General features: G+C 32.8%; 1 protein-coding gene across 1 annotated transcript; it reads left to right on the top strand.

Annotated features, from left to right (window-relative positions):
* The first annotated feature begins 24,952 nt into the window (after positions 1 to 24,952).
* Positions 24,953 to 26,173, top strand: LOC128230664 (G-protein coupled receptor 161-like). Its single transcript, XM_052943108.1, has one exon. The coding sequence runs from the start codon at positions 24,953 to 24,955 to the stop codon at positions 26,171 to 26,173; it is 1,221 nt and encodes a 406-aa protein (XP_052799068.1).
* Positions 26,174 to 72,089: the final 45,916 nt, after the last annotated feature.

Genomic DNA, 72,089 nt, shown 5'->3' with positions numbered 1-72,089 from the left:
AGCTTATATCTAAGTAAAGGCTCAAAGGTCAAAGTCTTTCAAAAAATATCAACTAATCGTCTTGGAAACACCCTCTTTTGGTTCTATGTAGAAACTCTATAAAGGATTTTATTTCCTCGTAACTCATCCTAAAGCACGAGGCCGTCTGTATATTAACAGCTTGGATAGTCCTAAGTCAACAATGATCCGTGTATTTCTTACTTACATCAGAGATGTTGTTGAACGCTTCTTGTGCTTGGACTATAAACTTCTTGATAATTAATCCAAAGAGATGATTATCGGATGTGATCGTTTTCCATCGCTCCGCGTTTAATGCAATAACTATTAAGAGAGCGGTTTCGCAAAAGAATTTTAAGCCAACTTCAATATGTCAGCCTTTATTAACACTTGTTCATTTGTTTTTCATTAATTTATCAGACGAAGAAAATAATCCCTTTGGAAACTACGGAGAAACAAAGTGACAAGAACCTTTAGTAAAATATAAAAATATATTATTTTATACAATAATATAGTGTTATATTTAATAAGTTGTGCGATCTAATGAAGCAGTCAAAGGAAATTAATCAATGGAGTATTGAGAATCATAAGTTCAAGAAACTCTTCCTAAAAACAATTATTCATCGTCTTTGTAAGTGCATCGATGTCGCTAACCTTTTAGATACAACTAGTGTATTTTTGCCGTGTTGTTATTTAAAAATCATTATATTTCGATACATTGCTTAAAGCTAAAACATAGATGTCTTCACTGTATAAAAACGCTCAATTTGCATTATTGTGTACAAATAAATAAACGCATTGCCCATTTGATCTTTGTATATTCTTATATGTTTCCAGGATAGTTTACATTCTTTCTTAAGACTTAAGAAAATACAATAAATTCCTATCCATCTAGAAAAAATATCTAAATATGTTTCCACAAGGATAAATTCAAACGTCTTTACAATATACTTTAGTGTACAGGTTTAAGTTTACTCATGAAGTCATGGCTTAATTAAAACATATTTAGCTGTGGTGGTCTTTTTGTGATGTTTTTGTATGTTGTGTTTTTCTTGTTTAAACGTCTGTTAGGCCTTAGCATGGTTCCCTAAAACAGTGCCTTCATATTGTTTTGGCTTCGGGGATAGTCCATGTAGCTCACTATACATTATTAATTGTATGTGTATAACTGGTACAGACCCTTCAACAGAAACACAAGTTTAAGCATCTGGCCTGGGAGCTGTAACAGAATCTTGTAATTATCAATCCAGCATAAATACAAGATCGAATATAATACATAATGCCAGAGATAATAGTCTAACCGATGCCAGCTGGTTTATGTTTTTCTTGTGCAAATGACGGTAATTAGCAGAAACAAGTTGGATTAGGCTGATCTCTGTCTCGTATGCACATATGTCTGTACAGCATGATTTCTCGGTCTGCATATCACGTACAATTTTGCAGGCTATCATGTACATAGGTACATATGTTAATTAATATCATTGATACATATATACGCATATTATTTGTTTAAGACAGACATAATGTATAAATAATGTTATTCACTGATATCTGTTTGGTTATTTTAAGATTAATGCAAGTAAAATAATTTCAATCTTAATAATGTCTGACCCCATACACTTGTATTTAAAACAATATCTCCCTATAGAATCCTTCAACTTCCTGGTCAATCAATCTGATTTAGACACATCCTTAGTTATCTATTTGTGTTCGTTAACTGTTAAGGGATTGCTCACAAATTGTATATGATTAGACTAGGCTGAATTGAGGACACATACATATGGTGATATATTTTAAAGAGCACCAGAGAAAATTATTTTTATATCAGCCAAGTAGTTTAATTTCTCAAAACCAGAATCATAATACAAATGCCAGAGATATCATTCAGAAGCACATAATGCATCAACTGTATACGAATTGTAATCTAATTATGATAACGGCTACGCAAAAAAAAAGGAGTGCGACTATAACAACAATCCATAGCATTCTGGCTTCAGTGGTATTCTATTTTAAACAAGAAACATACCCGGTCGTGATAAAGCTTTATACTCATTGGTTTGAAATTTAACCACTCAAGGTTTTGTTCCTTGTTTAATTGGTGACTGCCAATGGAAAGTTCAGCTTTGATTAATAATGGAAAAGAAGAACAATATAATACAAAATTTGACAAAAAATGAAATAAATTCAAAAACTTGCACACGTCGAATATTAAACTTGTTTCACATGGAGACGTTATGACTTAACTATGTCCATTACGGCATAGGATGACCTTGACATATGCTTTGGGTCAGCTAGATCAATTCCGAAAAACTGCTTAATATTTTAGTATTCTTTTCGTTGTACTGTAGTTTTTCATATAAGTATTGACCATTAAAATGTAATCTGTCTTTTTTTATGGGAAAACCGTTCGCAAAAATAGATTACATCGCCTATTCGATACTCCTATATCTTACTCGACTTTCTTCACAATTTCCTGTAAGATTTATAGTTTCATTTTACAATGCCCAATGAATATTAAGTTCTTACTGTCTGTCGTAAAACATACAATTAAAACTGACAAAAGATATCTGGGTAAATAACAAAGAACGGAATTGGAAAGAACCTTTATTATAATGATATATCTAATACAATGTGCGATGAAATGTATAACTCAGAATTAATAACTGAACACAGATTTAGTATCATAAGGACAAGAAACTCGTCCTAATAAAATATCCATCGTGTAAGTGCATTGTTGTCACTAGCCTTCTAGATATAACGCAGGTTTCTAACGCAATGTACTTTTGCTGTGCGGGTATTTTTAAATCGTTATGTTTCAATACTTTTCAGAGGGGTGAAAACTAAGGCATATTTTCTTCACAATACTAAAAATCAGTTAAATCATGGCCGTTTTATCTGTGTTTATTCCTAGATGTTTCCTGGCTTGTTTAGTTTCCAGCTTAATACAATAAAAATACAATTATGTGTTTCCCATCTTTAAAGGAACTGCTCTAATTATTATTGTTTAGTTTCCAGCTTAATACAATAAAAATACAATTATGTGTTTCCCATCTTTAAAGGAACTGCTCTAATTATTAGTCCATATACTAGAGAATACATTAGACAGTGCAACAGTGGCAACAGCCATTCCCATCGGCTGAAGCGGTATTTTATTTCAAGAATCCCTAAGACTAGTTATAAAAGGAACTATACAAGAAATATATTATATTTCGATGCAACAATTCTTCGATAAAAAGTCAATATTTAAGTTGACATGGTATGATAATGTCTCATTTATTTTATAAAAGGCAACACAAGTCAACTTAATGCATTCAAAATACAATTATTAGTTGCCAGATCCTTAGCCGTCATTTACATTAACTTCAACACTCAATTCAAAATGAACATTTATAATTGAGTGCCCATAGCATATCCTGTAATTGTGAGTGCATAAAAGCGTCTATGTCCTGGAATTAACTCTTAATGTTTAGAAAAGTAAGTATTTTTCTTATAAGCTGTTTTTAACCTGACATAATTTAAGCGAATATTTTTAATAGCATAACCATTGTTTCATGAAACAAACGTCTTAAATAATTACAATGCCTTCAAAGGAAACTGATAATATCAATGAATATTAGATTGTAAGCTAACTATAACAACGTAATTACCAACCATTATCTGACAATGAAAGGATCCAACAGGAGAAAGAATGTGCATTTATCCAAGGTATAATGATAAATGTACATCAACACAGCCGTTACAAAAGTCTGTATTATTTTTTCAAAAATCACTCAATAATTGTTGACTAGCGACACTAGCGAATATTTAACAAACATCATTCTAAGACGAATTATATTAAGTTATTGTCATCATTGGTGTTCATCTTATTCAATGAATGATGGAAATTGAAAATAAATAGAGCCCCGATCTTAGTTGATCTGATGATTGTATCATTAGTTGTAAAACGAATTATTGTATTTAAGTACCTCGAAATATGAACATTTTATGGAATAAAGAAGAACATTGAATCAGAAAGGAATGACAGAGAGGAATGTTGACAGCAACGTAAGACTCATGTTGGGATTTGCGATGACGCCGCCGTGACGCCCAGTGAAATAAGACAATAAAAATTCAAGTGTGTCTTAATATCCTTCGTGTGATATTAGTGTGATACACTCAAAAATCATCAATACAAACAGTTTTACAAAAAGTGTTTGCTTAATACTTTCCGTTATAGTGTGATATTTAATTTTAATCAATTAATTTTGATCACTATATTCATGGAATAAACCAAATGCATTCATTCACTGCTTATACTAAATACTTATTATAGTTATATACAATAAATCATTAAAATTAACAATAATATTGCTTCAACTATATTGATCCGCTTTAAAGCTGCACTCTCACAGATTGAACCTTTTGATAACTTCTTCATTGTTTGTCTTGGAACAAGCCAATTTTTGCGAAAATCCATGGTAACCAGTTATATAAGACTGCTGACAAAAGATTAGATCGTAGATTCTTATATTCAAGTTCAAAACTTGATGTCTTATGCATTTTTCTTAAACCGTTAGTTCAAGGCATAAAGCTTTAAATTACGAACGGAAATAAGACAAGCTGCGGTCTGATCTTTTGTCAGCAATCTAAATCATTGGTTTGCAGATACTTACGCAAAAATTTGCTTTTTCCAAGACAAAAAAATGAAAAATTGTAACTCTGTTAGAGTTCAGCTTTAAAAACACTCAGGTAAACTGCCTAGATGTTGAAACTTATTACATTCTTCAAAAGGTGCTCGTGCCATTGTTTTTTTTCCTCACCCGCAAAAGCATCCTAGACATATTGATAATAACGATAAAGATAAACCATCAATGAACCTAGAAGAGACATCCCAGGAGTCCATTTTCTGGCCGGAAATTAAGTCATCAAAAGTGTCCATTTGCTTCCAATCTAAGCAAATATTGAAAAATTCAATATTCATTCAGAACTTGAAGAGTATTATATCATACGGCATATATTTGGATATTCAACTGGTAAATGTTATGACAAAGAGTCGATTCAGTTACATATACGTCTGGTTCAAGAGAAAGTTTTATATAGACATGTCATAATACTACAATGTATTCCGAGTGCAACAATAACTTTCCTCCATTAGGATTCCTCCGACGTTTGGCTCAATGCCTCGTTAATAGAAACATAATATGAAAACATCTGTCTGTTTAATACAAAACGCAGTTTTGTAACACATGTAACGATCGTGTTCTATAGTAACGGAATTGACGCGTAATCAGAATAAATATCTAAAACAGTTTAGATCTAGGAAAATATCTTTTTTATACAATAATTAAATATATCGTCACCGTATCATACAATAACATTCTCTTTTATCGAGTAAACGTGATATTACTCGTGAAATGAGATCATTAGGGAGATAAAACTTTAAATATGGAATGGAACACATTAGATTTAGATTGCTATAATTTATTTTTGAGTGCATTTTAAAATGTTTCGGAAGTTTTGAATTGCTTCTCTTATTCCCCAGCGGTACAATCAAAGGAGATCTGACACACTTAAAGAAGCGGACAACATTAATAAAACAGTTTGTGTTATGTTTTCTGTTAGATTCTGATCGGGGTAAAATTAAACAGTTGATCAGATTTATGCCTACCATACACTGGCTTCTCAAAATCAGATGAATTAATTTTAGAATTATAATACATGCTTATGCTTATTCCTTAAAACTTAGAGTGTTCATAATCACCTTTGCAAAGTAATTTGCTAAGCAACCTCCTGTATGTTAATGCAGTATGCCTAAATATTTATATAATTATAATTATGTTTTTAAGCAGTTGTCACATTTTTGTAGGAATTGATGCCAGTGCTTATACTAACCTTTGCCAAGAATTTTGCAATCTGCGCTATGTGAATGCAGAATGCCTAAATATCTGAACGCTTTTAATGAGTATAGACTCAGGTTATAACACAAACTTGTTACTGCTTGTTGTTATGGCATCTCATTTGGTGAAGAAAACCCCCCACTTCATTATCATATTTACATACAATGCTGCTGAAGAGTATACTCTAAAGTTGACACACACTCTATGTCACTTTTGTAATGATTCATCGATCGGGAATTTCTAATGCAAACTATATTTTTTAACGACTTTTGATATATTGTGTTGCTTTCAAAGATAATACATGTCTTTATAACTTTATAACACATATAGTAATGTAATTACAGCTTATATGTGTTATGATTAGCCCAATGTATACAATTAAGCATAATATTTATTTATTAATCACTTCGAAGGCAAGGCAGTCATTTTAAAATTTGTACCTTCAGTTTTTCTTTAAAACTTCTCGCAGCTCCAAACTGTCATTTCAATCAGTACCTATCGTGAGACGACGCTTCTACCGATTACGCTGGTAATCGATCGACAGTTGTCCGTAAACGACTTAAATATTTCATTACTCATCCGCAAACAATAATTAAACTGCTGTCGGACTTGGGTTGTTTTATACATTACGATTTTATTTCACAAACCAGTGGGTTTTATTTTTATCATACAAGTTCTTAACATTAATAAATAGCTTCATAGAAATGTTAAACTTAATTCCGAATATGAATATAACTTTTATAACAGGATTTTTCAACAATTTGCGAGGCGGCAATTCACCATTGGCAAACATTCTCTTCCAGGAAAAACGCAAACAACTAGCCGACATGAGCTGTCGCATAAAATTGAAAATGCAAACTGATACGTCAAATTGAGCTTTTCTCACTTAGAACTTAAATTACTAGAAGGAATATTATGTCATTCGCTCTTATTACGTGAAAAGGTTAATATAATTGATGGTAAGCTTCGGTCAAATGAGACAAAATAAGTAGACTTCAGTCGAAGCTGCCAACATTTTATCTAATAAACGATTTAACTAGAGTGCTATGTAATGATTGTTGTTGTCTGTTTCATGGCTTCTTTCATCAATCTATGTAACTATCAGTTACAAGAATTGCTTCTGCGCTGATTGTTTTGAGTTATCAGTTTTTTTCTTAGTTCTCATGATGTGCGTTGTGCCGATACTGGAATTAATTTAAATGGAAATGAAACAAATATCATACACAAAGAGAAAGTAAAATTCACGATGTAAACTAATTCCTTTACACTATGGTAAACGACATTTAATTTTTGCTGAAAATTCACAACGTAAGGATTGATTCATATTTAACTAGCGTTCATACTTAGTTAACGAACGTAAAGTAGGAATACATCTTTTCCTGACTGATAACAGAGTAGATTTAACGTGAAACGTAAATCGTATAATCGAGCTATGTTATTCGTTTTTACGAGATACGTAAGTCGTTTTTACAAGTTATTAAGTCGTTAAACGTGTTTTAAGTCGTTTTAACGAGTTTCGAAGTATTTTAAACAAGATACAAGGCGTTTTAATGAGATAAAAAAATGCCACCTCTATGTCACCTTACGAAACAGCATTCTTTAACACTGTGTTTACTATCTTGTTAAAGAAGAGTGAAAAAAATGCAGTCGAAGATCATCTATTCTAAGATGAAAGAAATGTATCTTAGTTTACTCGTATAATAATTAAATTTAAATGGTCTACAATATGGTGTGACCTTAACGTTTAGTTACAACAACAATATATAAATAGCATTAACGCTTCCAACATTTCTTCATCAGGGAATACCAAAGATGAAAAAAAGCCAGCACCACTAAAACATACACATTTCAGCGCACAGGGTTTAATTATTCAATAACGCAAATGTGTTTAACATTGAAAAAAAGAGAAAAAAGTATAATTACACATTTTCAAAAAGCACACATTAGACTTACTTCAAGGCAAGCACAAAGTTGAAAACTTACTTTTTGTATTGTAGGTATTCCTTTTCTGCATTCCTTATATAACACTAATCAATTTAAAAAACATAATCTTATGTTTGTTTATTTCTTACGGAATACATATTTGAACGCACCTTTTGCGGGTACGATTTTCACAAATTCAATGGTTTATCTCAAAGGGACTTTGACGGTATCACTTTAATTCCCACCTGTCATCATCAAGATTAGCATTGAACTGAAATAATCAGCCCCATAGATAATGCTCTGTGATTTACCTGTGAATAATGAGTTCCGTACCTCAGACGACTAATGACAGTCTATTAATACACCGATGTTACTATTTATAGTCACTGCAGTGTTATCGCGATACGTTCTCTGTCGAAATGAATGTCTGTGATAAGCGTTTTAGTAATGCAGTGTTTATCGACGCTCGAACAGCTAATTAATACAGATCTAGGTTGATACCTTAAAGATAAGTATTTCTGTCATTAATGATAATCCTGTATCAAGATAAAGCGCAATTAATCTGTATTGTTTAAAACAATCATCTGAACGAGTGCGTGTAGCCATTAATTTTTTTATCCATTTTTTTTACTGGTTTGTCTGTGAATAAGCGTACCAATTAATCGTATACATTATTATTTTTTGTTATTGTTGACGTCATCTTTATTATTGGTTTATCGTTTTAATTACAATCGAGTTTTATATCAAAAGAGATGTTTCATCAGTCCTGCATGGATAAACGCCATCCAACAAGATCATTGAACTAGTGCTTAAAGGCAGACAAGTTACTTTTTTTAAAATATATAAAACATACTTATGCAAAAAAAATATTTAAAGTAACACAAAATACAACATTTAAATTCGAAACCGGCCAAATTATACCGATAAACCATTTTTACTTGTAGGGGATTTCAAATTGCTAAGATCAAAATGATTTATTTTAGATATATGTGGTACTATTGCATACAGGTGATATCGTGTTTCCATTAAAAAAACAGAACGGGTTGTTTCGTATGAGTTCCACTTTTCAAAATGTGTTGCATTTTCGTCTCGTCATTTGAAAAAATTCTTTTAAAGGTAAAGATTGATTATGTTATCAGATGTATACTAGAATAAAGTGAATCACATATTGGTATATTATTAGGTTTATATGTTAAGCATTTGCGATTGGCTGCCTTTAAAGCAGAATTTATAGTTCAAGAACACTAAAAGAAATGCCATTTAAAATCAACCAAGACATGTCAATGCCACTTATTTCATAAACATATGGGATTGTCTTGCTTTAGAAATCCTACAATTTCTTTAACGTCAAGTATGGTAGGGATGCCCAGGAAATACCTACACCATGGCTTCTTTTAAATGTATGAATGTATGAACACATCGTACGTCAATCAGCGTTTACACTTCAGCATTTTTCTATGTCCTATAAACAGAACGGACAGATGATTTGTTTAAAATGTAACAAATTGTTGTTGTTTTCAAATTATGAGTGTAGTGAGGAGCCAACTCATTTTATACCTTTTTGACAATGAATGGTTGGGCAATGAACGTGCTGTTGAAATCTCGTAAACTAGGTACCCCTCCCCCCCCCCCCCTTGTTATTTTTTTTTACTTTCATGGCCGTTCAAGGGCGGTTACCAAAGTACGTATTGATATTTATAATATTTTTGTATGCCTTTGTATAATAGTATGTCCTGGGGCAAAGTGTGTCTAGTTTATTGTTTATTAGGCTTTAATTTGTGTAAACAAGCTATAGCTAATGGGTCTGTAGATTTCATTGTTATATCTATATATTTATAACTGACTTATTGATAATTCATGTTTTTAACATGCCCTTAAAAACTCCCCGTTCAAATATCATTCGGGGCCCTTGTGATAGTTCTAGATTATATTGTTATATCCTAGGGCGTGTGTCCTATGCGTCTCAATTATTGTATAGTAGGTTTTGATTGATGTGACTGTTTGACTTGTAGTTTCCACTGTTTTAGCCATTCAATGGAACAGAAATCGGTATTGTATGATTGTTATATTTATAGATTTATAAATGACAAATGTATAATTCATAGTTTGAAACCCGGGTTTTGTATGCAAATAGTAACTTTCAAAACGTAAAATTCTTTAAAATACACATACGAAACTCTTTATTTTCGTTTGACAAGCATTTTATCTACTTAGCAAAAGACGTTTATTCAGTTTCTTAGTCATAAAGCAACAAAACTGATCTCTAAAATGTATCCTTGCAATTTCTTAAGAGCCGAATCCCTTTCAGCTGTAAACAACTCTAAAACCCCAGACATTCATTCAACAACAATTCAACAACTGCAAAACTTCCTGAGAGGGTTATTTGACACAATATGTCATTGAATAAATTTAAATATTTCAAAAACGCGCTAAATCTAAGAAACTAGATCATCGTATTTTACAGTTGTTAACCTGATTCATGTATGGATGTGTATCCTGCTTCTTTTACTATATGACCTTTAAAGTTGTTCAAACCTTTTCGATGTGGATGCCTTACATCGAAGAATACATTACTTCACAAAACTATCTTTAAAATCATTTCTTTTTAAAGTGCTGAGGTAAGAACATGTGTCAAGTTGCAACACTTATGCTCAATTTCTTGTTTAAACATCTCTTATGAAAATCTTAAAACTAATGCATCTCTGTTATGGAAATTCACGTAAAGCTTTTCAACTCAAGACGCAAACGTCCATTTTGTCATGCACACAAGAATGGATATTCATGTCCAAGGGCTTCTGTGTTGAGTTTTGACCTTTGACCGTCTGTTAATAACTTTTGCTTTTTATAAAAACTGGTGAATAAATTCTTAATTATACAATAAAACGGCTTTATTTATCATCATATAAATATATATTAATATATAATTTAAGATTCAAATGCCAAAGTCTTTAAAAAATAATCAACTAATCCTCTTTATTGAAACACCGTCTATTGTTTTCTGTGTAGAGACACTACAAATGATTACACTGGTAAATAAATCCTTAATTATACCATGAAATGGCTTTATTTATCATCATATGAACATGTAACACATCCTAAAGCACGAGGCCGTTTGTATATTAAAAACTTCCGATAGTCACAAATTATCCGTATGTTTGTTATTTATATCAGAGAGGTTGTTAAACGCTACTGTGCACGTACTATGAAATTCTTGTTTTAATATTTAATCCAAAGAGATGTTATTTAGCATGTGATCGTTTGCCAGCGCTTGGCGTTTTATGCGAGATCTATTAAGCGAGCGGTTTCGCAAACGACTTTAAGGCCAACTTCAATATATTAACCTTTATACACACCTGTTCATTTGGTTTTCATTAATTTATCTGACGAAGGAAAAAAATCCCTTTGGAAACTACGGGTAAACAAAGTGGCATGAACCTTTAGTTAAATATATATTTAATTAGTAGTGAGATAAAATGTAGCAGTCACAAGAAATTAATCAACAGAGTAGTGAGTATCATTAGTTCAATAGACTCTCCTTAATACAATTCTTTATCGTCTGTGTTAGTGCATCGATGTCGCTAAACTTTTAGATACAACTAGTGTATTTTAGCTGTTATGGTCTTTCTAAATCATTAATTGCCGATACATAGTTAAAAGCTTAAACATAGTTACCTTCATTGTATAAAAACTCAATTTGCATTGTTGTGTCCAAATTATAATTATAATAAACTCATGGCCCGTTCGATCTTGTAGTTTCCTAGATGTTTCCAAGATAGTTTAGCTTCTAGCTTAAATATTAAAAAATACGATAAATTTAAATCTATTTAAAAAGAAGCTACTCTGAATGTTATTCCATTAACTTGATAATACATTTATACGTCTTTACAATATACTTAAGTGCAAAGGTTTATTTCTACCCATGTAGCAATGGCTTAATTAAAGCATATCCAGCTGTGGTCTATCCGTGATGTTTTGTTGTATTGTAATCGTTCAATTGCCTTAGCCTCGTGACCTAAAACCGTGCCTTCATATTGTTTTGGCTGTAGCTCACAAGGCATTATTTATTACAAACGTTTAATTGGTACCGACCCTTCGACAAAAACACATGTTTAAGCAACTGGCATGGGAGCTGTAACAGAATCTTGCAATTATCAATCCAGCATAAATACAAGATCGAATACCATACATACTGCCAAATATAATAGCTTAACCGATACCAGTGTTTTAAAAATCTCTGTTAATAATCGCTGGTTTGTGTTATTTAATGTTCAAATGACGTTAATTAGCAGAAAAAAGTTGGATTAGGCTGATCTCTGTCTCGAAACCTTATGAACAGCATTATTTTGCGGTTTGCATACCACGTACAATTTGGCCGGCTATCATGTACATGCGTACAGATGTTAATTAATAATATTGAAACAGATACGCATATTATTTAGTTAAGACAGACACAATGTATGAATAATGTTATGTCCTGGTAACTCTATGGTTATGTTTAGATTGATGCTAGTAAAATAAGTTTAAGCTTAATAGTGTCTGCCCCCTTACACCTGTATTCAAACATATATATGTATGTCTTGTCTGCCAACTATCTCAATAGAATCCTTCAATTCCTGAGTTATTTATTAGTGATCGTTCACTGTTAAGGGAATGCTCATAAAATGTATATGATTAGTCTAGGCTGCAATGAGGACACATACAAAGGGTGATCTATTTCAAAGAGCACCAGGGACAAGTATATTTACATTGGCCTAATAGTTTTATTTCTCAAAAACAGAATCATGCCAGATAATCGATGGCAGAGAAATCATTCAGAAACACAACATACATCTACTGTATACAAATTATAATAAAAAATGACTTTGATAGAGACAACAACGGAAAAGGCTGTGCGACCATAACAAAACCCAAAGTACCCCGGCTTAATTGGTACTATATTTTAAACAAGAAATAACTTTAAAAAAGATACACGGCCATGGTAAACCAGCAGTTGGCTAGCCTTCGAATGTGGCTTGAATATTGAAGTTCTTCATATCTGTTCATTTACAGAGAGTCAGGGTAATTTTAGTCGGACTTCGTTCGAAAAGAATTACAATTATAACTGACAAAAATGTCTGAAGACATATCAGAGAACCGAATTGGAGAAAACTTTTAATAAAATGATATGAATATAAGTAGTGCAATAAAATCTACCGATCAGAATATATTAATGAATACAGATTTAGTATCACCAGGTGAAGAAATTCTTGATAATAAAATATCCATCCTTTGTGTAAGTGCATTAATGTCGGTATCTTTCCAGACACAACTTATGTATTTTGTCGGTGCTGTGCTGCTATTTCTAAATCAGTATGTTTCAATACTTTCCAGAAGGTGTTAAAAGATTAAACATATTTTTCTTTAAAATACTAAAAAAGCTCGAAAACGCATTGTTGTGTAAAAATAAATAAACGCATGGCCCATTTTATCTTGGTGTTTTTTTTTTTTTAAATGTTCTTGGCTGATTTAGTTTCTAGCGTAGAACTATAAAAAAGAGACTGTTTTTAATATAATGTCATAAATTTACAAATACATTAGACAGTGCAACAATGTCAACCGCCCTTCCGATCTGCTGAAGCGGTATTGTATTACAATAATCCTAAAGTCGTAAAATGAACTATTCAAGTGGTATACCATATATCAGCAGACGGATGATTGTGTTGTGGCAACACTTCTTAACCTTCATCAATATACAATACTTATATGCTCATGGTATGGTTATGACTCATTTATTTTATAAAAAGTCAACATAAGTCATCTAAAGGCATTCATAATACATTTATAAGCTGGAAGATGCCTAGCCGCCATAAAAAACATACTTCAACACTCAAGTCCAAATAAACATTTATGATATAGTGCCCCTAGCATATCCTCTAACTGCGGGTGTATACATTCGCCGGTCTCCTCGAATGAACTCATGTATAAACAAGTGCAAGGATGTCACCATGGATGCTGCCAGTATTTATCTGATTCTAAACGCTATAATTTGATTTGACAACATATTAGAGTTTAAATGAAGTGAAGTGTTTGGTGTTATTTAAGCCAGCGTTATCCTAAACATTCTATGTTTTGTAAAAATGCCTAGTATACTCATCGTCTAATCTATATATAAATAATAAGGGATAGAATTGAAGGAAAACTGTCGTCCTGCATCACGTTGATTCGAGACAGTTTATCAACAAAGACGGACCGATGCAGATCGTCAGAAAAGTGTCTTGTTATAATATTCCTTTTATTATATGTCTTTTATGACAATTTCATGTTCGAAACACTGCCTTGAGCTTAAAACAACGGAACTACACTTAGATTTTGTACGACGCTGCCCGGAAGTCATATAAATCCATAAATCAATCGCGTTAAATATTTTGTTCATTTTATATAAGCACAAATCAGCAATACATTTGAAATGATAGTTTTCGGAAGTGTAGTTTGTTCCTAAAAAAGAGGTTATTGAATAGTAAATCATTTTGTGATAAAAGGTAGCACTCAACACGAGCTGATATGCTTGTACCTTTTTTACAAAAACAACAACCGTAGCTTTTTAAATACGACGTGCTATATTTTAACTGATGGTGGTGGATATAATACATTTGTATAAACACAACAAGGTTTGGGTATCTTAAAGAACTATTGGATTACTCAATGTTTCCAAAAAGCTGCTCTTTTGTTTATTAAGAAGGCCGATGAAGTATGTCCTTGAAGTTCTGCTCATTAGTGAGATACACCTTTATTTCGTTTATGGAAGAGGCTTCATCATGAAGTGTTGTTTATAATAGTATGTCGAACTCTTATTAAATGTTGGGAACCTTAACAGATTTGACCTTATAAATGCTAGTCCATCCAAAAAAATGAAATGTTTGTTATACATATTATAAGTATATCGCTTATTTTTATATATATATACTTTCAGTTTTAACACATTGGAAGTATAACGCTAACTTGTAAGTGTAAATTGTTTACCATATACAACCTATTGACAGTTTATCGCTAACCTTTAAGTATAAGATTTTAACCCTACAGAGATTATGCAAATTTACTTCAAATGAACTATCATTTAATGAATTGCAAAGAGGGCAAACATGTGTGTGAAAAGGTCTACACTATTATTAAATTATTAAATATATAAATATATATTATTAAATCATAACGTAAAGTGGAAAGTAGTATTACTCGTAATGCTTTCCTAAAAAATGTTTGTAGCAATAAAAATACAATAACTGCCAGCAAAAACCCCTCACTGATATTTTAAATGTGACAGTAACCGTCGGATTGTGTCTGTTCCCAGACAGTTGTCGTGTCGATGGGATGAACATTACCAGACAAGAGAGCAGTTGCAAAAGCTGTAATATCGATGTTGCTTCTTGCTCCAGAAATACACGGTTTAGAATAAATTTTATGTTTGCTGTTCTTAAAAGTCCGTTCCAAGGCAGTGAAAACGACTTTTTTTAACATTTATATAAATCTGTGTAACTATGACGTCTTGTGGCGTTTTCTTTCTGGTCGAGTGTATTTTGTTCAACCTTGCAAAGAAAGATGCAAATGTTGTTGTTTTTCAAAATACGGTAAAATCTTTTTTTGTTAAACGTTGTTAACTGCCTATTACCCCAAAACATGTCGCTGAAAATGTGTGTTTTACCCGCGAAAAGGATTGTTGTACACAACTATATAAAACATTAACTTTTGAAACGTTTTACAGTGGAGGGCCCACTACGGACGGCACTAAAGTACAACTGAATATAGTATTGACATTTAATATATAGGGCTATATATACAGCATCGTCATTAAGTTAGTGATCTTAAAGTTTGTTGTCGTTGGTACATTCGTGTTGTTCACAAGACTGACATGGTTGATCTAATATCCCACTTTGTACATACGAAAAATTTATATAAAGCATTTTCTGCTTTATTTTTTCATTACTAATCGAATTCACTCTTGCGTTCTGTTTTTATGTCGTTATTGTTTTTAAATGGTTTTGATCCTACACTATGGAAATATCACCGTATTTTCTAGTCTTCTGTACTTCCCGGGGGCATTTGCGTTACATACGTTTTAGGTTGTCGCCATATTCTGTGACATGTTTTGTGACAATATAATGCTAAAAGCGAATTTCTTATTAACACATTAATAATATTGCGTTAATGGATGTTTTTCGTCTCCGACCTTTAAGTTTGTCTACGTTTGCGACCGACTTACAAGAATAACGACATAGTCAAAGCCATACGTGTACTGGGCAACGCCCTCGACTGGCCAGAAAATAAACTAGCCCAACTTGTCTTTAATGTCTTATAAAACATCTTAGTCAAAGGACGTGATCATCAGGATGTCAGCTGAAGGAATTTTATATGTAACATATATCTTTTGATATATTCTTACGTTTTTAGATTTCTATGAAAACCCTAAATATATTTCAAACAAAAGGAATTACTGCCATACAAATAAAAATATTTATACTACAACATCATTGAAAATTTAGACAACAGTATAAATTTGATTTTTCTTCGATATTTAACAAAACTGCTTTTGGATCCTAATTCAAGCTCGAAAATATACTACCAAAAGTTGAATGGCATAATCATGCCGTTGAATACTAAACTATCCAGTATCAGCAAATTAATGTTCATGTTAGCTAAGTTAGTTTTATACACTTACACTTCGTAAACATTTTCACTTTTTAATCAGTAGTTTAAAGGTAATATATTAAAGGAGGCTTACTCATCATACAAATATATTTTCATTTTGGAAAATCACTAAACTCTAAGTATAGGCACAGCACGTGGCTAACATAGAGGACAACGACCAAGATCACGACCATGAATAATGGCAAAGGCAGAATGACTACCTAATGATGGTTTAAGCACCGAAGTCCATACATGTGACGGTACGAGTATACATGTGTAGTAAGTATGTATTCTTTTGTAATGCTGAGTGTCTTTTGTTTTGTGTCTGCCAGGCTTTGATCTCGTGCTTGTCAGCAGTGTCTTTTTTCCTATTCGTTTTACTACTTTGTACTACTGGGTGTGTTTTCGTAGTTCCCATGTACTCTTGTATTTTGAACTTGATAAGAAACAACTTTATGATTCAATTGAGTTCTTTGAGCGACATTTTCCAGGGATTACAAACTAACATCTTGACTACGTAATAACATACTAACATAAACACTGATTACTGCCTCTCTCTTGAAGTATAGATGGGGATGTGGAAATATAAAGAGAAATGGCCTCAGGAAAACACACACAATAGTTCAACTATGAATTGGCATTGTGGAAAGTACGTCCATTTTTTGTTCCAAACTCAGTGTTTTTAATAAATTTCAAAAAACTTATTTTTGATAAATGAAACACATTTAATGCGGCTTAGGGCTTTTTCTTATTGTTTCAAGAAATGCATTCCTATCTGTTCTTGTTATGAACCATTTAAAATTGATGTAATGTAATAAGTCCCTACAGGTATAATTTACATTCATTATGCTTTGTAAATGATAAAATGACAACAGTTTAAGTTCGTTAATCTTCCGGGGTACTCGTGAAGGGTGCCCAAAACGTCAGTAATTGCCTCCCGACAATATTGCTAGCATTTCTGTATCTGTGGATAACGTTGACATTAATATAGGAAATACAACTTTCTTAAATTGAAGCTTATGATTAAAATATACTAACTATACGATGCAGGTAATACCAAAAAATTGTCAGGTATTGTCAAGTAGGTAATATAAGCCAATAAAACTTCGATTCCAGTACTTTAGTACTTTATAATACAACAACAGCAACCTTTGTTTGCCAATTCTTATTTATTGATATAATTCATAAAAAAAACCATTAAATTCTAATCACAGGCTGTTTATTTGAACTGTGTGTCAGTTTCCATGTATGGTATTTAGTCAATGTATAAATCAATTTACTAATAGATACCAAATATTGAATATGTGTTTCAAAATTAATAGGTCATTTTCATACATATATTGCATAGCAAGTATATGCATACGGACACTTTTCAATAAACTTTAATTTTGTTATGGCAATCCATGTAATGAAACTTGTAAGAACATGACGTCGGTTTTGGACGAGTTTGAATAAGTACTGATGTTGTGGCGATATGCATTGACAAAGCATTGTATTTTTAAGAGAATGGGAGCATCGATCTCTGTAGCCAATTAATCTGTATCCAATTTGATGCTTCCCAATTGATTATACCATTATCATGACATGGTTATGTAGTTAGCTATGTCAAAGAGACAAATATAGTAAAGAGATGACCGCTTTTTGAGGCAATAATAGGGTTAATTGGAAAAAATATCGACCATGACGAATATCGTATTTGTTCTATTTATCTCTAATATCAATACTACTTTTTAAAAAGTTTGCGTAACCTTTAAATGCGTGTAATATATCAATAAAAAATGTTAGAATAATTTCAGTCCTCTAACGGTTGGATACCCAACCCAACTGGATTGTACAACTGTTGACTAATAACTATATATATCCATTTTGCGCCTCAAAAATGAATCACTCAACACCATTTGCCACGACACTCACGCGGTGACACTTTGTTTTTTCATATTTGGTCACTAATTATTGTATCGTACCAAAATTGCGTCAAATTTCCGATTCGATGAATATATGAAACCTTTTCCAGATAGTTTTTGCGTCTTGATCAATGCTAGCAGGTTGTCGACGTGATAAAAACATAACAGCCACTTACCTCGTAACTCAGGGTATCGTTTATTAAGCTTTAGTTTCGAATACTTTATACATTGCCCGAATACCAATTTAAGGATGAACCACATACTATCGTTATAAATGAACAGCACCAAGTTTGAATGACATGCTTATGTCATTAAATATATTAAGCTGGCAACATTAACGCTCATTCACCTGAAACAATAATTCAAATCTCGCCTCATTTCTGTTATCGCTCGTTTTGTTTTCTGTTACATAACTATTTTTTTGGCGGTACTAAGGACTTGAAATAGTTCTTTGTGTCTTGCCGAAAATTATATTAAGCGAGTTTACTGTTTTGTAAAATTCTTAACCTTTTTTTTTTAAACTTCTTACAAAGAAATGAATCGAACGTCAATACCACACGTTTGTATTCCGGAATTAACAAAAGAAACAAGTATTTGATATTAATAGAATACTATACTGCTTTGGTCAGTGGAATCAACTATTCTGGGAAACTAGCTAATTTTCGTTTTGAGATTTCGGGGTTTTATATCTGTTGAGGCATCTTTGAGAATGAGGGAAGTAACGTTTGAAATGTTCCTGTTAAAGAGGACTCTGTATTATTGGTAAAACTTGTAATACGTTCTTGGTATCAGCAGTCTAGATGTGACAAGGAAAAAAACCTTGTTTCATCCATTTCAGGTCACTAGAGCAGACGTTGGCATTTATTCTAATAATTCGATAAAGTTGTCTAGAACTGTAAGTGGTGAATAAATGTCTATAAAAGGAATCTTGCGATTGAAAATGTGAGAGCATCAATTCAGGTATGTCTACAAATATTGCATAAATTATATCATGGGATAACTACTAGGTCGGCGATAGAAATTTAACACCCAAAATCAGAACTGATAGCCCCAGAGGTCTGTCTGCACTTTGCAAGTAAAAAGAAGTTCACTGTTACAATACGCAAAGTCCGTAGAACGATATCAGTCGGTTATTTAATTTATAATGGAAAATACAAAGAGCTTTTCTGAAAAGTATTTGTCAGCGAGACATTGACAAGAAATATTCAGTTTATGATATAATAATGAGAGGATGGAAAAAGCATTGTAAGTGGTTTTGATTATAAAGTACAGTTTTATTATGATACGTCATTCAATATTCGACTTGCACCATAAACAAATTAAGTATGTTAATAGAGGATTAGTGTTTGTTTCAGTAGTGTAAGATCACAATGTATAATTGTTTAAATAAGCAACAAAAGTTATATTTCACGAGCAAAGGAGCAACGAGTGACATATCAAATTTTAATCACTGCGAGCTGCGAGCTTGTAATATAACAACCAAAGTAACTTTTTTTGTTTATGCCTAAAAAAGAATGAAATTATGTATAATTGTAGTTGGACAGAAAAGCGCGCAATATTGTATGCGTACGTCATGTTAGAAATGATGTCGTTAAAACTCTGTCCAAGCCTTTTGCGCGCTGACGTAAGATTTGGACCTAAGATCAGGCTAAAATTTAAAGTACGAAATTTTCATCCATTAGTTTTTTAACTGAATTTAAGCTAGCACATGTTGAAAGGGTAAAGCTAAATTGTGTTAAACCCTGTTAGGGTGGTTGAGTACTTGGCTAACTTAAGGCATATGCCTTTCATAGACTGTGGCAAGTATTAACTTGGCGTATGATCAAACCCACCTACAGGTAAACCAATATTTGAACTAATTATATCTTTAATTGAATTTCAACCAATCAGTGAATAAAGTGAAAACAAATGTTGATCCTGGCCTTCTTTATGTTTACCATTTACTACAGACTATTGCCCATAGTGCGGGTATTTTGTACTGCCATTTGGCCTCAATGTTTTACCATACAGAAGCAAATTTGAAGGTAGTCTTAGTCAAATTGGAGTGGTTAGGTTACATCTTGTCTTTATTAGGCTTCATTTAAGAACCTTATTGTCATCATTCAGAAATGGCGTTCAAGTAATCAGTATATAAATATGTATCAGTATAAAGAGTATAAAGCTTTTTTAACTTAAACTCAGACTTACTCAATTAAGCTCAAATATATTATCTAATGGTCTATAAAATGATAAGTTCAAGATTGTTAAGGCTTTATATCATGACTTAGACTGTCACTGTCGGTGATGAGTTTGGCTGATTATCATGTTCTTAAAAATATCTTACTGAAATTCAAATCCGTTATAAATTTCATTTGATGACCTTTTGAATCATTTATACTTGTCCTTGAAAACGTTTGAATTGAAAAATGATTAAGCATTGACCGTGTTGCACAGATTTCAATACACAGTTAGTATCGGACACAGGCTGCTAGTTTCGTGTATGTGGTAAAGCTTAGTGTTTCCAAAGAAAAAAATAATCTGGAATACACCTTTCAAAATATTACTGTATACATTTACTTCCTTTATTTTTTAAAGTTGGTAAAAATGTGATAAATAATGTTTAAATACGGTGGCATGAGTAATTCCTGACTAAGATACATTGATTAACCGTTATATTTGTTGTAAATGCTCTTGATAAATGAACAATAAATCCACGTTGTGTTTGTTCTAGCAGTCTTGTGTAAACCCACAACGATCTCCTGTTTTGCTGACCATTCCAGTTAAACAATGCAGGAACAATTTGTTCCATTTTCGCATCGGTTTTCTTTCAATATGTTAGTTCTTGTCATAAGAAAACTACTCTTTTTCCATTTGAAATTCGACAAAGACAGATACGAGATACGACAGATACGAGATTTGACATTTACCACGGTGCATCTCCCATACTGCCTAAAGAATAAACAGCGATATTTATGGTTGCATCGGCACATATTTTATCATTGTCTACCTAGATGATTTACTGTCTAGGTGATGCGAGATTTTACATTAAGTTCGGTGCATCTGTTTTAAAAGGAATTTATAAAGAAATAAACGCGATATTTTGCATCGGCGCATCAACTTTCTAGAGGTTTATGCTAAATGAAATCTGAACAATTTGAAAATGTGACATTTAAGAAAACAAATATCGCAGTGTTTTTTGTTAAAAGGCGAATGCTAGAATCGCGGCAGCCCCAATTGAATTCCGTATCTCGCAGTTATTTAATGCGAAATGTCTTTTTGGCTGCCAATCGGCTGGTGGAGGGGATACATGTTTCATTTAATCTTGCACATGTTTCTGACAACATGGAGCTCTCTTGCCGTAATATGATTTACCGAGGTATATGAAATTTTGTCACCCCTGCTTATTTCAATCACTTTAAAAAAAAATGTTTTCCTTCATTTAAATTATGATCAAAACATTAATTCGCACATGAACCTTTTCAATCGCATCTTAGATGTCTTGCATCAAAATTCGTCTCTTTTGTATGTATTATGTAGTTTTTGTGTCGATCCGTTGTGTTTTCCTTGTTGTGTGTCTAGACCTTGAACTTTGTGCCCTTTACCAACGTCATCGGTAAATGTGGATACTAGGTATTTCTCTGTACTTTCTATTATGTATGGTTGTTTTATGGTACTTTTTAATGACGTTCATGTCGTGAGAACAAAACACGTTGGCTTTGATAGAGATATATTCTATTTCACATTATTTAGTTGGTAGACAGCCATAACGTTACATTAATGCTTTTAGTTGTGTCTATTCGTTGTGCAATAATAGGCGATTGCAAGCGCTGTGCAAATGCAGCCCAGTCATTTCCGACATTATACAATGTCGAGTGTTATGAAAATTAGGACACAGAGACCAGTTCCTTAAAATGGAATCATTATGGTTTAAGAAACATATAACAAAAAATAATTTGAATGTTGTCCGACATGTATATTTCGAAATATATATTAAGATTGAATAGTATGCATCCTCCAAATGTGTTCTGAAGTTGGAGTACTTATTGAAATATAGTTTAGAAGGGAATGTTTGAACGTATCTATACCGTCTGGAAGAAATTAGTTGTCAGATTGCAAAACATCTGGAAAATTTACTATTTTTTATAGAAATATTTCGATATTCTATGGTAATTGTTTAAGTCAGGACATATTCGCGAAAGAGAATTTCATTAATTAGTCTTCGAGGATATCCGCTTGAATCGAGAGATAAAGAGGTATGTCTGGTGTCAAATGTAATACTCTGGTAATTTACACTGATACAACAAAATGTTCCCTTTAGTATGACTAATCTCCTTTAATTCCTGATAGCATACTCTAGAGGATCTGGCTATAATAACATTGACAGGGACGATTTCTTTTAAATGTTTTGATGTTGATAAAAATGGTAGCCCGTGGCTCGGGTGAGTCTGGTGGTCGACGGGCCAGGCAATCTGTTCCACCTCAATCCGCGCATTCTCCACTTTAAGACAACAGTCATGTGTAGCATTGTCGGTGAGCGTGACAAGTGTGTTGAAATTTATTCTTGTTGCAGAGTCTAAGAGCTTTTAATACGGCAAATATACAATCAGAAGGTTCAGTAATGGATTTGACAGATCAGCTGCATAATTATTGCTTCTTGTTTACTTCAGTTATCTAATACTCCTTTAAAACTAATAGACCAAGTTAAAATATTAACAATTTTCAACTTCATTTATTTGTTGACATGAAAATGTAACGCAGCCACTTAGAATGATCAAACTATTAAGAACTTTTATCACTCAGACGGAATATTTTTCTCATATTGGAAGTCAGTAAGCACGTAACAGCGAAATTAGAAGTAAAATGCACTGGATGGATAAATGACGTGCGAAGAGACTATTGAGATATAATGTCTACGACCACAACGTTAGCATGTCAGCAAAATATTATGTACATAGAGCAGCGATAAAAAATAATGTAGCTGAGCAGTATAATTATAATTAACTTTGTACGTGCTAAGAAACAGATAGGAATTCAACAAATTAATAAATTGTCCTTCTTATTAAGCATATCCCTATATCTTATTCAAAGGATTCGTTTTCATCAGTAGAGGATCTGATTAGGCGAAGGAAACCCGAGCCTGCTATTTGTTCGTGAACACTCTTTCGATTACTCTTAAGAACAAAAAATACCCCCAACAGTCCCCGGAAACAAACGCAATTTCCAAATATTCTAGAGTAAGTTGTATGTTGTCGACGTTCCATGTCTTCATAGAAAATCAGAATTCTCCTTAGACGCACTTATTGGATGAGGTTTCTTGTAAGAATTCTGATCTTAAAAAGGCGCCCAAGGACAATCGAGCAAGTGCGAGGAAATTGAATATTACACAATGCTATTAACATGTCGTATTTCACATGCACATAATAAAACCTCAATTTTTGGGAGTTTTGTTACGTTGCTAGAGTTTATCATTGATGGCAAAAATACGACAACGAAGGAAAAGTAGCGACCGACTGGCATTGAAAGAAAACAAGAGTCTTTCGTATGAAATACATACAAGGAGAACTACGTCAATGCTTATACAATTGATCATTGTACTAAGAATTCCTTAAATATTAGGTTCGTGCAATGATTTCGGTTAGATATGCGATTTAAGAGAAATGATTTCTATGTTAGTCATGTTGAGTGCTATTACCCGCAAGTTAAGGCGGTAACCTACATTTTATTATATGATATTTTAGTATTTATGTATTTTTTATCTTCAGACATTGCGTATATCGTGAGAATGGGTGATAGGCCTTGACCATTCGTTTCAATTAAGGCTACTATGCTTGTCCGTGTAGTGATAAATGTTAAATAATTTTTACAAAAAAAAATGTTCATAAAGCATCTTAGAAAGAATACAACCCTTTTTCGTGGAGATTTCACAGTATTAAGGTTATACGTTGGATGTATAAACAAGAATTATGTAAAATGTCTAAAATTCTTTACCCAGTCTCTCATTTCAGTCATTTTATTTAATTTTGGAAAAGAGCCAACTTAACATAGTACATTTTTCTATGATACTTTGCTGATTCTAGTATCGGAAATCGAGCCACCAAGTCTGTATATAATGGGAACATTTTCTGAAACCAGCAGTAGTGCTGGGAAACCTCAACGATGGTTGTAGGCAGAAGCAGTTTAAGATACTACAATGGAAAGTAAATGGCAAAGAAAACACCATGAGCTTGATTGCGTTCAACAACGGCGAGCGGGAACAAACGGTTATTGGACTTTTTAAGAGTAAGGACCTGGATTAAAAGAAAGAAATTATTTGCTAATTTAGAAACAAGGAAATAAGGTCAAGTGGATATTTATTTTCTGTGACACGGGCATTGGATGTAGATTTTGCGTAGTGTATATACTCCTTTTTTGCGATAACAATTTGTTAAAAGTGATCAATGGAAAGACTTTGGGAAAAAATCGTCGCAAGGTATGAAGATAACAAAATAAAAAATATATATCTCCAATGACAACGAATGAATTATGGTTAACAATTATATAACAATTTAAGAAAGAATCATTTTAAAGATTAAAGATAATATTGCATCAGTGTCTGCTTCCAAATTCATTAAAGCAATGCAACTGAATGAAAGTACGAGGAACTTGTCCAGTTCAGTAATTGAAAATGAGGATAGTTTCATTGAAAGACAGCTTGATATGTTTAACCTGGTTATAATGGCAATCGGTTTGTTTGTCATTTTCATCGTGAGTTTTGCCGGAAATATTTCTGTGTTTGTGATATTTTACAGGCGGCCCGTGCTTTTGACGATTTCTAATAGGTTTATAATAAACCTAACGTTTTGCAACATCCTGCAGACAGTTGTCGTAATACCTTTCGTTTTTGCCTCGCTTATTTCGCAAAAGTGGTGGTTCGGGTCATTTTGGTGCCAAGCTTCCGGATTTGGAATGAACCTGATATTTACTGCAAGTACATTTACATTGGTGCTCATTGCCATAGATCGCTATATGGCAGTTGCAAAACCATTACATTACTCAATGACAATGACAAGCAGACGGGCGTCCTTCATGATAGCTTCTGTTTGGATCTCGGCCATTTTGTGTTCACTACCACCACTTTTCGGATGGAACTGCTATGAATTCCAGCTAGACAAAATTTCATGTATGACAGTTTCATTCAGTAAACATCATAAAGATAGATCTTACAGCATTATAATTGTAACATTGAGTTTTATCCTACCTTCATGCATAATCATGTGGGCATATTGTGCCATTTTTAAAGCGGCGAAACTAAACATCGAAAAGGTGAGGCGGAACAGTACAATAGCGTCTGGACTGAATGATTACCCCGAGTTATCACTAAGAGGGGGTCGTCGCAACAGCTCAGCGCAGATTTTGATTCACAAATTAAGTTGCAGCAGCAAAACCGGATCAGGTCTTTGGAAACGCGATGAGAGAAAAGCCGCTGTAACTAGTTTTATGGTTTTATTCACGTTTGTTTTATGTTGGTTGTTGTACTTTATCATCATTATTCTTGAATGCATCCTAAACGACCCAGATCATATTGAACCAGTCGTGAAGACTCTCTCAGTGCTACTTGCCTTGTCAAGTTGCGCAATAAATCCACTAGTGTATGTGTTCCGCTGTAAACTTCAGAGAGTTGAATTTAAAAGCATATTTGGCATTAAGCAGAACAGTTTTAATACGGAAATGGGCAATGGAAATCAAAATGGGTATAGGAGACCAAGTTTTAACCCAAACTACATTCGAAAGACTCCGTGCATATCACGAGAAGGGAGTCAAGAATCAGAAGTGATTGAAATTCTTCACCTAAGTTGATCTTTATATTGGTTCTACTTTTAAATTTTTTTCCACTTTGTAAGATCGCCGTGGCTATATATTTTACTTCACTTCATTTGTTAATTAAATACTTGTTAAAACGTTACAAATGTTACCTATATTGTATCATTTTAATTTGTGATTTGTTATTTCTTTTTCTTGACTGTTTTCATACAAAATATTATATTAGATCATTACCAAGGTTTTATAATATGCTTAGAACTTGAGCTCAATTGTTAAGTACCATCATTTTACTGCGCTCGTATAATAGTAGAGAAAAACGCAGAAATAAATGGTAAACGAAACATACCTTTTTAAATAAAATTGTAATTGCAGTTCTGTTGATTGTTTTACAGATCATATATTCGTTTTTTGTTCTGAACTGTCGTTATTTGAATAGTAAACGAATATTCAAATGTTATAAGTATACATATTCATTGTAGAAAAAGGAAACGATTTTTTATGCATTTTTTTCAAAGTGCTGTTATTTTAAGCTTCATTATTTGTGGCAAAAAGGAAAATTGTCGATGTACACTCAACTATATCGCGCAAAACAATGCATTCCAAAATAAATAGATTATAAGTATCTTCCATGGCCGAGAGTGTAAGATCATCAGTGTTCATTCCGACCCGAGCGTAGGGTGTTTTGCGGAAACGAGGTTTACCGAGTTTCCGCAAAACACCATGCGCGAGGGTCGGGATGGACATATCTTACACGAGCGGCTATGGTAGATGCTTTTTCTCCCACCTTAGTTAAACAAAATTAAGTACAAATGTATTTTTCACTGGAACTCTTTTGTGCTTAGTGAAAATAATTGCGTATGGATATGCGATAATTCGTGGTTGTCATGGATATGCGCGCAGTGATTCAGATTATTGTAATAGTCAAATCGGTCTTTAAATAGTTCTAAGGAGAATGAAGCATTATTTCTTGAAAGGTGAGGTAAAACTGTTTAATGGTGACATTTGAAATAATTAATTACTAAATATTGCCACAAGACAAGATTTCGATGATGCTAAAGACGACAGTCTTCAACAAGGGAGGTAATTACATGGAACCTTATTACGCTTGGTTTTAGGTGCACAACGTTATATTTATTGTTAATGAACGCTTTTGCTACTCCACCGTTTTTTGCAATAATTTTTGAACAGCTGTTCATATTTTGAAAATTGCACTCAAAAGTTTATTGTTTATCAATACGTATTAAAAAACACCCAGTAGTTTACATCGAAAACGTAAATGATATGCGGAAAAAATAATTATAATGGCATAACATAGGCTTTGTTCTAGGAGTTTATGATAACTTTGATCTATTTGTCTAAGAAAACCAGTATTCTTCTCTGTTGATGTATTAGGTTTACCCAGAAAGATAAATAAGTTTCTTTTTAGACTAATTTGAGGAATACAAACTATATTGCATTTACAGAAGGACTTAGACTTGAATCGATTATCACTGTATCATCAGTTGCTATGTGCAAATATATTTTTAACCTGATGCCACTGTAACAGAATATTTCCCAGATTGATTAACGTTTCAAAGGAAAAAGACATTGATTAGGTTTCAATGCTTAGTTTAGCTGCGCTTGTGATAGTTTGTAATTGTTACATTCGCGCAATCGGAAATTGAAAAGCAATTTTGTTTTATTGTGTCTGTGTGTCTTTACTTTTGCTAAGTAAGGGAGCTTTTTGCATATATATTACAAAAAATAAAATTATCTTTTATATAATAACGATTAAAGCTGTGGAAGGAAATCCATCAGAATTTTTTTGTATTCAGTTACTAAAACGTACACAATCCTTTTTTCTTTGTATACGAATTTTGTTAAAACGTCTTTAACAGTATTCATAATACGTTCTAATAAAAACATCATGCAATTTGTGTTATAGCATGTTTAACAAACATCTATTTTGACTGATAAACCTTTAACTACTTACTAAACAATGCATTTATGGAAAATATTTATTACAGATAACAAGGTTGTAGCCGTGTATTTAATAGCAGAAAGCGCAAAAAATATTAAATGAATGGTGAGTGCTAAAAGATTTACTGTGGTCTTCTATAGTCTTATTAGGTAGAAATACCATGTTTTATGCTCATTTCTTTCAAATTAAACTCTGTATCCTTCATAAGAACACTTGTTTTTGACATTCATTAATCCTTTTGGGAATATTAAAACAATATTATTAATTGTGGTAAATCTTATTTGGGAATAAGAGTGCATCTTTAACAGTATGCATAATACGTACTAATAAAAACATGATGCAATTTGTGTTATAGCTCGTAGTATCATTTATGCAGTTTTCCCACAATAATTAGAACGTATTCATACCCAGCTTCAAGTAATACTTTCCCTCTATTTCGAGCGGTACCTTATTAAAGTAAGAATTATGATTACACAAATAAATATAATTTCGACAAATATGATGAGTTAGTTAAACATTAAGTCATTATCGTTGATTGGAAAAGTATGACTGAAATTGTGTGTTAAGACAAAAATGAATTTGACAATTATTGATTATTGTTGTTCAATAAAACTTATGTATATAAATTGTGATCTATTGTTAATTTGTTCGTTTGAATCAGTTTTTAAATATTTTCTTTATGTAAATTTATTTGTATATTGTTCAATAATTTTATTTTTCAATTATTGTTGTATTTTTGTAACGACAATAAATTGTATATTCATAGTTAACGTTTTAATCATCTGACAATGCGAAAAATAACAAACACAACCACTGACATTTAATTTTTTTTTTTATTGAAACAGAGGCCGCATGGATGTGACAATACATCATTGTAAATACCACTATTTCTTTCCTACGTTTTGGTGAAATATGGAGTTTTATCGGTGAAAAAAAATAGCAGTGATAATAACAACTTTTAGAATACTTTTGTTGTCAAATGTTGATAGTACCCTATGATATTTGTTTTTGAATAATTCACTTTCGAAACAGCAAAAAACTTGGTCTAATTTCTTTTTTTATAGGAAATATATATTTATACACAGACATGTTTTGTAAATAAACAAGGCTTTCTAACTTATGGAACACTTTATCCTTTTTCAACATTTTCTTTACTCTAAATGAGCTCCACCTTTTGCTGTCGTTTGGACATCATAACAAACGAAAAACGCTCATCGCAAAATCGTTAAACAAAAATACACCACTTACATCACCTAATGTAAACAGTTTGTCACGCGCTTGATAGGTACACTTTCGGTATGGGGGCTCTACGAGGGTATGTACTGTTGCAAAAAAACGAATGCAAATTATGTGAAAAGTGAATGCATACTTGTGTCACAGAAGACTTAAATGTTCCATTGGTTTTCAATAATACAATGAAAACTACAGGAACAATTCTAATATTCGAACATCAAACACATGAACATTTTTAAGAGGTTTAAGATTTCTTTTAATTGTTGAAAGTATCGTGTAGCAGCACTTATCACAGTTTTTGAATACATTTCTCGCAGGCACGTCCTTTTTCCTGTTCTTACTGCAGTCCAGTCTGCTAGGAAGGGGTTGTACTGTCTTGGGCTCAAGCAAATCCCAGGAAAAATGAGGCATGTGAAGATTATCTTTCAAGGCGGAACGTCCACATCTGGAGCTAAACACCGTCCGGCACTGCTCCTGGAAATCAAATCCTTATGAATAGAATACAGTGTATTTTTTACTCGATAACCTGCATAAAAATTAAATATAATAATTTCACAATGTATTTAAACACAATTTAATAAGTATTTCCTATACAAAAATGAAACTAAACAGTTTAAGAAGTAAACATATCAAGGCATATGCTAAAAAAGAATTAACAATGGTAAACAAACATATAGCCTGAACATTTACATGATAAGGCATCGTTGGCGGATGTAGAATTATAACTTGTCAGCCACTGTAGCATAAAGTTAGAAGGAAGAGAATCTTGCAAGATCTAAGGATATTTCCGATACAACCCGAGAGATTCCAACTAGTTGCTCCTTTTGATTATGTAAATTTGTCTCGTATCTACGGTATTATTGCTCGACAAATGATTACAATTATTTAAATACAAAAAAACATTTTGTATCCTTTCCAGCATTTTCCAATTAAATTTACAAATACAATCCGATTACAAATAAACTGCTATATAATTGGACGTCGTAAGAAAATATAATTTATATTACACATAACCAGAACAGCTAAGTAAATGTTAGAGAACCATTTTGGCGCTCTACAGAAAATACAGCGAGCGAACCTCGGACAAAATAGACTGACTAAACATATTCCTTGGTGTATTCTTCAGAATCGATCTACGTAAAATTAATGAACAGACAATTTGAAAAATCTGTTATTGTCATTGACCCACACAAAAATGCAAATAACCAAAATAATGTATATTGAAGATATGGGCTCAGATAAGGCAAATATAAATTAGTTTGCTATGATTGTTAAATATGGTTAATATTGAGACGATTTTTGGCATTTATACACTTGTGTAAACCCCCAGATCACTTCCTGTTCCGCTGTCCGTTCCAAGGTGTCCTAACTTTTATTATAAAAACACATAGTTTAATGCGTTTCATCCGCCTGTGTTGAATTGTGACGACAAGTGCCTGATAGGCCTCTTAACAAGGTTATGCTCAAGTTTGGGCTGCCGGTTTGTCCCTGTATTTTGTGTTTATTATCTATTTATTTATTGAGTTATTCTTAGCATTCTGATCGGGAATGTAGTTTTCGACTCGAGTGGTTTTTTGCAGATTCGGAGTTAACATGGCGAAAGATTATTCCACTTCAAGGTAGTATTTTACACTGAAAATATCGAATATTGTTACTTTCTTGTTAAGATATTTAAGGCAGATTTCCAGGAAAATGTTTTTACGCAAATAGTAGCATACTGGTTTCGTCATGAGATGCTCGTATTAATATTGGATAACCATAAATGAACCAATAACTACACAACCAGAGTAAAGCGATATAATTGCGCAGTATTCTATAGTCCTCCATATCGGTTAACGCAAGTACAATAAGGACGAAAATGATCATCATTATCTTCTATTTCCTGCGATATTAGTACAGGACAACAAACCCAAGGCTAAGCTGTGACCAATACCTTATAATACAGAACTTGAGGATGTAACGTTCCAATTGCCTACCTGTGGTTAAAATGTTGTAATAAATGTGGTTCAATCAAAGAACTATTATATATATTTTGACTTACAAAAATGGATTGTTTAATGCACAATATAAGGGTCCGTGGTCATTGACGTCCTGAGTATTAGTTTCAGACTTAGACTCAGACAATTGAACTCTTTATGGTTCAAAATATCCATAGTATATCCGTTTTTGATAAATGATGAATGTCTGATTGTGAAACTGATTTAACAAGACTGTTTTTTTCTATTCAAAAACCGCAAAGGTTGAACACCAACAGCTACACTTTGTGGATTCAGCGTCTGGTATTACAAGAAATTAAATAACGCCACGTTTTCTATATTACAAGCTAAAGAGCACGTGTTGAACCAGCGGTTCGAGAAGTGCAAGTGTATGAACGACCTTTTTGTCGGCAAATTTTATTGTGAATAATGTCCAAGCATACCATACATACTCAATGATTAGTAAAACTGATTAGAAACCAACTTATTATGTTCATTCTGTCGTCGGTTCAGCTTTCCTGTCAGCTCGTTATGTCTCCTTATAGATAATTTATTGTTTTCTGGTTTAAAAATGGTCAGACATTTCTGCAGGTCGCATAAGTAATGTCTATGAGACCAGACACACTCTTTCATTAAAGTGGGTTTATGATTACCTTGCATATTCCAGTTCACAATTATACATCACTGTATGCGTGTAAAAGTTAAATAATATTCTTAAACTATACACAGAAAATTATCAGATAAATGTTGATATGACTGTGTAAATGTAAAATGTTAAAAAGATGATATTTATGCCTGTCGAAGGGGTTATTTCTTTCTAAAATTATGGTTGACATGCGTATTATTTCTAAATGGAGAGCATAATATTAAACGATAATTGGGTGTATTACTTTGCATTAAAATAGCTAAATCAACTGTCACTAACTTTTACCAACACAGATGGTAAACATTAACGTGTCTCGCTAATGTTTTAGGACCAAAAATAAGTTTTTCCGGTATTGCATATAAAAAGAGTTTTTTTGTCATTACTTCTCGAAATTGCAGAAAAAAAAAATACAACTTAAGTATTTTCTTTTCTTTAGTAGGCTGCGAACCTACGCCAGTTAAGCAAGAAAAAGACAGAAATCGTAGCCTTAAAAGGCCATAAAGACTAATACACCAGAATAATGATATTTTGACCTTTTAAGAATACATTGATAACTTGATAATGTCAATCAGCCGATAACGCATAAACGAGATCTCTCAATGCCGTTAATAACGCGATTGAAATTGTGTTCTTCAAATACGATATTTTAGCAACTAATATATAAATATTGCATGGCTTCCAGTGTGACAGAGCATATTGTCAACATGAGGGAAATACTGTTACCCGAGGCGAAGCCGAGGTAAACAGTATTTACCCGAATGTTGAAAATATGTACTGTCACACTGGAAGCCATGCCATATTTATTTTATTATACCGAACACAGTTAGATTTATATATATATATATATATATATAAAGATTTTTTACCATTACACAACCTTCAAGTGTAATCAATTTATTCTGTAATTATTGTTTGTTTACATCAGCTGTCATTTTGTTGCAAATGTCGCTTAGAAATAATGCAAACACCGGTTTTACCTAGATTTACAACACATTTTAATAAGCGCTTACCATCTCAGACTTGGGAAACCCAAAAAATGCCTATTTTTAGACACGCGTGCTATGTGACAGTAATAATGTCAACCGGTCAAAACGGTACTGTCAGTATGACAGTAAGAAATTGCCCATGATGGGTATATGAGAAATTAACATGGGAAGGTCACGTGAGGTATAATAACAATAGTTGCTTAAGGGTTCCACCTGTCAGTATCTTATTTTTAACACTCCTTATGATTTACCACACTTTATTTTGTAATAAAAAGTGCATTTTACATTTGTGCACAAACCCTCATTGATTAAATAAATCGATAGTATAAATACTAGCACTTTTATCAATTATTGTTGGAGGTCACCGCCGTTAGTTTAGAATAAAACTCCAACAAAGGTGTCATTTACGTGCAAAACACATCCAAAACCCATATTATTTTATTTCCGTGTTTAAACGATACCTTTTCAATATATTTACATTTAAAATACTACACTTTACGATTGTTAGGTCAACATTCAATCATGACAAACTCATAAACAGCTCGACATCATTTGTCAATCTCGTTTCATAACCTTACTTTATTTTCTCCATTTATCGTGTTTGCAAAAAAATATCTTTGAAAATAACAGGATGATTCATTGAATTTAATAACATGTTTTGCTGCAAGTTTAATATGTAGTCCAGACAGACAATTAACGAGTAATGGAACACTTGATGGTAATTATTTCTAATTTTGCATCCGTTATTTGTAAAATGAGTGTAGATAATTGCACGAGAAACATTACTATAAAAGGCAACGATTAAATAGGTCACGGTCACGTATAATAAAGCCATATTCGTTTATTTTGAAAGTTTTTGTTTGAGGGAAGAAAGCGACGGTCGGTTAAGTCAATTCCACACGAAATGTTTCACACCCAGGTTATTTTCTAATAAAGGGAATTGAAAATCATGAATCCTTTGATTTTTTTAGTTGGATTACTTAAGACTTACATGGTTTAAAGGTCAAACCTTAGTCATACTGTCGATCCGATTAATGTAATACATGTGTATGACAGATTGCGAGACTTGTCTCGGCAATTGTCTTCATTGTCCTGTATATACCTGCGACTGCAAATAGTTTTGGCCAGACCTTATTGTCAATGTTAACAGAGTACGACCTGCGAATTCTAGCAGTCGTGAGTAGAAAAAAGTAGTCACAGGACTGACAATATATTGCGACTCTACGCACAAAGATAAAAAGTCGGTATTGCTCCAGTATACATTCATGCGACCTCTTGAGTGCTCCTAAATTGAACAGTACCCCTATTTAACTTGCAACGTTCAAGACTGGTCATGCGCCAAGTCGATCAGTTCAGGCCGTTGGGCTTGTGAGTGGTTTACTTACGCCCATGTTATGTAGGTCTGGCTCAGCGTGACCGCGTTCTCAGTCGTACAACTTTGATCCAAAGGCCAAAACAATCGAACAGTCAGAAAGTCGCAATATTGAGCGGCTCATCAGCTTTTTTAAAAACAAAAGAGGCATCATATCTTATTTGAAAACAATTAAACATTTCAGCCATTACATGCAAAATGTTGAGATTTTTTTTTAATTTTTAAAAGGTATGATTTTGATAGGAACAAAAGATGCAAGAGATTTTAAGAATGCAATGAGATTACAGGGAGAAACCAATGAGTAAAATCATAATAATGAACTTGCATAAAGCCACAAGGCTTAGGTCATACATACATTAAACGAGAGACATAAAATGTACACAGCAACAAATAGTTGATTGTTATATAATTAAGATGACAAGTTAAGGGGATATCCGCTTTTTATTTGTCTTTTGCGTTTTTGAACACATTTGATTTATAGTTTTAAGACTTATCCTATACCATCAGTTAAAATGCATATATTTATAAAGTATTTCAGAGTTATATTATTGTCTGAATTCATTCCAATCCAGACAATAACGTTCCCATTTCGCTTGATGAAAATGGAAATATATAGGTTGCTTATCTGATAAAACTGTGACGGAAAGCTAATTCATTTGCAAGAACTTTAAAAGATAAAATAGAAGGAAATAAATGCTAACGAAAATTAGATGAACAAATTATTTTAATTAATCAAATACAATCTCTAAAGGATTAAAAGCCCTCAAAAGTTCTAAGATATTTGAGCACTATTAGAATCTCGTTGGAAAAGTTTTGCGATGCGATTCTATATTTAGATGACAATATAAAATACATTATTATCTAGACAATTTAACCAAAGTTCATGCACCCTATGGAGATAAAACATCGATGACTAAGCGTTAAAGATATCAAGCGCACTTCGACTTTCGACTTCTTAATTTGTTTCTTTATTAGATATGACTTTTTTCAGTCACAGATAAATCTACAATTCCCGTTTTAAAAAGTCAAGGCATATATCGGCCATTCAATTAATGACACTAAAATTATTATTTCCTAATTTAAGACAATAAGCTTACTATTTAAAACAAAAGTAAACTATATCAGAGCTTTAATATTAAAATGTTTTTTTTACTTTAGTTAACAATAACAAAGTTTTCTAGAAATGATCAAGTCATAATATCATCATACAAGGTTTTTCTTATATTTTATATCTCAGGAGAGCAGTCAGATACAGGTCCGTCAATCTTTATCAGTATTGCCGCTGTGCATTTAATGTTACTGGAATAGTAGTGATGCATTTGCTCAGTTTGTGTATACACAACCTTATAGAGCTGTTAAGGGAAATATTATTATGAAACAGTGTAGCCAGTATACCTGACGTAATCGTTCGCAATTTGTCCCACAGAATAATTTACCTGGGTGCCAAAAGATGCAGGTCCATATAAAATGTAAAACAAAGCTTTACCAATGCAAGAAAATTGCAGAACATAAAATGCATTTTTACCGTAATTGCATTTTGTGTTGAACTGAAACGGTTGCTAAATACGTAAGCTTTGGATTAATGGAATGATACTTCTGTTTGCAGTATCTTTATTAAGAAACCAGACTAGTGTCAATCAATACTTTGATTTTTACATACGCTTCCCGAAAGTAATGTAAACAGAGCAAGTCTCCCAGTTCGAAAAGTAATCAAGAACAGAACACGCTCAGATATGATTAACTCTTTGCAACATTGTGTATCAAATTCCGAAAACGTCCCATTTCTAAAGCTTTGCCAATCTCCAAACAACTAAATTGAACAGATTTTATTTCTCTTTAAATATACACAGTGGATGTTGTCTAAGATGCTCGTGTTTAGTTTATTTGGCTCACTGTATGCTGTTTTATACGGAGCACTGGTTACGTGAAAATGCTAGTAAAACCCCAATTTATGTCAAAAACGATAAGAAAACTAAGTTCATTTATTCGTTTAAACCTATATGTAGCGTGTGTTTCTGTCTTAGAATCTTTTAAATTATACAGTAAACCTTCAATTAATGTCAAAAACGATCCGAAAACTAACTTCATTAATTTTTATACATCTATGTGTTGCGTGAGCTTTTGTCTTAGAAATATTTAGATAATCCCCCGCCGATTTCGGTTCTTTGTAAGATATTACAATGTCCTTAAACTCCAATACAGTCAACATCGTCTGACAACATATTCGTGACATTCAGCTTCTTTAGGGTATTTTTTTTTCTTTTTAGTGACATGATAATAAAGAGAAAGATCTTTTGCTCCCATGACTTCGAGAGATTCTCGGTGATGTCGGCCATGTGTGCATGATTTTGTGTTGCTGTCTGTCGAAATGGGTATTATTATTTATCTTAATATAGTTTTAAGTAAAATTATAATAAATTATAGTAAAATGTATTGAAGATTTTTATATCTGATTCGATATTTCATTTGTAACTAATTGTATTGAAAACAAACGAACAAAAAAGGATAAGTGCATATACAAAGTAGAAACAACGTCAATGAAATAGTTGTTTTGTTTTGTTTTTGTGATAAAAATGATAAGTGCAGATACAAATGTGAAATATATTTTGATTCCCAATGCTGAATCCATGTTCCGAATGATGCCTCTAGCATAAAAGAAAAATGAACGAAAACAAATGTAATTCTCTTAAAGGAAATGAATGTTTCAATGCCCTTTCATAATAACTAAAACGTTGTACAAAATGTGTTTTCTGGACAAATTGAGTAATCATATACTTGTTAAAGCTTTTCCATATATAAACCAGACTGTTATTGTTGTGTTAAGACTAGTGTCTTCGTTCAAATCGTCCATGAACTCTACGTAAACACACTTTATAAACAAAGAAACCACATTCTGTTAACCGATATATGTTTTTTACAATTCCAGGAAAAAAAATAACCCATTAACGCAGCAATGTTAAATTACCTCAGATATTCACCAGTGTTAAACATAATGAATTGAATCGTCTATCTTTAGACATACATTAAACACTTTCAAGCGTGCAGCTAATGGATATGGAAAAACACACTATTTTTGTACAACATAGATATATTTTAGTATTATGACGGAAAGAATATTATGTAAACAACTAATGAACACTGCAAAATGATAAGACTTGTATTTCCAGATGGTTAATGACTCAATATATACGTTGAAAGGCCCAAGATGATGGATATTTTATTAAGAATTATTACTTTACCTTACTCTTTGTTAATTAATTTCTTGTGACATGTTAACACTTAGATTGCCGGTTTGGTCCTCTGTAAGTTTTTAAAACACAAGAGTTAATTATTAAAAAAACGACCAGGTGTAAATAGCAGCTGTAAATTATCATTTAAAGTCGCTTTTCTCTCCAACAAATATTGAATTTACTTACATTGTACTGAATATAGGTCCTGATACAGGTCCTGTGGTTGTGTACAGAACCCGGCTCTCAAAAGAAATAAAACAAGAAGTTAAGCCTACCTACCTCAACTATTGTTTTTTGAGATGTAAGTGGACACAAATAATATATTTTATTTGGCCTCATGAAACTGCATGTATGATAACAAAAGTATACAATTAAACATGTTTGTTAAGAGAAGAAAATAATTGTAGAGTGATTTGTAACTGGTGTACAAAATACCGATTTTCCTACTTTCGGTTTTTGAAAAAACTCCTGATTTCTCTGACTGTTTTATGAAGTTCCTATTGTGTTTCAACTCTTTCCTGGAGAGCATGCATCTGTTCGTTCTGTTTATAAGACAAAAGAAAAAAGAAACTACATGTATAAACTGATTAACGGACGAATGTTTCTACGTATACATTCCTTTTTTAAAGAAGCCATTTTGTATTTCTTTCCTGTTGTCTCAAACATGCTTGACGTGTATGTTACTCTAGGATTTCTTTAGAAAGACATTCCAACATTTTACAATCACATTAAAAAAAATAAGTGTCCCTGGAAAGGAACGGTCCTGTTTTTCACGTTTTTCACTTTAAATGTACTATCTGAATTTTATATTTCATACAGGGATGCCATCTCTTTAAACGACCTTGTACTAAGATAATGATAAGCACCAAGTAAGAGCTTTCATTGTCAGTTAGTTGTGATACATACATCGATGTGCACATATCGATAACAAGTATGCAAAATTATCATGCTTGAAATTATGTTATATTACTGATATATGGTCTATTTGATAGACAGAAAACTAACCCGATGTCGATCAGTTTGATAATGAGCTTTAAATCATGTTATTCTGAGACTAGAAGTTAAAAAAACTGTTTATAGATATTTTCCAACAAGTTTTCCAATCGTGTTTTACAAGTTGTATTTTTTGTCCCATAATCGACTGATTTTGGCATCATGGCCTTCAAAACAGTCATATTAGATAACTCACACTAGAACATATCTCAATTTGTCGGCCGAATACTGCATTTTAATAAAAGCGATTGTAACGCCTTAAGACATAAAACATCATTTTCGAACCAGATGTGAATAACTGTTATCTGATATTTGTCAGCAGTCTAATATCACTGATTCCATACATGTATTCAAACATCAGCTTTTTAAATACAAATCAATATAAAAGTTGATAAAACTGGGTCATGGTCTTGACACTGGACGACAGGCACACAACTTACACACAACAAATATTTATTGCAATACATAACACTATCTTTGTAAAGAAATTTCTAACAGTGACTTTGTTTAATAGCGATGTATGGTGTATATCTTATCAACTCATTGGAAAATGATTCAAAATGTCCTTTATCGGGAATGATTTGTCGGTTGATTCCATCAAAATACAGACAAAACTTGCTATTTGATTTGCAAAAAAAATCCACTCTATCAATCCATCTCTATACCAAACCGAGTAAAGTGACAAGTGCTACAGCAACACGAAATTAGCATGTTGCTCAAACGTTTGATTGCGTATTGATTCTTATATTATCGCAAAAAGTTAACCGTGTCTTAACCTATAATGGTATGCAACGGTGACCTTCGTTCTCTTTGATAATCACAGATACTTTCAGTCAATTTCTCATCTGTGAAGTAGCTTTAAGTCACACCCTCTGTCAACTGTAATACCATCATCAGTATTTAACCCCTTCTCGTAGGGATTGATTGACACCTCAAGGCTTGAAGCCATATTATATCAAGAGGTGTGTGATTTATTGGACCTAAACATCTTTAATTGTCCTCAGTAAATTTTAAATAAGGATTTTAGTGATTCAGCGACCAAACACGTTCTCATGATTTTCTCATGCAAACATGGTCTGCACAAAAAAAAGTACATTTAAGGAGACGTTTAAATTTAAGCCAAGGTTGCGAGTTATAAACTTTTATTATATAAGTGGTTTGTCACAAGATTCTATGTTTCTCGAAATTACTAGATGTTGTACCTTCCAATTAATGGTCTGTGATTCACGGGGTTGATTTTGAGCGTGATAATGCACTCGGGTCTATGTTTTACTGAATTGATTTTAAGCCTGATAATGCACTCATATCTATGTTTTTTAAAAACAAAATTAACTTCGAGCCTGAAATTGCACTAATAAATGTGTTTTACTGAATTGATTTCAAGCCAGATAATGCACTCGGGTCTTTGTTTTACGGAGTTGATTTCGGGCCTGTTTATACACTCGGGATTACTAGATTGAGAGAACTCCCAATAATGCGAATCAAAGTGCATATAAACTATTCAAAATACACAAGGATCAAGGCACAATTTACACCTAACGAGAGACATACATCGTCACAAAACAAAGCACAGTAAAAAATATTTAACCATCGCTATCGGTAAATGTTAAGATAATCTCCTGGGCATTATCATATCTAACATCGGTGAAGAACGGTTGCCTGATTCCACCGTTCGTCTGTCCTACAGTTTCATTACCATTGCGCTCCTTAACAGCAGTCAATCAAATATAATATAACTCCGCACACATGATCTCTATCCTTGTCCTTGGAGGATATGTAGCGCAAAAATAACAGGTCAGTAGGTCGAAGATCATTGTCAAGCCAAACGTTTAGGTTCTTCACCCTATAGTTGCATGTGCTACGTTTTTCATTTACATTTGAGAAAGCAATACACTGCGCTAGGATAAAACAGAGTGTTGTCATCTTAGTTAAGACCATAAGTTCGAAAAATTCAGATTTGGGTATATGTCTATTATCATTCTGAATGGGAAACTTGTGTCATTTCATTACCAGTAAGCGGCATCTGTTATTCAAATTCAATATAACTAAGCTCGTAGTTTAAGTATTGAATACTACCGGAAGAAGATGATGGTGTGAAAACATCCATGCAACAATTCATTGATTGAAACACATAAAGTATAACGTACCGAAAGGCAAATGTACATACTTACTGTCTATATGGTAAAGGCGTGTATTTCATTTAGCTAGAAACCTCGTGAGCATTAAACATCTCACCACTTCTTTTCTGCAATTTACGAGAGCCTTTCCAGGGTGTTATATTGCGCAGTAGTCTCGATTTACATTGTTGCATTTGTGTATTTATAGAAGATCCCAATTAACACGAGGGTCTCATGATAATTGCGTAATGTAAGCCAATGAACGTTTTAGCGTAAACATACTTCTCTAGAAATCTGCATTTACTGTCTTACCAGGAATCAATCAAATAGATAGCAATTATGAATGCACTGACGTTAAGGGGAAATTATGTTTTCTAAGATTGTACATAACCACATGTATGAGTTTTATTTTATCCCGCAAACTATAGTTTTGAAAGGCTATTTTTATATGATCCCTTGATGCTGGAATGATTTATTGGTTGTAAATAAAAACGTTATTCGAAATTTTTAACATGGTTAGTAGTAGTAGTAGTAGTAGTAGTATTTTTAGTAGTAGCAGAAGCAGTAACAGTAGAAGTAGAAGGCATGATATATATTGTATAGTCCTTGGCAAGTTTTTGCCCATTAAAACGTCATAAAGTATACACCAGTTTTACGCAATGACGACCAGAGTCGTAAAGTGCTTTCTGGCGGCAGATGCTTAACCGCAGAGTAGCAAGAATATACCGAACTTCATCTACAGCTCCCAATAAATTCACGTCACCATCGCTAATATATGATCTATTTTAATTTATTATACCTCACTTTTGTCTACAATGGTAAAATCCCATTACCCGTAAAAGAGATATTTTGACTATCAGAAACATTTTCAACCTTTTTGACACGTGACCAAGCGAAAATTCAGTGTCAGGTCATGTGACCGCAGTGATATTATCAATGTCATATAAGGGCAAATAACTGCTTCAATATTTTAGCTAAATTATGACGTGATTGCCTCCCTTATAATAGTACAGCAGTGACGTCACTTTTCAATGTGTACATAAAAACATCAGACGACAGAAACTGTCAGATTTTGAAGTGATTTTAGCATAATTAACGGTGGAATTTTGTTCTAGATATAATCATTTTATTATTTTATATTTTGTTTACCTTGTTAAACTTGTTTAATTAAATGATTGAAAACAAAGACGGATATCATATGCATTCAAGTTGTCTTTATTTATGCACGTTGAGATTACCGCCTTGTTATTGTCAGCCAACCAAGGAGTTCATTGTGTTTAAACAGAAGTATGCATACCGAGCTTAACCCATTAATCGATAATAGCAAACTTACGCATATAACCTTACAGGAGCCCATAACCCCCCCATACCTTTTAAACCTTATTTTTGTTGTTTTAGTTACGTGTATTATCTTCTTACAAATAAACTATTTAGCAGTGTGTTTGTACTGGGGTTGTTTCTGTAGTAAAATGTGTGCGGAAGAATAAAAACGTAAAATATGAAATTACTTTTTATTTTCTTTACAAAATATTAAAATACCAAATGTAACAATATTTGACAGACTGAAATTCTGAAAATACCCAAATGAATATACGTAAAGACGTGAATATTTGAAAACTGTTTTAAATTACCCTTGTTACAAAAACTCACATTCTTCATAGTTTTATACATATATTTTTGTTTCGGTGTAATATCGTTTATATATATTACCGAGAGAGCATCAGAAGCAAACTTTCTAGAGTAGCGTAGCGATGAGTATAAAATACACTATTAGTGTTCTTTAGGTGAAATAGATATTGCGATCTCACACTGAAAGAAAAATTATATGCCAATAGAATGTTACATGTACGACAAAATACAGTAAGCTCTTCTAACCTGCAAAAATTAAATGATTTAAAACCATTACAATCGAATCTATTCCTTGTGTTTAAAAATCAAAATCAATGCCAATGCGCTACACTTGAACTGTAAATTTCCTTAAATACACCCAAATAAACACAAATATTTATTTATTTTGCACTTTCTCTTTGCGTTATTAATATCAAATCAATTACGCGAAACCAAACTTAAGCGCTGAAACCAAATCAATGTCTTTCTCCTTTGAAACTTTAATCAGTCCGGGCAATATTTTATTACATGGCATCAGTATAAACAAACTATTTGAACAAAGCAACTGATGCTACAGTGATAATCGATTTTAGTAGAATTGGCGGTTTAGTGTACGACTGTTCTAAGTCCGTCCATAATTACAGACTGTAACTTTAGGCTTGCAATTTGTCATCGAAAGAGAAAGCTAATCGTATTTCTGGGTAAACATCATTCTATTGTTTCATTTGAGAGGGAATTTGTTTTAACACAAGCATTGATGATCATGGGAGAATTATATTTTAAATATACGCCTACATAAAAGTCCAAATATGGTTTAAACACGTGCTAATCTAACGTGTAACGCAAAACATTAACATTTATAATTTACATTCCTATCTTGTTTTGTTTTCGTTTTCTGTAATTTGGTACATTAATACGTTTTGAATGCAATAATAGGAATCATAAATTATAAATGCTTATAATTAATGCGACAGCAAAAACGGTGCTCTAGCAAAAACACATTCTAAGACAGCGCCGTTTAAATCACTTTTTACTTAGCATTCGAGTGGGCATTAAAGTAGTCGACAGCAGCAGCAGAGTCGTTAATATATGTTTTTAGATTGAACGTAATAAGCTAGCAATCCTTTAAAATGACCTCCGATGGACTAAGGCCATGCACTTAAACCCAGTCAAACACGGTCTTTATTATCGGGATATCTTAACTTACGTGTTTTGTAATGATATTCTGATTTTGTTAGATACAGCATGATAACAGTAGGGAAAACTAAAAATACATTTCCCTCAATTTTCATGTATGCATTATTCATAGAAGAAATTCTGCTATAATTGATGTTTTATCTTAGTCATCGTTACAACGTAAAACCACTTTTATAAAACACCCGATGCCGCCATCGATTTCAGCCAGTGGTAAAATTGTTCATGTTAAGCAGGACACATGAAATTTATTGCCCCGTAAATTTCCAGTAAACCTTTAAATGTGAACAGATTCTTTTTACGAACGTGTTAAAAATATATTCGGAAACCTTGGCTTATATCTAAACCGATGTGAATCTTTTGAAACCAAACACTTATTCATTTGATGATAAAAGCTCACGTTATGAAAATAACGGACACGAAATTGAACAAACAAAACAACGATAGTGACACAGCATGTCTAATGAACACAGGATAAATATTGATTTGAAGCAAAACATGATATGTTAACAAACTAATGCAAACGTAAAAGATTAAATTTAAGTATCGGTTTAACATTGATGAGGAGAGTATAAAGTTTATTATAGTTATTCACTAAATGCATCGTTTTGTTGGAAACCTATAGAAAAGTTTACTATAGCAGCAACATTTTCTAGAATAATTCATTTACTCGTTTCCCGTTTAAAGAAAAATTATATTTATGAGTATAATCTATTAAATACGTTAACTCTGTAAGTAAAAATAACGTGATTTTTAAAAGCAGTTTAACAGAAAAAAGCTACTGTGGGACAGATACTTTCAGTTAACTATGTTAAGATTTCAAGTTTTCCTTAAGTTCGGAATACCTCGGACATTTCCGCCATACTTCGAACCTTGGATGTATGCCGTCGAATTAGTAAAAGTAGTTCGTAAAATTTGAATAGTCTGTAAGTTACGTTAAATGTCAAATAAGCGACTTGTTTGCCTTTAAAGGAATGAAGTAGCTCAGAGCCTGGTGTATTCTGGAATTGAATTACTGCCCAATCAACTTACAGAGCCTGGTGTATTCTAGAATTGGATTACGGCCCGATCTACTTGCAGCGTAGTTAAATGTAAAGAGTTCGGCTATTGTAAACCGTCCATTTCAATTCGAGGTTGTTTCGAAGGAAAATGGCCGAGATTCTCCGATTGATATACGAGTAAGTTCAAAATAGTCCTTTAAAATTAAGCACAAGTTGTAAACATTTAACATTACCTTGTGTCTACAGTTCATTGTCGTGTGGGCCCTTATCGTGTGCTTATATTAAGCCCCTAAACAGGGTTTATTTTTGAATTGTCAAATTCTGTGCTTGTCCCAGTGTTTTTCATTGTATTATTGTTAATGTACTAATATGATATTCAAAGAAATAAACCATAATAGCCACTGGGACCTTTCAAACAATGAATAAAACCAATATCAAGTTCCACTTATGTGTTGGTTGTTTCTCTGCAGAAATAATCACTGTTGTCAATGCTGCGGCTGTATTGACGTGGTGAGGACTTCTGATTCTTGACTCCCTTCTCATGACATGAAAGGAAATTGTCGGTTGCTGTTTTGGTTAAACCTTGGCCGAATTCATCCAATTTTTATTCCATTGTATGTATCTCTATTTAAACTGTCTGCTTCTAGCCTAAGATGTTATGCAACTCTCTGATGTTTACAGCGGAACATATATACTAGTGGATTTATAGCGCAACTTTTACGACTAGGTTAAAAGGGTTTCGAGAGTTATGTTGATAAAGTACAGCAATCAACATCAAATAGATGTGAATACAACTGCAAAACTAGACACCGCGGTTTTTCTCTCATCACGACTCGAGAGTACTAAACTCGTTTGCTGCTGCAACAAAGTATGTGAATCAAACTTTGCACAGAGCTGTTGCAACGACCCCCTCTTAGAGATAACTCGGGGAAATCAAGTCCACATGCTATTGTACCGTTCCGCCGCATGTTTTCGCTGTTCACATTTCGCAACTTAAAGAATGGCACAATATGCCCCCACGATTATGCCTGACGGCAATACGAATCACACTGTTACAGAAAATGTTGTATCATCTATCTCTTTGATGTTTACATGCAATTTTGTATCGCAGGAACTCATAGCTGTTCTATCCAAAAAGTTGTGGCATACATAAAATGGCCAAAATTCCAACTTAAAGCTATCATTGAGAACGCCCGTCTACTTGTATGTCATTGTGTAATGTAAATATTTTGAAACAGCCAAAGAACGATCTAAGGCAAGAAGTACCAACGTAAATGTATTAAATAAATTTCAATAAATGTAATAAATCTCAAATTCATCCCAAATCCCTAGGCTTGGCACCAAAAAGACCCACACAACCACTCTTGAGAAATAAGCGATGTTAATACGAAAGGCATTTAGGCAAGCGGATGTTATAAACTGATAAATTTACTATAAGCCTATAAAAAGCACCTGTCGCTTGTAAAATATCAGAAACACAGAAATATTTCCGACAAAACTCACGATAAATACGACGAACAAACCGATTGTCATAACGTTAAATATATTAAGCCGCACGTCGCTGAAAGAACCTCATTTTCAAATATAAAATTGGACAAGTTCATCTACTTTTATTCAGCTGCATTGCTTTTCTGAACATTGAACTGCGTTATATTTTTCTCTTTAGTATGATAAATTTACATGATTTCATATCACTTTTAATCTATTTGGTTTCGTTCAAGAAAATTAGTTTTCTTTTGTAAGAACTTGATTAATAGCTTGGGAAGATTCCTGTTTTGATTTCATTCTTTTAACGGATTGTTTATCTCAAAATAAATCATTGTAAACTACAGAAAAACATTCCAATAAGCATCTGTGTCACGCAAATCAAATTAAAACTCAATTCAAACGGTAATGTTAATAATCTTTTCGATCTAATTTCCTTCTTCAATTATACCAGCTTTCTGTCTTCAATCCAGTTCATTACGTTTCCAATACGCCCGGCGTTATTCAAGGCAATATAATGTTCAATTCAGCATTGACACTTATTTTACAGTGCAGTGTCCTAATCTGCTTGTTTGCTGAGCCAGCGTTTCTCTCTCCTAGTAATACGTCTGATTTCAGAAAATGCTTTCAATATATACAAACTTGGGAGTCTCTAATTTGTAAGGCAAATTCCCATATACTAACAACGAGAAAGTATCAGCCACTCATTTCGCTCATCGTCTTCTTATGACATTGTCTGAAAATAGATGCTTTTAACTTTAATTTCCTGTGCCATTTTCACTTTTTGAGATAACGTCTGAATTGAGTATTGACGATCGGATGCTTCCTTTTCGATACTCTTCATCTTTGTTTTGAAAATCAATGTCAAACTTTCGAAAAGTTACAAAAATGTAGACGATTCGATATAATGAAGTATTATTATTTGCATATTGCTGAACAAAATCCACGTTAAGAGCTTTTTCAATCGTCAACTTTCAATTTCCTGGCACGTTATTGCATCCTAGGGCCACTTTCTTCAATCACGATTCTAACGAGATGATTCAGCAAAATTATAAGTACTTCTAAGGATACGGTAATAAAAAACAACAACTTTAATTGTAATTTAGTTTTACTTAATTAATTTAAGCATAACATGGAAAAGGAAGACTTTTCTTGGAGATATTTTGTTATTTGTTTCAGGATACTGATGAAGGGAATGTTTATGTCATGCTTCCTGGTAGTTTATCGAAATATTACGGTGGATAATATTTCGATAAACTGACCGTTTGAAACATTGATTTTATCGAAATATGATTTCAATGTTTTCTCCTGTTTTTAATTGTTTCTTTGTAAAACTGATGACATAAACGTATTCAATTTCGGGAAAAAATGCAATGACATCATTTAATTTTGTTTCCAGAAGAACTTTGGCAAAGTTTCGCGCTGATTCCTATAAAATATAAATTAAGTTTTGTTGTTGTGAAATAAAAATGTTTTGCAACGTACCACCTTGTGAAAGTATTTATGTGAATATGTTGTATATGTTTAATTCCTTATTTGATATATTCATTAAACAGGGTCTTCGTTAGATATTTGGCTATTATGCTTGACCATTAAGTTACCATTATATAGTAATTATTGATATTTCCATTTTATTACAAGCCTAGTGCGAAGTTCTATCACTTTTGGGCAATTAAAACTATTTTGCTGAAAGGCTCACCTTAAGGTAGTAAATGATCTTATTTAAAGTCATATTGCTATCAGTATCATTATTTGTATGTTGCTTATTTACTTCAAATAAAACGATAATACGTGTTCGTGAACAAGGGGTACCAGGCGAATACCTTATGATGAATCCCCAAATTATAGGAGTTGACTTCCACAAAGACCATCGTCCGACATTATGATCGATTTCACATCACAACAAAAATACACTGCAATAGCTCGAGGCTTTAGTTATGCATATCTTCGATGCAAATTCCTTTGAGAAATAGAGAATACTTTCCATATAAAAAGTGTCATTTATAAGTAACAAATAAACAGATGTAATATATTTGTATTATATTATTGTGGCGTAATGTGTTCCTCGTTTAGAATATATTATGGGTCAAATGACCTCCTCGTCGTTTGTTTGGCTACTTGGCGTGTCACTGTAGTTCCATTTATATTATATATTACGCAACCCGTTCAAATTCGTGACTGAGTTATCCTCCCTAAAAGTACTTTGATAACATGTTGATCTGTTGGAGTTGAAGGTCTTTTCGCAGTTATCTCTGTTCACTATTTACTTCAAAGCATAAAACAAACCATGGGCCTCAGCAATTTGCCAGGAAATTGTAAAATGGTTCCACAACACAACTCAACCTATCAAGATAATGTGGACAAGAAATGTTTATGGTTATAGGCTATAAATATAATTTACCATAGAAGAAGGGGTTCTGCTTCCATTAGCTCAAACTCATGCTGTTCGGTAAACATTTCATCGACATATGTGTAATGACAAACATCGTCTTCTTATTTAGAGATAAAACAGTACAGTCGACTAATGTTCATACAATGCATCCCCTTAAGGTTTAACAAAGCGGTTTTAATATATTTTCTTTTTAAAGCATTGTGTAATCGCTATTTTAACACCGTTACCACGTTTGCTGGCAAAGCATTAAACAATACAAGAACAATCGCGTAAGAGAGTTATTAAATCTAGGTGGTACCTGGGTACCTTGGTTATCAACTTGTCTTGCTTGTGACCTTCTTCTAAACTTGCCTGTGCCAATCCTTCCGCAACCAACCCCCTTCGCATATTCCTTTTTTGGTAAGTTCGGCCCTGTTTACTTTTTCCAGCACTTTTTAATAGTACTTCAATCAAGAACAAAAGAGAATAAAATGTATAAGTAAATTGCAAGTGCATTGTATTTGTCACCAGGCTTTAAAATTAGGCGGGTTTCCCAGAAGAGTAATTAATGTAATTATCTGAGGTGACAATAGGAGAGAGAATTCTTCTCGAATATAACAATTACTATCAAGTAATTTATAAAATTTATAAAGGTTAAGGATTATTACCTTTAACTTTTGGTATTTTCGTCCTGGAACCTCAGGATGATTTAAAGACGCATATTGTTTTATAAACATAACAGCACAAATGAAGAGATCCATAGACGATGTCTTCCGAAGAAAAGAAATATGAAAATGCATTCAATGACAATACGATGGACATTGTATTCATCTATTAGTGATACTGAAGCCTGGTCAACTCATTTAATTTTAGTTTCATTTGAAAGGGTATTGCTTGGCGATGAATAATATATATTATATACATGACCGAAAGGACATGAAAATTTTATGCTTAGTTATTGAATTTGTAATTTAATTATTGGTATATGTTTGCATTTTCTTTCTCAATCATTAAAAACGTTTGAAATAGAAACGAAAAATTATGCGGTCAGAAGACACCAACAAATCGTATAGCGTTTATACCGGATACCTTATTACATATCAGAAACATCGGATTATGTTGTTTCTCAAACATACTGTAATTCAATTTCGTGGCATTTAATCCGCACAACATTTGAAATACACTTGCTATTTGTGTTTGTAAAACCATTTTTGTTGCATAGAGCCAATTCACATTTTATAAAAAATATCATCGTACCCTATTCCACCTGACTCCGGTGTAACTGAATACGCAAAGTACATGCCCAGGAAATCCCAGGAAAAGGAATGACAATTCAATGAAAGTGTCGAGTAATGACTGGCCAGTAATTACACAGCGATTTATTGGCATTTATTGCCAAGCGGCCAAACAATTACAAAATAATAATCCAATGCTATAACCGTCTCTGCTACTAATAGTGCTCAATAACTTATGATGCAGGCAACGTGTCTGGAACGGTCAACAACACAGGAAAACATTTAGAGTTTAAACAAGCCTATAAGAACTATTTGAATAAGTGTTCCAAATAAACACAATGCTTAATTTAGGGATATAAAGAAATATTTTTTTTAGTTTGGAAAAAAAGCTTCACGGCTGCAGATCGATTATGAATGAAACACGCTATCTTACGGACTTGTTAGTTTTGTCTACGTCATTCAGAGCATAACGAAAAAGTAGCTTTTATTAGGTGCCTATAATTTCAAAAACTATTCTTATTTCATATCCATTTAAAAAAAAATTGCGTTTGGACACCAGTGTTTCAGAATTTCCGAAAGCACTACTGAGAATGCACTTCTGAAGTATATTGAAGCTAATGGGAATATGTTAGATATTACAAAAAGTCGATTGGTCTTCATAGCATTGTAATATTAGTTTTCTAGCCACATTTTATGATAGCGACACCCATTAACTTCTTTCCAATGTCACACTAACAAATTCTCTTTTAACACATCTTCATTCTGTGCAGCAGTAAATTTAAACATAGTAATTTACCAAATGTATAGAAGCAAAAAGCTATCTAATGTCGCTTTACATACTTTGATCATTGATGCAGTGAGCTCTTCCTTGCTTGCAGAAGTACTGGTCGATTCACAGATCCCTGGAAATATCAGTTCTGGTTATTTGTTCTTTATTTGTAACGACGTATAGTTACTGGTCGATTCACAGATCCCTGGAAATATCAGTTCTGGTTATTTGTTCTTTATTTGTAACGACGTATAGTTACTGGTCGATTTACAGATCCCTGGAAATATCAGTTCTGGTTATTTGTTCTTTATTTGTATCGACGTATAGTTACTGGTCGATTTACAGATCCCTGGAAATATCAGTTCTGGTTATTTGTTCTTTATTTGTATCGACGTATAGTTACTGGTCGATTTACAGATCCCTGGAAATATCAGTTCTGGTTATTTGTTCTTTATTTGTATCGACGTATAGTTACTGGTCGATTTACAGATCCCTGGAAATATCAGTTCTGGTTATTTGTTCTTTATTTGTATCGACGTATAGTTTCTGGTCGATTTACAGATCCCTGGAAATATCAGTTCTGGTTATTTGTTCTTTATTTGTATCGACGTATAGTTACTGGTCGATTTACAGATTCCTGGAAATATCAGTTCTGGTTATTTGTTCTTTATTTGTATCGACGTATAGTTACTGGTCGATTTACAGATCCCTGGAAATATCAGTTCTGGTTATTTGTTCTTTATTTGTATCGACGTCTAGTCACTAAATAGGTTAATAAGATAAAAAGTTAATTTGTAGACAGAAAAAATGGATACTATCAGAGATTCAATTGCTAGAATATCCTTGCATAGACATTTATGTACCCTTTATGCTCTAGACATCTCATATAACATAATTAGAAAAGATGCAAACGTGTGCTCTAGGGACATTTACGAGGATGAAACTAGTGTGTGTTCTTGTCACATTTATATTGCTGATACCAAAATGGTGTTACGACCTATTCCAATAATATTGAGTTGTTCACTTGCTTCCCGTATGCAATAGAAACATCAGTTTCAGCAGTTACTTCCCTTATTCATAAATTTGCCTTATTGGATAATAAGAAGCTTAATTCACCAACTAAACGTGAGCTTGTTTACTGCAGATATGATGATACCAACACAGTACAGTATTCCATAATAATAAAAAATGTCGCTAATTTGACTGATTTAATACAAACATGCAGCTTTTCCAGTCATTAAAACTCAAGTAAAGTAGTTCCAATAATTAGTTGTGTAACAGAAAAAGAAAACACGCGATATGAGTTTATCACATATTCTTATATTTCAATATTTTCTAAGGGTTAAGAACGATAATTCATGGCCCATCGTGAAATAAGATAATGTAATAGTCATTCTAAAATAGAGCGAATCAAGCCATACAGATAGAAATCAGGTTGGGGAGGCGTATTTGCAAGCAAAAGTGCCATGCTTCTAACATAAATGTTTTGTTGATTTATTATTCTTGTTAAAAGGTTACATCAACTTTTTAAAAATAGAAATTATAATACTATTAACGATAAATATACCAAAACAATGTATATGATGGTCGATAACATTTCCCTATAAGATAGTTATTGTTTCTATGCCACGTTTTTTCAATTGCTACACAGTTAGCAATGTCAATGTGACAAATATAGAAGAGAGATGCCCTACACTTTCGTCCTTATTCAAATTTGTCCAAGAAGGACGCCGTATTCTTAGAAGTATCACTGTATCTGATTGATGTAAATCTACTAATGAGAATGCCTTCAGGCGATTTTGTTTAACTCTTCGTACGTTACTTGTAAAACATCAACCAAAGCCTTCTTCTCGAACCTAATTTAGATTCAACATGGGAACTATGTTAGTTCATGGACATAACAGGATTGGCGGTCATAGAATGAAATATCTTATAACGGTATTTTTTCTTATAGTGACACGTTGAGCATGGCAATCATATCTGTTTGAGGTAAATTTACTAATGCGTCCTATTTCAAGGGATTTTGTTTTACTCGTATCACTGTGCTTGTTTACACACCAACCATAAGCCTTATCCGTGAACCTAATTTAGATCCATTGTGATAAACATGGCAATATGTAAGATATAGTACGTAAAGGGTTAAGAAAGAAACATGTTTAGAATGAAACTTTATACGCCTTTTAAATTACACCACATTAAAATCACGTGTTGGTCATTTGAAGCGAATAACTACATTATATGGCGTTTGCAAACAAGAAAAAATAATTGCAGACACGGAAGACATTTCAGGAAAATGTCAAGACTCTGTGCTAGATTTAATCTAACTTCAATTATTGATTTTTATGCAGCATTTTAGTCCAGTAGTCATGTTGAACATTTTGTTAAATACAACTCCTTATTCTAGTAAAATGGCACCGAGATTGTAAATTTTGGTTTTAGTTTTAAGGTTTTGGCACCATATAGAATATGCTTTACATAAAATTACATCACAGAACTATGACGTCATTTATCCTGCTGTAATAGAGTCTTTGACACAGAAGGCAAGGACACCGTTTAATTACCTTAAATGACTTGTTTGTAAACATTATAACTTTGATCAGATGAAAACTGCCTATAAATCAATTTGCTACAGTAAGATTTCTTCAGTTCACTCTACTTTTATTTTGAAAACATCTATTACAATACAAATTTAAACCTCCACAACTGTTACATTCAATCGTATCCATCAAAATCAATCAGAAGGTCAAAGAAGAAAATGGGTAGCTCTGCTTTCATATATTAGGCAATAATGTTCTGCGTAATCATATTTTTCGCATTCTTTCCTGTCTAATCATGTACATGTCATCGATTAGACAACTGTATAGGAACAGAAATATTTCAAATGGTCTGTCGCATTTGTAATAGCAGATAAAGGGTTTAATGCTAGGAGTTAATGTTCTTTTATTTCTAAAGACACATTTGTAAGAAATTATTTATAAAGGAATTCTTCATTCCACTCTTGCTTTATAATTTAGTGAGACGGAGGTTTGGTCTTTACACATTACTGTTGTCTTTTGATTAAGGTCAGGAAGGAATAGTTCGGTTCAGTTAAAGGTGTATTTGAGAAATAAATATGTACTGAGTAGAAAGGTAAGAAGAAACTTGGAAGAAGTAAACGATATCTTTCTCAAAGGTGATTTGTAATTGTAAAGAACAGCTCGATACACCGGTTATACATTAGATGATATAAAGTCTTTGCATGCCTATGAAGTCATCGATATTGTTTAGGAATATTTTAAGCCAGTGAGAAAAATTCACTAGATTCAGGAAACATTCTTTCAAACCAAAACGTTGACCTTTTATTTTATTTTGAATGTAAACACGGAATCATTTTGCGTAGAAGTGTCCGTGTAAAACCGTTATCATTTACCATAGTGACCTCATACTAAAAAAAACGAGATATCTCAAAAGGTCCCCTATAAAAGATAAATACCTATGTTTACTTTGATGATTATTTACATAATTTGTCTAGCAGTTTAATAATAGAACAATTAATATATCGTCTGTAAACCGGCACAAAGACTATCACATGGCATCCATACCGAAAACTGGGGTCGTTAAAACTGCCAATTCTCGAACAATATAAGCAAACTGAGAGATATACACCATATACAATTATATTTACAATTTGATATTTATCATGCTGTTTGTATTTTGAACGACCTGTTGATTAATGACGGCTTCAATCTAATGGTTGTTATGAAATAAGGGTTGACTTTGTGTTTAATGAATACAAATTTTGTATTGCATAGTTATACATGAGACAAATCCTGTGTTAAACACCGAAGGAGATACTTCAATGTTTTGAGAAGTTGTGTGTTTATTGGTTAATTAATGTTTAAAAATAACCTTGCTCCTCCAATTAGGGTCTTTCTTTTTTGTGACATTGTGTGTTTGTTCCTCATATCAGGAAGTTTATTGTGTTGTGACTTTGTGTGTCTCTAGTTTAGTTTCTATTTAGAATTACTATTGATTCTCCAATTAGAGTGTTTGTTTTTTTGTGCCTTTGTGTGGTCATAAATAAGTTAATATTTGGATTAACCATTGTTTCTCCCATCAGGGTGTTTGTTTTGTTGTGCCTTTGTGTGGTCCTATATACGTTTATATTGAGAATTACCATTGTTTCTCCAATCAGGCTTATTTTCGTTGTTTGATCCTCCCATCAGGGTCTTTGCTGTTGCTTGATGCTCCAAAAAAAAAGATTTCATAGTATTTGAACTTATTGTGAGTGCAAAAGTGTCTTTTTTTCGAAATGGATGCCTCCTTTGGTTAAACAATCGTTGTCCAAAAACAATTGCATATATTTTTTATGTACGAAATGCAGTCGTGTAAATATCGTTTTATCGTAAAGGTAATAGCAGGTCATCTAAAGCAAAAACACGCAAATAATTTAAACGACTTAATTTTTAGTCAATCAGATGTTCTGAGGACACCAGCTATCTATTTAGGAAGATTGCCCTTTGTCTTCATTTTTCGTCTTTTTATGAAAACAAATTCAAGGAAATATCTGATTGACAAACTAATTTAATATATCACTGCTATGTATTGGAATGCGGAAGACAGTTTTAAATCAGAAAGAGATCGCATTAGTTCTAAGACGATATAGATGAGTGCTTCTCAAACAATTTGGGAAACTTTATGTGTTTTCTCTTTCCCTAGCTAGCGCTTCCACCAAAAGAGCACTGGAACACTTAAAGAAGCAGCCAACAATACTAAAGCAATGCTCGTAATGTTGTAATATATTTTGTTTGAGTTAGATATATATGTCATTTCAAACAGTTCATCGGGCCAAACCCTTTAACTTCTGTCTCAAACTAGATTAACACTGAAATATGTCATTGCGAATTTCATTACAACTTCTAAAAGACTGGAAAACAGGTTTAAATGATTTAATGCTCTACATGATGTAGTGCTTATATTTACGCTCTGGCTCAAATTTCCGAAAGAGCGTGAGCGTAACAAAATTAAGTATAATTTTTCATTTAGCGAAACTAAAAGCTTAAACTTAATTTTACAACAAAACGTAGTTTTCCATGATTATCTTTAAAATAAGTTCCTCCAAAATCTAAAAACTTTTGAAAAAGAGAGCATTATACAATTATAAGGACAAAAAGGTGGTTGATCGTCGTATATTGGACTTAAAGCTTGGCACTGATCAATAAGTAACTTTGAAACTTTCATACTTTCCTAAAGACATTATTATTATTTCTTAAACTTGATCAATACTGAAAAACATTTGAGCATCAGTAAATATAACTTTTACTTATTTTGGTAAGCCCTGTCAAGGACTCTAATTTCTAAAACATGTAGGATTGTCTAAGAAACCCTACAGTTTTTTAAATGTCAAAAACGAGAGACACCAGGAAAGAAAAATAACATGACTTCTTTAAAGAGAATGCAGAAGTATACACACGTCAATCAGTTTGTTCACTTTAACTCCCTTTATGTCCAGTTAATAGAACGGGCAGATGATTTTGTTTGATTGAAACATGATAATGTATGCAAATTATGACACAAAATTATCACATATATCAATAACGCAGGGTTTGGACTTTGAAGAGGCAAGCAGAATAATTATATGAAATTTTGATTTAATATTGTTGAATAATGGAGCTTGCAAACATCAAGGCTTAGTTTATGAAAATGATGACGCGTTTATTTTAATCTTATTCGTTGTGAATATCTCGTAAAATAGTTTATCACCTGGTTAGCTTTTTCCTTATTTTGACCGTTCAAAGGTGCTTGCCCAAACATTTTGTATTACAATTATATGGTATTATGTTTTAATCTGCGTATGTCCTATGGCGTTGTATGCCTGGTTAAGGGCATGCTGGGCGTCAATTCGTGTGACCTAAGAATCCCCGTTTTGGATGTCCTAACGGATGAGCTCGTTTTCGAGTGTATAATTCATTCCAGTAGGTAATTGTGAAAATGCTATGGTATGATTATTATTATTTATATTTATAATTCATTAATGACAAACTAAGCATTCATAGCTATTCCCATATTTCTTGTTTTATCACGATATGCAGCAGAACGATCAAACTTTGAAATGACAAACGTACAACCAAATGAGGCTCGCTTAAGAAAACACACACGCCTTCCACATCAACAGTGCTATCACTGATACATATGCTGTTAGTACACCTATTACTGTTCCAATTATTTTTAAACCTTTTCTCCGTTCATCGTTCTAAGTGAGTCTGCTTATTGGTTATACTTGTATTGCTTAGTAATTGTTGCTTTGGTATCTGTCCTTTGATTTAGTAATTTTGTCATCTAGATGTAAATGCCTTACTATGAATCAAACATAATTCTTCAAAACTATTTGTACAACCTTTGTGTGGATAATGCTAAGAAAACGAACAAAACGCGCTAGCAAATGTGTCAGGTTCTCAATCGCTGGCGGACTGAAAATATTGCCATAGGGAGGATTTAAAAATGGCTTTTATAAATTAGCATTTTTCTTTAATTTCCCTATTAAATTAGATTATCTGAGAATGTTAATCTAACAAAACGGAAAACCTTAGATAGGTGTTGTAAAATGTTTAAATAAGGAGATGACATTTCGTAAACGTATTGGCTCTAAATCGAATGTTGCGAATTACCGACAGTAATGAAGACATTATAGTTTAAAAAAAAACCACGAACAATCCTTGAATAAATTGCAGGTGAATAATCTCCAAATACAAATAATCAGAGAAAAAGTTTATCAGAAATATCTTAAATGGTATTTGGTCAATGTTATTGTTTTCTTTCTGAATCTTTATTTCAAAAGCAAACAAAAGATTCAAATGTATTAAGTTGCAGCAAAAACATTTATTCATATCGGTGTTTACCATTTATTCTGAACTGGTTGTTTGAATAAATCAAAACAAACTTAAATATAAGAAATATATGTAATGGAATCATATCTAAGAGTTCAATTAACAGCTTTTGCATTTATCCTTCTAGAAATATATCCTGCTGTTGTTTGTTAATCTATAAACTGGTGAATTCATTGGTAATTATAATCTTTAACGTCTTTATTTATCATCATATGAACAGATGGCTATTACTTTGTTTATGTTAAAAGGTCGAAAACGTTTCACCAGCAATAAATGAAACTGTATTAATCAACCGTCTATTACTTTGTTATTACAGAAACTCCAAACGTCCTCTAAACTCTTCTGGAAGCTGTGGGAAGGCTATCAGAAAACCTAATATTCGATTCTGCTTAATCATTTATGACACGAATGTCTGGTTAGTTATATTAAAGAGATTGCGAAAGGTATTACACTACTATCCCTATATATTTTAGTGTAAACAGGGAACACTTTGAATCTGAAAACAACAAAAAATTTATCGTTTAAAATATATGACAAGAATACATTTCCTTACAACATTTGATTCCAATTGAAATAAACAAAAACCGTATCTCTCATTTCTCCTAGCATAATTCACTCACAATGAAGTTCGGTACTTCTGTTTGTTCGCGAAATCCATTGTGCATCAGGCTGGAAATAATCAAAGTTCTAGTTTAGCAGACAATATTTAATCTTTGAGATATTCATGATATTTTTATCTCTGATTGCAGGTTTTGAAAATAATTCAAAGTATTCCAACTATGAATTATGTGCATTATTCAGACTAAAACAAAATATCAGTCTGAAGTAGCATTCTAATTTAATTTCTTAATAAAGAGTACATTCTTGATCACATCCTGGTACTTGGCATTTAGTTATTAAACTACAATATGTGTACGCATGAACCACTTTTTTGAGTGCTTAATTAACAAAAAATGTGTATGTTTTTCTAATTCAAACTTAAAACCAGAGTTTAAAACCAGTAAATTTACATTTTACTGACCGTTCCAAGGCGGTACCTAACAATTCTTGATAAACATACCAATTATTTTATATATATATTAAGTATTTAAGCACTGTGCTGTTCGTAGAGTTTTGTGCTGTTCTATGTTTCTTGTTTGTGATTTTGTGTTCTTTGGCGTTTGCCCATTGCCACTAAACCGGGTTTATGTTTAAACTTTTTGCTACAGAGCATGTTTCTGTAGCTTTTGCATAAATATTGATGAGCCGACCGGTTCGAGTGTCGAAAAGGACATGTATGGCCAACTTTTACTTTACAAGTAGAGCTTCGCAACAACTCTTATACGATCCGTTTCTTATGTGGAATAACTTTGTTTACTTTTTTGCCTCTCAAAATTACTTTAAAGATTAGTGTATTATATTGCATGACATTTGAAAGGCATGACATCAATTACCTACAGAATAAAATCTGGATTTGTTAATTATCCATGCAAGTCATTGTCTTAGTCTTGAAGTTTGATCACAATTTGTAAGCAAGTGGCAAAGGCCAAAACGACAACCTAAGCCATGATGCTTTAGAAGACAAAGAACAATTATCTTACTACAATAAAACACTTATTATTTCAGGTTTTGCCATACCTATTGAAAGTTCAACAATTTTGTCACAGATATGTTATCGCTTTGGCATTGGTAAACTTAGCATAGTTCATCTCGTATGTAAATTCTAAAACAACTTGTAAATACATTGATGTGTAAATAAATAAAACGTACGGTCTGATTATTGTATACCCACATATAAGTCCACACATATATATTTAGTTTTAACTCAAGTGAAGGAATTGTTATCTCGGTAAATTCTGATTAGTATATATATATCTACCTATTTCCATGAGAAAGCACCACAACAAGAGTTAAACACAAAGGTGTTTTACCTGACGCGAGCAGTTGCCTTTCCTTTGGAATTGAAATGGAACAGTATCCTTATTTCCTGATATCTCTTTGATTTGCATTCAGTAACAGAGTCTCAATGTAAAGAGCATCTGACCCTATACATACGTTATATTCAGAGAATATATCTGTCTAACTTGCCAGAAAATATCTCTTGGAATCCTTCCACTTTCTTACCAGTCAATGTGACAAAGACAAGCCACTTGGACACTAACCAATGGTCTTTAAATATTGAGAGATTGTTTATATTGAATGTATTTTATTATAACTGGGGTTTGCTGAGGACGCGTTGATTAAGTGGTATATTTCAATGAAATTTGAACCAGTATAGGGATAATTTTAGAAACAAAAACACGTGAGCCATGTTTAAGCGATCAAAACCAGCCCCACAATCATACAAATGTTGGCAGAGAGATGGTTCTGAAGCACAATTTACGTATACAGTATCTCGTTTCGATTGAGACTGTCATAATAAACCATAATAAACCATATAAATATATTATTAATATTTTCCTTCTAACCGTTTCGTCTTATTATCTAAGCAATACGAAACTGTTGTTTCGTTGGTGATGATACCTCTCTTTTCTTCCGCTTTGCTGCACGTTTTAAATTTGCAATGTATTTCCAATGGTTCAGATCTTTATGCTACACTGGTAAAAAAACGGCTGTTTGAACTTGAAATTGCTCTATTTAGAATAGAAAATTGACTGTGCACAGAGGCTGGTGACTTTATTTACAAAGTAGCATTGTGTTTGCGTGAAGTGTTCCTAGGCGCCTGAATAGATACACCTGTCCAAAAACAACACTATTTGGTTTCTAAACTAAGAACTTCAAGCTTAAAGACATATTGGATTAATTTTTACTTCCAGAAAGCCAGTTTTTGTACAACGTTTTCGAATAATTGAATTAGGGCGATGAAAAATGTTCTTGTTTTTTGCCTTAAATTGATTGATACCTTTGTTTCATGTAGAATAGAGGCATCATCTGATTTGTGTTGAACACAGGAGGATCTTTTCAAACATTGAAATTTATAACAATTTTTTAAACTTCTGAATTAATAATTGTACTGAACAAGCGGGGCAAACATGAGCTCGCTGACATATTTGTATTTGTAACCGAGTAAATCATACCTTATTGTTACTGCGGTGGGAAGCGTATTCAGATCAAGATAATTGGAAACCGCTTCATATCAAATTGTGAATTCAAGTATTTTCGAATAGTTAAGAAGTGACGCGCTTCTTGCAATGGACCAACTCTTTTTATATAAATGTTTGTCCACCGAAAATATTACCTTGTCTTGTACATGAATAGTTATAAAGTTATCACAATTAACATCGTTGCGTCTACAAAACAATTCAATGCATCAGATTGAATCATGACATTTCTTTTCTATAAGTAAATATGCCTTATTTAAGCACGTTTTACACACATTGGACTAAGTCCCTCATATCTGCGCATGATCAATAGACATTTTTTCCAGTCGTTCAGACTACTGTCATACAGTTATCCGATGGGATAAGCAAACTTTATTACATTCATTTCGGTGCTTTATTGAAAAGAGCGATAAATATTGTCCTGATTAACTCCGGCTTATAATTTCCCTATATATGAATTAATTATTGTCATTTTACTTTGTATGGTACTATTCATAAAACTGTTAAAAAAGCATTCCAAAAACGAGGTCCATTTGGTCGTATTTTTGTCAAGAGTATTCTCCCCTTGTGCGAAAGCAGTGGCACTTTATCAGCTTTGAATCTGCACATATCGATTCTTGTTATTGTTTACTTCATTTAAGATAATAACAATTGTTATATTAAGTCAGTTATTCAACAAAACCATAATAACATAGTTGCAAAAATAATCCCGTTATAGACAGACAGCAATAAAAAACAAATGTTCAAAATCTCTGTGAAACTCTCGATGATATGGCAGAAAAATGCCTCCTCTTTGATATGCTTTCAAAGAAAACAAAGAAGCTTAACGAATCAGATATGTTGTCAGACAATATGAATTAACCAACATTTTTCAGGGATTCTTTAGTTTATATTCCAAAAACACACGACTTTGCAAGGAAACAACGAATGTTCCTTTTGGCTTTTATTTAAAAAAAAAACCCTGTTATTGCCGATGGGCAGATTTCAAAATGATTAAGACAAAACATCACACAACACATAAATATTGTTTAGACTGAGGTTATACGACAAGTATAATGTAACCTCAGGCCCTTATACAAACAACATTCAGAGAGCAACCTAAATTAATCATATTCTAAACAATGTCAACATCAACTTTTTATATCTGAACAGGAATGACATCCGAGAAATTATATATAATTAGATATTCAGAGAATGGCAAAGCTTTGTTGTTGTGCCAGAAAAAGGACATTTTTTTAAATTTGCTTCACATTGTTACGAAGCGTTAATCATATTTGCGCGTGTTCCATTCCTTATTTCATGCCAAACGGAGATAATTGCTTTGTTGACTTTATTCCTGGAAGCGTATTTGAAGAATAGGTCACTTGTGTTTTTTTGTAGGTAGCCAATATCTAAACGCAGAATAGTGTGACCCTTTATGCCAAAATAATATAAATTAAGTTTTCAGGCACAGCCGCATTCATATTAAAAAGTCTGCATTATTTGTGATATGAAATTCTTTGAACTGTTGCCAAATTTTATCTTTCTAATTTTTCCGTTAAAACGTTATTTGGAGAAATGCAAGCAGTAGTACTGGTAAACTCTAATAATTTTTATATTTTATGACATTTTCTTGAACGACATTTTTTTTCATTCTGTTTTTTTTTTCAGTCGATTTAAACATTAATAGGTATGCTACGAAGGAATATATAATTTTTAAAATTATGTTTTACTGTAGAGTGTTTGACCATTATAGTGAAAGGTGCATTAGATGACCATGAATGAAAAAGGATTCACAGTTGCTTTTTTAAATATTTAATAATTGTCTTCAAAAAGAAACAATGTTCCCACTGTTTAAGGGTGAAACGTAAGCAACATTCGCGGGAACAAAAATATCAAACATTACCAAGGAGCCGGTAGCTCGAGTAATTTTAAACTCGCAACCAGCCTCTTTGTGCTTTTCATTGCAGTTGTTAACACAAATCATTAGAATAATTGAACATGATGCTGTAGCTGTAGTAAAACTAGCGCAAGACAGTTAACAACAGAAAAGGATACATACATATATCTATATATACGAAAACGTCATAAATAGAAGGAACCAAGTATTCCCCTCCTCGTACGTGACCATTTAAATAATTTCATTTAGTAATGCGTTGCATCAAACAAAGGTGTAACATAACGAATATGCGGCACGCAATAGTCTCAGAACAAATGCAAATTTAGAAAGGAAAATCATCGAGTGCAACCCGATTAATAATCAGTTTTTCTAAACTAGTGTCGTCCGTCCGCTCAGTTTATCTTTGGTCCTGTCCTTGTGCGTCTAGACAGGGTTGTTATTTAAAAAGAATGACTTTTGTGTTTTTCATTGTGTTATTGAACGATTAATTTCCATTAAGACCCCCATAAACAAGGAACTTCAGCTAATTCGCAATTTCGAATCGCTCAAATGTTACAATTCCAAACCATTACAAGCAAATATACGCTTCACCAAATTAATGTCTTTCGCCTTTGAAACAGTAATTAATTAGGGAATTATTCTGTTACATGGCATCAGTTTATACAAAAATTTTGAACGAATGAACTGATGCTACAGTAATTATTGATTCTAGTAGAATTGACGTGTATGTGTTAGACTGTAGATATTAACTAGTTTTTCCATGAGTCTTCGAATCAAAAAACTAAACATTTTTTATATGTTAACTTGATACATTGTCTCATCAAAGTAGGAAAAACAAAACTGAGTAAAGAATGTGGTGATTATCAATAATACAAGTCTGGGAAATGATGATAAAGCAAACGTCTTTATACAGTGTACGCATGCGTTCACATTTTTCATTCATTGTAATATCATAAAAGCTTTCCCAAATAGCTTAATTCTTTAGGCAACTTAACATTTGTTTCGTTCTAAAGGTTGTAACAGTGCTCATTAGGTTTGACCAAGTCTGACTACAATGGATATTCACGGATTCTTATAAACCGTATAGTGGCAGTGATTAAACACACTTGTGAAGAAATACCCATAAGTATACATTTAAAAAGAGTCGAGTTATGTCCCTTAATTCAAGGAATACGTCCGAATGTTTGCATGTCCTCGCGGTGCTTGTGTTCTGCTTGCGACGAGATTGGAAAAATATATGAATATATTGCTCAAGATACCATGTTTCTTAGCCCATGAAATGACTTTGCACTTAAACTAAGCAATTAAACCTTACTTCAAGCATTCGGTGTTTTCATCGAAGGCATATTCCCCCAAGCGTCTGCAATATTTTCTATATACGGCATCCATTAATAATTTATCATTGCGCACTTACCTATATTCTTTTGAAGAATGTCTGCTTGAAATTTATCTTGACATCGTAGTATCCAACCGATTGATAAAACATCCGTGGCTGTTGTTGTTTACAGTCCATAGTAAAATTGCTATTGCTAATATAGTAGCCGGATACTCTTGTTATACACGATTTAAAGATCATTTTACAAACCTTAGATTAAAGGTAATAACATAACTGGCATGAATTCAGGTCAATACAAAAGAATACGTGATACAGCATGTCCGATGAACACATGATAACAATTGATTTGCAGATTTCCAAATGTTAACACACGGATAGATGTAAGAGTATTGGTTCAACAATATTGAGGATAAATAAACCATTCGATAAAACACAGTGAACTAAACTGGAGGTACAATTTAACCGCAGACTGATTTATTTTTTATTTTTTATTTTAAATGAAACTTTTAAAATGTTATTTCATATTATAATGTCATATGACAATGTACTTGCAATAAGTATCAAGTTCATTTCAAATCCCGAGACCTGGCACCAAAAAAATCCCGCACAACCACTCTTGCAAAATAAGCGATGTAAATACGAAAGGCTTTTAGTTAACCGTCTGCAGGATGTTGCAAACTGAAAATTGTACTATAAACCTATTAGAAATCATCAAAAGCACCGGTCGCTTGTAGAATATCTGAAACACAGAAATGTTTCCGGCAAAATTCGAGATAAATATGACGATCAAACCGATCGCTATCGTAAGTTAGACATATTAAGACGCCTGTCACTGAAAGAATCCTCATTTTCAAATATAAAATTGGACAATAACATGTACTTTAAATCAGCAGCATTGCTTTTCTGAACATTGAACTCCGTTATAAAGCAGACACTTACGTTATATTTTTCTCTGGAGTATAATTAATCTACATGATTTCATATCACTTTTAATCTATTTGGTTTCGTTCAAGAAAATTAGTTTTCTTTTGTAAGAACTTGATTATTAGCTTGGAAAGGTTGCTGTTTTGATTTCATTCTTTCAACGAATGTTTATCTAAAAAAATATTCATTGTACACCCAAGTAAAGCATTCCATTAAACATGTGTGTTAGGCAAATCAAATTCAAACTCAATTCAAACGGTAATGTTATTCATCTTCTCAATCTAATTTTCTTCTTCAATTATACCAGCTTTCTGCCTTCAATCCAGTTCATTACGTTTCCATTATTCCCGGCATAATTCAAGTCAATATTGTGTTCGATTCAGCATACTTATAGCCACTTATTTTACAGTGTAATGTCCTAATCTGCTTTTTGCTGAGCCAAAGTTTTACTCTACTAGCAGTACGTCTGATTTCAGAAAATGTTTTCAATATATATACAAACTTGGAGACTATAATTTGTAAGGCATATTGTCATATACTAGCAACGAGCAAGTATGAGCCACTTATTTCGCTCACCGTCCTCTTATGACATTATCTGATAGTAGATGCTTTTGACTTTAATTTACTCTGCCCTTCTTACTTTTTGAGATAACGTCTGAATTGAGTATTGACAATCGGATGCTACCTATTCGATACTCTCCATCTTTGTTTTAGAAATCAATGTCAGACTTTCGAAAACTTACAAAAATGTAAACGATTCGATATAACGAAGTCTTATTATTTGCATATTGCTGAAAGAAATCCACGCTAAGAGCTTTTTCAATGGTCAACATTCAATTTCCTCGCACTTTATTGCATCATAGGGCCACTTTCTTCAATCACAATTGTAATGAGATGATTCAGCATAATAATAAGAACTTCTAAGGATTTGGTCAGAAAAAAACAACAACAATAATTGTAAATTAATTTTACTTAATTTTAGCATAGCATGGCCTCTGATGGAGAAGGAAGTATTTTTTTAGATATATTGTTATTTGTTTCAGGATACTGATGAAGGGAATGTTTATGTCATGCTTCCCGGTGGTTTATTGAAATATAACGGTGGATAATATTTCGATAAACTGACCGTTTGAAACAGTGAGCTTATCGAAATATGAATTCAATGTTTTCTCCTGTCTTTAACTGTTTCTTTGTACAAATGATAACATAAACGTATACAGTTCCGGGAAAAAATGCAGTGACGTCATTTAATTTTGTTTCCAGAAGATCTTTGACAAAAGTTTGCGCTGATTCCTATAAAAAACATTCATATGAATATATTGTATATGTTTACTTCCTTTTTTGATATATTCATTAAACAGGGCCTTTGTTAGATATTTCGCTATTATGCTTGACCATTTAGGTACCATTATATAGTATTTTTTTATGTTTCCATTTCATTACAAGCCTAGTCAGAAGTTCTATCACTTTTGGGCCATTAAAACTACTTTTCTGACAGGCTTACCTTATGGTAGTAAATGATCTCATTTAAAGTCATATTGGCTGCTACCAATATCATTATTTGTATGCTGCTCCTTTACTTCAAATAAAACGATTGTGCGTGTTCGTAAACAAGATGTACCAGGCTTATGAAAATTCCCCAAATTTTAGGAGGTGACTACCACAAAGACCATCGTCCGACAATAGGATCGATTGTACATCACAACAACAATACACTGTAATAGTTCGAAGCTTTAGTTATGCATATCTTCGATGCAAATTCTTTTGAGATATAGAGAGTACTTTCCATATAGAAAGTGTCATGTATAAGTAACAAATATACAGATGTAATATATTTGTATTATATTGTGGCGTAATGTGTTCCTCGTTTAGAATATTTTATGGGTCAAATAATCTCCTCGTCGTTTGTTAGGCCCTTTGGCTCGTCGCTGTAGTTTCATGTATATTATATTTTACGCAATCCGTTCAAATTCGTGACTGAATTATTCTCCGCTGAAGTGCTTTGATAACATGTTGTTGTGTTGGCGTTGAAGGTCTTTTCGCGTTTATCTCTGTTCACTATTTACTGCATAGAATTAAACAAATCATGGACCTAAGCGAATTGTCAAACGCATGTTGTTTCTTAAAATCTTACACCGACCAAAGTGTTATGACAATCATCGGCTTCTTATTTATTTATGTTGTTATGTCTGTACCTTTTCAAAGGTCTATGTTCTGAAGAAGAGATTAAACAGCACATCCTCTTAGTTTTGATATAGTGCGTTGCTTTAATTTTCAACAAAGCGGTTTTAATAAATTTCCTTTAAATCGACTGTGAAACAAATCGTCATTTCTACACTCTAACCACGTTTGCTGGCAAAGTATGAAGCAAAGCACGAACAATCGTACAAGCTAGTTATTAAAGAAAGAGGGCACAATAATATTTCATTATAGTACGACTATCAAGAGCAACAGAGATAAAATGGAAAGTGTATGGTTATGTAGATTGCAAATGCATTGTTTTTGCCACATTGCTTTATAATAAGACGGGGTTCCTCGAAGACCACATTATGTAATAATCTGAGGTAACAAAATGGGAGAGAAATCTTCTCGAATGAAACAATAACTATCAAGAAATTTATAAAAAAAGTAAGGACTATTCCCATAAACGTTTTTTTTTTTTTACCTTGGACCTGAATATGGTTTAAAATTGCATATATTTCTATAAACCTAACAGCAAAGATAATACAGGTCCACAACGATGTCGGCCAACGAAAAGAAGTATAATTATGCACTCAATGTCCATACGCTAGACACTAAAAATACATACATATTATGTGCATAGTTATCGAATTTGTAATTTTATAGTTGGTATTTTTGCATATTCCTTCTTTACTATTAAATAACTTTAAAATAGAACCGAAATAAAATGGTGTCAGCATTTGCATAACGTTTATACTGGATACCTTATAACATAACGGTGATGTATTTCTCAATCTCATAATGATTCAAGTTCGCAGCATTTAACTCGGACATTTGAAATTTAAAATACTTGATAAAACAAAGAAGTGTTTAAAGCCATGTTCGTTGCATAGCGAGAATTCACATTTCTTAAAATATCCCCGTGACCTATTTAACCTGACTACGGTGTGACTGATAACGCAAAGTACAATCCCAGGAGAACAAATGCTTATTCCATAATAGTGTCGTGTACTGATGGCCTGTTTTTGCATAGCAATTTGTTTGCCATTAATGGTAAGGCGGCAAGACAAAACAATCCAATGCTATTACCGTCTCTAATAGCGTTCAATAACGCATAATGAATGCAAAGTGTTTTTGTCACCTTGGAACGGTCAGCAAAACAGGACCTTTGGATTATTGTCCCACATGAAAAAAAAACATTGCCTCGTTTAAGGATATTTGAAAGCATATGTTTTATATCAAGTAATATTACTTGATTTGGAAAAAGCTGCACGACTGTAAATCGAGAATGTATGCAACACTACCTTGCGGACTAATACGTTGGGCGACTTAGGAGGCTTCTTTCTTCTTGTTCTTCTATGTCTGACTCGAGATGCCAAAATTCCACACTACCATTCACCGAGCAGTTCGACATTTACATGAAACCAAAATGGCGGATGGTAACAATAGGAGCAATGCGTGCATCATTTGCAGTGGAAAAAAAGCTTCAATTATGTTAACAACTTCTGTTCCAGTTCCCGCTGTAAGAGTGTTTTGCGCGATATACACATTCCGACTTGACTCGGTTCTAATATGGGAACAAGTGCCCAAAATTGACTAGACTACGTCATTCAATATTTTACGAAATAGTATATCTTATTAGATCAGGTGCTTAAAATTTCGCAAATTAAAGCTGCACTCTCACAGATTTATCATTTTTACATTTTTTTTTTTATTTTTTATCTTGGAAAGAGCAAATTTTTGCGTTAATATCTACAAACCAATGATATAAGAGTGCTGGCAAAAAATCAGATCGTAGAATTTCATATTTCCGTTCGAAAATTAATGTTTTATGGCTTAAACCGCTACTAACGGTTTAAGAAAAATGCATGAAACACAAATATTTGAACTTAAATATAAAAACTTGCGATCTAATTTGTTGTTAGCAGTCTTATTCGACTGGTTTCCATTGATTTTCGCAAAACTGGCTCGTTCCAAGAAAAAAATAAAAAAAGTCAAAACGTTCAATCTGTGAGAGTGTAGCTTTAACCCAGACTTTGTTCTAATTTCATATTCATTAACAACAGAATTTGGTCACTAGAGTGTCAGTTCCGAAAGCACTACCGAAATTGCCCTTCTGAAGTAGATGGATGCAAATGGGTAAATGTGATGGATACTACAAATGCTGGTATTCATACAACGTACGAGTCGATCGGTCTTCATAGCATAATAATATTGTAATTGTAATACTATTAAATACAGCCCAATTTAATGATTTCGACAACTTAATAGCTTATTTTCAATGTCTCACTAATATATATTTTTATAACACATCTGTTATTTTTTACAGTAATTAATTAAAACATAGTTTTCCACAGATTGTACGGAAGCAAAATGTACCAAATGTCTCCTTATTTACTTTGATTATTGTTGCTGTGAACTCTTCTATGCTTGAAAAAGTACTTTTTATGGACAGATCACTGGAAATATCATATCTGGTTATTTAATCTTTATTTGTATCGACGGTCAAGTCCCTGAATAGGTAAATAAGATAAAAAGTTAATTTTTAGACATAATTGAAGGGATATTATTAGAGCTTCAATGGCTAGAATATCCTTGCATTGACATTTATGTACCCTTTATAGTTCTAGACATCTTATATATCATATTAGAAAAGACACAAACGTTTGCTCTAGTGATATTTACAAGGACGAAACAAGTGTGTATTGCTTTTGTATGCACATGAAACATCAGTTACAACAGTTCCCTCCCTTATTCACAAAGTGTCCTAAATAGATAGCAAGCCAAATTTACCAACTAGAAGTGAGCAAGTTTTCTGCATTTTTGATATTACCAAATTATCGAAAACTGTCGCTTATGTGACTGATTTAATACAAACATGCCGCTAAGAACCTGTTCTAGTCATTATCACCCTAATACAGTAGTTCTAATACTAAGCTGTATAATAGAAAAAAGCGATATCCTTATATAATTAAAACATATTATTATATTTTTTTCTGATGACTCAGAACGATAATTCATGGTATATCGTAAAGTTAGGTCAGGTAAAAATAATATTTAAGATAGAGCAAATTAAGCGATACAGAGAGAAATCAGGTTTGATAGGCGTATAAGCAAGCAACTAAATGACATACGTATAACATGAGTGTTTTGGTGATTCAATATTCGTGTCAGAAGGTTACATCTTCCTTTTTGAACTATAAATGATACGATAGATAAGAAGAACCAATACTATGTCCATGATGGTCGATAATATTTTCCCTTAAGCCTAATGGACCATGTTTTCTTAATTGTTATGCAGTAGCAATATCACGGAGACACATATAAAAAAAGACTGCTGCGTAGAACATATCTCAGCTATATTTGTATCTTTGACGTTTCTAACTACATAACCATGCCCTGCTTTAATCAATGGGGAAGCATTTGATTTGATTCAGGTTGATTGGATACTAATCTCGATGCTCTTATTCTCTTACTAGTACAATGCTTTGTCAATACATACCTTCATCTGTCCGTATTCAAACTTGTTTGAAACCTGCGTCATGTTTCTACAAATGTCAATGCTCGATGATAAAATGACGTCATTTAACAAATTATCCCGTCGATTGGTTGAAAATTGCCACAGTGTGAATAATGATTGCCAATGGAGTTCAGCCCGAGGCAAATTATTTAACTGGGGCAATTATCAAACGAAAGCCAAAGTCATCAGTATTTGTATTATACACATGCTTTGTCATTTGGCAATTGATTTGACCAGCATTCCAAAATTCATTTGAAACACAATAGTATTTGATAAGTAGGAAGTCTACACGTTAACAAATGGGAAACAACTATTCATTTTGAATGACGTAAGCAACTAAAACTTACGACTTATTTAGAAATTACAAGAGCAAACCTTTTCTTCGTGATCATTGTAAAATGTCAAAATTTCACATTTGACATACATTGTTCAATATGTGAGCCCAGCTAGGACTAACTAGTTTTAGGCACCGTTTCTTTTTATCTCTGCTTTAGTCACCCTAACCACTAGGCTAAAATAATTTACATTAAATGTTTCTGAACAGAATAAGAAAAACGGAAAGTTTTTTACAAAACACTTCCTTTTCACTTTTCACCTTAACCTTATGTAAACATCCGGTAAACATTTAAGCATTTCCTATTACTACTCCTTACGAAACCGATATTAACGGTTAAACTAATAACTTGTTTTTATTTCACTGATAATTGCGTTGAAATCGCTTTACAAGCTTTGGTTGTATAAATGTTTTCCTGCCTGTCGGCCGTTTATTTTCGTTAAAATGACACCATGATGCACGTTCTTGTCTTCGCTGGGCAATTATGCCACAATCGCCCCAACGTGCAGTGATAATCTCAGTAGTGAAAACGATAATCATTGTTTTCGAGAACAAATTTCTATACTGCAAATTAATTTAATGCTAAATAGAATATATACTACATGTAATTTATTATTATTATTCAATGACGTATCTTTTTAGTGAGTTTTGCTACGAAATGTTTTAAATTCGTATTCGATTATCTTGAGCTTTTGCAGATTTCAAATTTACGGGTCAAATACAACCCTACAATGGTACTATAAATACTCTAGAAGGTAAACCTCAAAGTTTAAGTTTGACTGAAAGTGGGCTACCAACGATCCCTTGGGACATTCAGTATAAGACCAACGTGTTTTGGTAGGATGATTTGAACCTATGTAAAATTTCCTTAAGTCTCTCGTGGTATAATAATTAATATAATTGTTTATATATGAAATAATATATCAATGTTGTGAACACCAACCATGCAGCTGGCACCGAAGAGGACAATTTCTACCATTATCAGCTAAATGACTATGCCGTGGTCGTATTGGTGTGGATTTAGAACGCATATTGTGTCTTGACAAACGCTACCTGGTCAGAGGCTATCGTAGGTTGTTTGTCAGTAAGCTACTAAATAAAACAACTATGCGCTATTATTTTTGGACGTTTGATATCTTCATTGGCTGTTTAAAAATTTACAAAAAGAGATTCAGTGGCAAAAGCATATATTCATTAATACCCTATGCGCGCTTGTCGTTATGATAGGCAAAGTGTTCATCTTACAAATTTAAGTACTCAACCTACATTAAAACAACGCATAAAAAATTTCATTGATAAGTCGGTTATAATAATTGTTACAAAGCTGGTTTCGAAAATGTTACTTAAAGACTAAATGGTCACTAGACAGTGTATTGCCCACGAGAGAACGTGCAGCAAAAGCCAAACTAACACCCACACCGTAAATGACGCATACGGCAGGAAATTTTGTCCATCAACGGTGTTCATTTTGTTTTCGAAAACCGCAATGAACGAGACTGGCGGCTTAATTATGGCCTAAGAATAAATGGTCAATTGTCTACGGTACGGTTTGGTCATTCATATAGGGGTAGGAAATGCCTTTGCCGAACGTACCGTATTGTATTTTTATGAAAACGTTTTAAAAATCAAACCTGGTACTTACATGTAAATACATAA

The sequence above is a fragment of the Mya arenaria genome, chromosome 4 (genome assembly GCF_026914265.1).
Source record: "Mya arenaria isolate MELC-2E11 chromosome 4, ASM2691426v1".
In the NCBI taxonomy this organism is placed as follows: domain Eukaryota; kingdom Metazoa; phylum Mollusca; class Bivalvia; order Myida; family Myidae; genus Mya; species Mya arenaria.
Note: the sequence above shows the minus strand (reverse complement) of the source record. Positions and strands in the feature narration are given on the sequence as shown.

What these genes read in the sequence shown, in the direction of transcription:
- LOC128230664 (XM_052943108.1), top strand. Translation starts at nt 24,953, where the DNA reads ATGCAACTGAATGAAAGTACGAGGAACTTGTCCAGTTCAGTAATTGAA.